A 72,089-nucleotide genomic window follows, 5' to 3' on the forward strand; every position below is an offset into this window, starting at 1 on the left:
CACAAGATTTAAGGAGCAAGATAGGACAGGCTCAATCCCACCACTTGCTCTTCCACAATTCCCTTTCCCCAACAGTCTCACACTCGACCTTTCACTGCATTTGGTTTTTGGGGAAAGAATTTTCTCCAAAATAATTTCTGGATTTGCTGTGTCACACAAAATTGATCCTCTAAGATACATTTTTCCTTCCTTGCATTATTACGTGTCTTTGAAGGATAATGCTTTGTGAGCATGTTCTCGTAACTGCTCCTTACAAATATGTACAAACATACTCTTCCCATAGGATATAGAGATGACTAGGTATACAACACTGAGACCTACTCCATCATATGTTAGTGAAAAAACCCAAATTCACAAATACAATTCTGAAAGATAATTTTTCACTGTCAAATTATTAAAGTCTGAATACAAAATACCAAAAGTATGTATTTTGGAAGTCCTCTGTTTTGTCTGTAAGGAAGTATTTTTTAATTAAGCAAGTATTTTTCATTTGGTATGTTACAGTTTGCACATTATTCACGGAATGCTTTAATTGATATGTAGTGAAACTGCTGACAGAACTGTATATTTAAAGTCCACATAAACTTAATGTATTTGTAAATACACATTTACTATATATTTTCACATAATACAACCAGAATCTATCTCCTTCCGTGAGTCAGCATTTTCCTTCTCAAGGAAGTGAACAAAGACATTTTGCTTTTAGAGCTTTGATATTGAAGAATCTTAAACCCAGTGTAATTTGTATTATAAATTTTCACAAGGCACTCCTGACCCTCACACTCAAGGAAGAACATGAGGGTAGGTTTGGCATGCATTCCACTCTCCTGCAGCCCTGCTCCCCCTTCCCATGAAGACCACACTTGCCCTGATATAGGAGGCAGCAGGGTGCACTCTTCAAAGCCATGTGTATGAGATCATAAGCATTTTCTCTTGTAAATAAATTTGTATCTTCAACTAAGAGAGTGGTTGTTATGTGGGAGCTCCAAACAGTCCCTACCACTCCCAAGTTTATCTCCTTTAAATGTCTGCTCTACTGTATGTTATTCACTCTCTCATGCCCCCACCTTTGCAGCTTGTGGCTGTCCAGGAAAAGAGCACTTGTGAATACCTTGAATGCAGCTGGCAACCACGGCTGTGTCAAGTGTAGCTTTGCAGGATGAGAAAGCCTTGCAGTGCAGGGGTAGCCACTTCACAGAGCTTGGTATGTTCCTAGGGACATCTTTGCCTTTGGACAGGGAAACTGTAAACACTGAAGTCTAGGACCAAAATTATTAAGGCTGACTACTGACACAGTACTGCTGGGTGTCCTTGCCAGGCCCCATCCTGCATTTCCCATCTCTCAAAGGACATAACAATGGGGTGTGTATGACAGGCAATGGAGTCTGAAGAGGAGCAGTAGAGTGTGCTCTGACATGGGAGAAGGAAATCTAATTACATCTACCATGAGAGCAGGTCTTAGCAGTCCTCTGCTATCAGATCAGCTAGAAAAGAGGGGGCTACACCTGAAGCAGGAAGAGTCTCAAACCTTCTCCCTTCACAGCCTCACAAAAACCTCTGACCATTTGCCATCACTGTTCCATGGTACTGGGGAATGTGACAGCACTGGGGTCCTTCTGTGCTACCACAGCTCAGTGACTTTCTCCCTTGTCCACAGGTGGTTTCAGCACCCCCAGGCTATGATATGCAGGATGAGCACACCCTGGCTCTTGTGGTTAAGATGGTATCTAGATCTCCAACCTTCAAAGGACGTTTAGACTGTGTGGGACACCACCAGCTCACAAGCAGAACGATAAGGGAAGGAGGACATGCATCCATTCAGCATTGTGGGATGAGACTTCAGCTCTGAGCGTCAGATTTGATGCACAGATGCTTGCCAGCAGTAATCACTACCAAGACTTTCTTATGGTCCAAAAAAACCCTTCCTTTTCTAAGAAAGAAGAGCATTAAATCACCTGTTGCTTCCACCAAAACCTCAACCTCTTTCCATTTATACAAAACTTAGTAATTTTCTTCTGTAATCAGTACCAAACCCTGCAATGATGATCATTAATTAAGATAGCCAGAGGGAACAAATGGCATTAATAATACAATTTTATTTTCCACAGACTAAACTCACAAATTATATAGGGTCTTGTCACTTGAGACCATTCAAATGCTCCACTTCAAGCAAGTGACTGCAAAAATGAATGCCTAAGCAGGCAAGAAAAACATCACATTACTGACATTTTTAAATCCTGTATCAAGGTCAGTAGGTTGTTGTATTTTTCCATGTAGCTGGAGCATTCCCATATGAATCACATTTAGCAATGAGGATAGCCTGACTAAAGCTTTACTATCAATTTTCCCCCACAGATTATATAGCCATATTTATGCCTTATGTGGATTTACACAGAGCTCAGCTATTCCCTTTTGCCTGGGTGCTGAGCACAAGCCAATGTCACAGGCAGCCTAGACAATCTAGCAGCTCAAATCCCATTCCCACCCTCCTAACTCTCCTGTTTCAAATGCAGGGTAAAAAGATTAGCTGTGCAGATCAGGCTGGTGCTATTTAAGCACCAAGAGGCATATGGTTTTCACTGTTAGCCAATTCCAAACACACAAATGTGGTTTATTTCAATTTTAACATGTGGGCTGCCATATACAGAATATAAATCCAGAACAATGAACTTTTAAAAGAGCTTTAAAGGAACTGAAAAGAAGCTGATAATATCAGGTGCTACAGGGAGCTTAGCCTCTTTCTCCTTACCACATTGAATATCCTGATAACACATCCCATTCTTAAACAGGCTGCATTGCCACTGTTAGAAAGCTTTCTGTTAATGTTTTCAAAATCTTCCTTTTCAGCCCAAAGTCTACAGTGCCATGTAAATTCCAAATCCTTACATGCAATTTATCAGCAGGCAATAGATCAAATAAGTTATTGGAACAGCTTCTGTGTCTTCTGTGCATTTTAAAGGTCACTTTGCTACTGATGAGAAGAAAACTGCAGGATTCACTCGCACAGAGAGAAGCTAATTGCTCAACATTGCATGTAAGTATACTCAGACTCTTCCAAGCTGTTCATTACCATTTTTACCCTGACTGCAATGGAATTATTTAACATTTCAAACCATCAGACCATCAGACACACTCAGTCACAAAGCTCTGCAGACATCACTGCATTTAAAACGCCACTTCTTTCAAGTGCATCACGAGTAGCAGTGTTCATTTTCCATTTTACATCAAGTCAGAAAACCACTGTTACTATCACGGCACTTTTTGCACTTCCTAAGCCCATTGCAAATACTTAGATTTATATAATATAATATAATATAATATAATATTGTAATATTGACTTCCCTTCCTTTTTCTGCCCGTCACTCATGGCCTCAGTGTCAGTTCTATCAATATATTGCCTGCTTCTCCCTCTCCCTTTGTTTGCTGCAAGCCAAGCCCTGGCATCTGTGAGCCGTATGTTTGACAATAGCGAGCTATTCAATTTTTCGTTTACACCACATGAGGGTGTTTGAGGCTGTGTAGGATGCCAATCTGGAAGTCATCCCGTTTGGAAAGGAACCAAGGGGCAAACAGATACATTATTTTGCCCTGATTAAAAGTTTTATCAGGGCAACCTGGTATAAGAGATTTTGAAAGAAAAAAGATGAAACATCATAGGCTAGAAAGCAGATGGAAGGGGAATTTTAAAGACATAATCGGATGTTCCCTGAAATCAAATAATCTTTACTGTGGACTTCCCTGAGCTTTGTCTTGTCCTTAAGAAATAATTTCAAAGATAATATGATTTGATATTATTTCCATTAAAATCTCCTTAGACAGGGTTAAGCAGTCGTTACCCCCCTACAGAGCTTTTTAGGAGCTTTCCATTGGTTTATTGCTCAAAAGTTAATTGCAGAGTCAGGAAGAATTGCTTACTAACATAAACAATAAATAAAACAAAATTTCTCATTTGTATCCTGCTTCTTCTGGAGTTAAAGCATACACAGGTCTTTCTAACGTTTTCCATTTCTAACACGTGATGGCTTTAAATCCAGCAAAGACCACGCGAAGTAACCAATACCCTGTGCTGGTTAACAGGTATAATTTCTGTGCACAACTTTGTAAAGCAAACACAAACACTGAAACGAAGCTGAAGCACTGCTCAAGGCTTTCAACACAGCTGCAATGAGGAGAACATCCCTGAAAAGAGAAACTCCATAGGTCGGTATTAAGATGGGCGAAACAGCCCATCCCAGGAAATCCCAAGTGGCAAAGCCTATTATCAGCAGCTGTTACCTAATGAGTCTGGCACTGGGATGGCCAGGCAGCCTGTGCTCTCCCACAGCCTGCTCCCAGGCACTGCCACACCTCTGCCTGCATTCCAATTACTGGAGCACACCATGCAAACTATAGGGGTGCTTCTTAAATAAACAAGCCAAACTTAATTGATTTACAGGACCAAAAGGTGCCTTGTAAGAGAAACCACTGCAATACTGTTTAAAAAGGTTGTGTGATTCAGAGTGAGGCAAAAGGTAATTCAGGGGGATTAGGGTTTGGGATGGCTGTCAGGTGTGCCAGGACCAGGGCATCCGCTAAGCTCAGGGCTGTCCTCTCTGTCAGAGAGGTGGAAACCAGGCTGAGGAGACTTGTCTGCTCCACACACACTACAGGCTTGGGGCTGGAAGCCTTTCCTGGCCCTCCATCAGCAGGGCCCAGCACCACCTGGATGCAACAGGCAGCAATACAAATGACAGAGTCCTGGGAAGAGTCACTTACTCCACTGAAATCCCCAGGCCTTGCTGCTGACTTCACAAGGCACATTAGCAACTGCAAACAAATACTGAGAACAAATTCCTTGCTTTTGTCATTTTTTCTTCTCACCCTGCAGCATTCACCATCTCCTCAGGAGCAGATGAAAACCACTTGTGCATAAAACCACCTAGCTGCTTAGCTTTCCAGTGTATTGCTTTTATGGCTGTGTAATGCACGTATTAAAGACCATATACAGCAGACCCAGCTAATTTCACAGTATGACATTACATGTTACTACGTGACCTCAGATCCTGACGTGGGTCTGCTTTGCATGTTTTATTGTGTCATGGATTTGCATTTAGCAATATAGTTTTGGCTGGGGTAGAGTTCATTTTCTTCATAGTATCTGGTATGAGGATTTATGAGCTGGTGTTTTGGATTTATGATAGAAACAGTGTTGATAATGCAGAGATATTTCCATTACTGCTGAGCAGGGCTTACACAATGTCAAAGCCTTTTGTGCCCTTTCTGCCTCTCACCCCACCACTGAGTGGGCTGGGGGTGCACAAGGAGTTGTGAGGGGACACAGCTGTGACAGCTGGCCCCAAGTCACCACAGTGATGTCCCACACCATATGGTGTCATGTTTGGCATATAAAGCTGGGGTAGAAGGAAAAGGGGAACATTCAGAGCGACGGTGTTTTGCCTTCCCAGTTCACCATCACAGATTATGGAGTCCGGCTTTCCTGGCATTGACTGAACACCTGCCTGCCCATAGGAAGCAGTGAACAAATTCCTTGTTTCTCTTTGGTAGTATGCAGCTTTTGCTTTCCCTACTAAACTGTCTTTATCTCAGCCCATGATTGTTCTCACTTTTACTCTTCCAGTTCTCTCTCCATCCTACGGTGGAAGTGAGCTGCCACCTGGGGTTAAACCACAACAAACATTTAAGAGTCTCTTAAAAAATCTTTACTATAGCCACACAGCAAGCTTTTAACATTTTCCGCTTACAGAAAAGCTTTTATCTAATACTCCCATAGCCACCTTCAAGCATCTGGTAACTTGATCTGGGCCAATTAATTCCAGAGCTGACAAAACCCAAGCTCAAGCCAAGGATTCCAGTTTATGTACCGGGGCAGCAGCTGCCAAAAACAATCACTGAATCATAGAATGCTCTGGGTTTAAAGAAAAATCTGAAGTTATCATCTAGTTCCAACCCCTCTGCCATGGGCAGGGACACATTCCACTCCACAAGGTTGCTCAAAGCCCCATCCAGCCTGGCTTTGAACACTTCCAGGGATGGGGCAGCTGAAGTTGCTGCAGCTGAGTGTTTTGTTTGGTTGGGTTTTATTCTCTTTAAAGCAGGGGTCAGTTTTGAACTAAATTACAATTATTGAGTAAACTGTATGTTCTATTCTTAGCGTGGTGAGGAACAGATAGAGGCAAACAGAATAGAAACGATCCTACACCAAATTTAGCTGCAGAAAACCAGGAAGATGGGGCTGGCACGCAGGGGATTTCCTCTCTCAGGTCGCAATCTGATGGCTGCCCCTTTTCCCTGTTCCCTCTCTGAAGCTGGCAGAGGAGGGCAGGCACCCTCCGTGTGCCCGTCCCTCCGCCCCGGGGCAGGCAGGGACACCGCCGCATTCCCGCGCTGCTGCCGGTGGGACGGGACGGGCAGGGCAGGGACGGGACGGGACGGGACGGGACGGGACGGGACGGGAAGGGAAGGGAAGGGAAGGGAAGGGAAGGGAAGGGAAGGGAAGGGAAGGGAAGGGAAGGGAAGGGAGGCGGGGAGCAGCCCCGCTCGGCGGCGGGCGCGGTGCTGCGGCGCCACCTGCTGGCGAGCGGCGGGAGCGCAGCTGCTGTGCCCGCCCGCGTGTCCCGGCGGAGGGATTTTTGAGGAAAACCCTCGGGAGAGGCTGGAAGCGCCCACAGCCAGGCGGGGGCTCCCGGGCATCGTTACCCCGTCGAGCACCGCTTACGGAGGCAGCAGCAGCAGCAGCAGCATCCTTCGGGGATGGGCCGTCGGGGAGCGGGGCTCACCGCAGGGAGCGCTGACACCCATGAGCGCTGCTCACGGTCAGAGGGAACATCTCTGGCCAGAAGCAACCGTGGGGATCAGAACACCCGAGATAATAAAATAACTCCCCTTCGGCACGTATTCTGCAGACAGTCATCCTCGTCTAATGGCAAGGAGGAACGTCTTGGCTCTCCACACCCCTTGGAACACTGTTATCCATCTGTTTGGGGGGGTTTTGTTGTTTGTTTGTTTGTGGTTTTTTTCTAATTTATTTTTTTAAGGGCAAAAATCGGCCTTCTTTTGCAGCGACGGACAGTATGACAAAAGTTTAACTACTGGGCTCCTACAACACCACACAGACAAGAAATGCTCAAATTAACATTGATCGGTATCGTTTTGTAGGAAACAAAGTGTTTTCTGTTCCACACAGATGATGGATTTAGAACTGCTTGTACTATAAGGTAAATAATACAACAAAATATGCTAAAAAGGTCTGTGAGACCATTTTTTCCAGTAAGCCATTAATTTAATCTAAAGTCCCGGGAAATACAGTGCTCTGAACCCTGACACTCATCGACCAGTGTTTAGCAGTAAATAAAGCAAATCCCATTCCTAAATCAGAATATCAATTTTAAGCCTGACATGATTGAATTTTAGCTGATTTGCATTAATTACAGAAATACCATTGTGGTAACAATGCATTTCCAAACTTAAGAGGGACAGTTTCTTGGCTGCCTGAAGGTATTGTAACTGCTGCCAAAAGCAGTGCTCCTCCTGCAGCTCTGGTGCCTTGCATTGGTGATGACACAGCTGCTGACCTGGCTGAGAACTGTGCAGAGGGCCAAGCCGAGCCCACCCTCTGCACCATCATTTATTCATTAGTGTCAATACAAGGAAATCTGTAGCTTGGGCAGGACAGGGGGAAGATTGGGTCATCTCTTTCACAGGCTTAAGCCACCTGGGAAACTACCCCTGAGGTCTCGGAAAATGTGAAAATAGCAAATGATGGAAGCTCATTAAGACCAAATTAAAATTATTAAATTCTCTTTTTTTTTTAATGTATACTGTAAATATAATTCCTGAAGCGCAGACTTAAAAGTAAGTACAATTTCAAAGGCCTTTCAAAAGGACTAGAATTTTCCATTATCTTTAGGCTTGCTTCAGTCCTTAAGTCTCTGGCCCACAGGTGACTTGTACATGAGCCCAAAATTGGCTTTCTTGTGACTTCACCGATGACAATGAGACTTCTTTGCATACACTTGCACCAGGCCTGCACCATGACCTTTCATCTCACCAGCCACTCTCCATGATCCGGTGCTGCAATCCTGTGCCAAGAGATGCAGAATGTTTTCTTTCTGTGTTTGGTGCTGATTCTTTCTTTTGGTTTCACAGTGATAGAAAATTATATGTTGGGTTATGTTAGTCCACAATAAAAATAAATAATTGCAAGAACAGCTCATGTAGGTCTCAAAATCTTGTGTTCAGCCACTGTTTCCCATGTAACTGTGGTGTCCATACGGCAGAGCTGTCATCTCTATACATTTAATAGATGGACAAGCTTCAACACTTCAGTCAGGCTGGCAGAGTGATGTGTGAATCTGCTGCTATGGACAAGACAGCAAATTCCCAGTCAATCACCCAGTTCAAATTAAGCACATGTAATCTCACAGTGACACTCACGATGGTGTTAATGTAGTGCGTACCTAGAGATACATGGGATGAAGGGAGTGTCCTAAGGAGTGCTCAGCTGCCAAAATTAATGTCATATAGGAGCTCTGAATTTCAATATGGGTCATTAACACCAAGCTCCTGTAATCACTGTTCTAAAGGCAGAACCTTTTAACTGTGTCAGTCTTCTGTGTGCTACACAAGGGGTGTGGGTGATGTTACAGGTTTTCCAGTTCATGGCAGGATGGGGGAGTCCCATCAGACTCCACCATGGAGGTGTACTTTATTGGAGGCGGCGGTGGCTTGAAAGATGGAGGTCTGTTCATACTGAAATAGAAGAGAGAAAATGCACTATCACACAAAAGTCACACAAAAGACATTTGTAAAACGTTCACAGGAGGAGGTGGATTGGCACTAAGTCATTATAAGAGCACCTGACATTCGCTCTTACATACTGTGACTTCCCTGAGTCTGTTTTATAACCCCAGCACACCTCCTGGTATTCATTTGGCTTTCTCAGCTCCCACCTCAATTTTACTTCATTCATGTTTTAAAAGAAGAGAACATGGTCCTGATGAACCATTCAAAACCCCTGCACAGGCCTTTTGCTCACACTGCTCTCTGAAGGTGTAGTTAAAGACTCGTAACTTTTTTTGGTCAATTTGTAAATAAAGGTCCCATCCCAAATCAGTTAAAAAAATCAATCCTGTTTTTACCTTTGATATGCAGGATTTGCCGCTGTGTTTCAAGAGGGTTTTTTAGAATCATAAGTGATTAATTATAACTATGATTTTTTGAGTGTTTTAGTAATGTTAGTAAGATTAAAAATAATTGTCTCGTAGATATCGCTTTCACCAGTAGATCTCAGAGTGCTTTAGCAGGGAATCAAACTTTGGTAATAATTACAAACTCAACACTTCTTTGACTGGGATTGAGTTTTGGGTAGCCTACTTTCATATATATTATTCAAAACTCAAATAGAGCTGCCCTAGAAGTACAGTTTCATTAAAACATGTCCTCAAGTAACCATAGAAAATGAGAGAGCAAAAGCAGCTGGCAGGGAGGCTAATAGAAATGGGGGGCTCTGGGGACAAAAATTGACTGTTATTCTTCCCTTACACCCTGAAGCTGCACTGCAGCTCTTTTCTTAAAGTTTATTTTAAAGATAACCCACAGAACAGATGAAAGGACTGAGAACACTCCACTTTTCATACTGTATGAAAAAAATGGCATTAGTTATTCACGTACTTAAAGGCCTTGTGTGCTATGTGTCATCTCAAATGAAAAGGCGTAAATCCAAACAGTTGGGTTAGAATTTGTGCTGCCCTCTGTGCCACCCCTCCCACCCCTGTGATTCCATTCAGTTGTACTTACATCTCTTTCTGGTACTGACACCATTTCCTGATGCCTAGAGCCACTAGAGAGCTGCAGAAGAGGAGCAGGACAGCTACTACTGTTGGCCAGGGGAAGCGACTGGCTTTGGTATTCCTCTTGTCACCTGAAAGGGACACACCAGTCAGAGCTCATCAGAGTGTCCTCAGAGAGGAGGGAAATCCAGGTTTGCTGCCTGTGGCTCGCTGTTCCCTGCCCTGCACAGCGCTGGTGTCAGTGCAGCCCCTCATCACCAGGCTGAGGATCCCAAATTCCAAGCATTGCAGCTCTGATTTATGGACTTAGGCCACCTTTGTTCTGACTGGGTGTGTGAGCTGATTTCAGCCACCCACTGGTTCTCTTGACAAGATTATTTAGGCACAGCCCAGAGAGCATTTATCCAAAAAACCATTGGCTTTCTCAAGTTCCCCTGTGAGCTGCTCTGCTAGAAGCTCACAGTGCAGAGAGGCACATCTGCCCACCCCAGCCCTCCTTCCCAGTGGTTCATTTTTCACATCACTGACGCCAGAGCCTGCCAAAACGTCTGGCCAAGGGCTCAGCTGCCTTTTGAGGTGAACTCTTGTCTGCAGCACAGCATCCCAGTCCCATTCCAGCTGCCTCTCCCTACTGGATGCTGAGATTCCTGTCCCCTTCCCCCTTCTGCAAAGTCAACCTTGTGTGTGCTGACAGAGGTGCCCTGAGGTCCTGGGCATGGAGAAGAAGGACAGAAGGACCACAGTCCTTCTCCAGCTGCCAGAGGGTGCAGCAGTGGCCTGGGTGCCAGAGAGATCCATGGGCGATACGCCTCAGTGTCACCTCCCGTTGTGCTGGCATCACCACCCTGTGCAAGGCTGGCCATACTGGTGTGGCACCCAGCCTGGGTCTTACCCACCATGGCAGCCAGCGCTGTGGCCAGTCCACCATGCTGCATGAGCTGTGAGATTTCCCTGGGGCACGAGTGTGACTGGCCAAATTTTGCTGCTGGAAGAAAACATGCACTGGAACTTTGCTTGCAGATGGAAGGAGAAGGCTGGAATGCCAAAAGCCTGTGACAACCTGTGGTATGAGGACACAGCAGCTGACTCCTCTTTTCATCTCTTTTCCCTTTTTTTGAAATCCCCTGGTCAAAACAAGGCTCCAGGTTTTGTACTTCTGCAGTGGCATGCTGAAACTAGAGGATTTGTAGGATAATGTCTCACCAGTACTGTTCAGCAGGCTGCTGGTAGTAAACAAATCTTTTCCTCCAGTAGCTGAAATTGTCTGGTCTGTGATGCTGTAGGACAGGTTACCTAAAAAGATATGGGCACAGAATATTTTTAGTAACTTACTTGGTTTTTTTTTTTAAATGAAGGTTGTCTTTTGAACCCACTGTTATTCACCCTGCTGAAAAGAGGAAATCAAGTTCCAGGATCAGGGTGTAAAAATTCACTGGCAAGATGCCTACATTTTTGGCCTACAACCTGGTGTTAGATAAAAAGTGTACTTTTATCAAATTAAAGGAGAATGGGAAAGGAAGGGAAGGGAAGGGAAGGGAAGAGAAGAGAAGAGAGCAAGCACCTGTTAAGATGTTTCATCAAGCCAGCATTGAGCCAGCTTTGAGCTGTGCAGCCATCTGGGAGAATAATAAGCTTTTTACCGCTTTGATGGTAATGAGAAACCTAAAGATATTAAGTGGCTTAGCAGCAACACAAAGAGCCTACCTTTGTCATGACTGAGCAAAACCTCAGTCTCCTCTGTCAAGTACTGTCTGAACCACAAAAATCATCCATCATCTGTTTATAGACAGTTTTTTCCCTTCCTAATACAGTTAAGCTACTGATGTTTAAGATCAGTGCTCCATAAGGATACATTTCTGTTTTTTCTAGCCATCTCCACATTCACAGCTTCTGAAATAATAGCTAAAATACTCAAATAGACAATGGCACAGCATTTCCAGAGCTGCCATGGCACTTCTGATGTGGGGATTCAGTGGTGGAATCATTCAAATTTGTACAGAAAAGAATCATGTCCTTCGATTATCTTACAAGCCTGTACATGACTACTTCATTAGGCTCTACTGTGGCTATTTTGTACTCTTTGACTTTCTCTGATGCAAACAACAAATGAAATAACGGAGGAACCTGAAAGTCTCTGGTATAACTGTTGATTTATAAATTCAATACAAAAAAAACCAGCTTTAAATTATGTAAATGGCTAACCAGACAGAACCAAGAAAATCTCTTTATGGTGAGATGCTTGCTAGCTTTGGCTGAAATTGAGAGTTCAAGTGTATGTGTGTGTGTGTATATATATGTATGTATGTGTGCATTAAAAAGCCTTCTAAAAATCAGTCCAATTTTAGGGCACTCTAAATATTTGCTGAGATTTTTGGATATTAATTCAGTTCTTTTCTGCTTGCTTACTAGGTGTTAGATTTTATGTGAATAAGCATGACAGATCTCACATTTGTAAAATGCATGGCATTTTACAAAGTTACATACGAAAAAAAGGATATACACTTATAGAGATCCGATAGCACTGTGCTCTCTACAGCACACTGATGAGCACTATTTATTCTTATTTACATAATGGCTTGTGTTAGAGCATCTCAGGACCAAAATGATAATGGTACTCACTGTCATAGGAGCCCAGTGGCCCTTGGAGAGCACAGGGATACGTGTGTGTGCCTCAGCAGGCTCACTGGTGCCTGAAACTGCCCTCAATTACAGCTGCTGGACTGAGGACCCTTCAAGGCCCTTATCTCTTAGCTGGTGTTCAGGCAGGCACAGGTGCAGGGAAGCAGTGGCAGGGATGTGCGGATGAGTGGTGCAACACACGGTATCCCCTGCAAATAGTAGAGCAATTCAGCATGCTTTTAGCAAAAATTGCAACCAGCAAGCTGTGCAAGAGCATAATTGTGAAGCATTAGAAGCTGTCACAAGGTTGTGGTATAAATGCATGGTTGTGGGTTGTACGAGGGTAGATCAGCACCAGAGTGCTACCAAAAATACATTCACAAAATGGAAAGCGGCTGCTACATTTGTGCCTCAGCCAAAAGATGACTCCCATGCAAATGCAAAAGCACATTGACAGGTCCTGCCTGTTCCAAACGCACAAAGGCAAACCAAGATGTTAAAAAGGAAAAGTCACTATGGGCTTTGTATTGCTGAGCAGAGATTTTCTAAAGGGAAAGACTAGTGAAAAAATGTTCACCCTAGGGGTTTTTTTTATTGATTTATTGATCTTTAATGAGGCTGTCTTTCAATGTTCTATTAGCCAGCCTTTATTGCTCCACATTATCTCATTATTTCACTGCTGCTCTGCGATTTTATTTAGCTTCTCCAGCAATTTATTTCATCAATAAACTACCTTCAGCACTCACTACATTTGCTTAGCAACTATCTCAATTGTAGTATTATTAAAATAAATATGTCTAATGAAACTGGGCTGCTCAAATGTTTTTTCATTCCTCTTTTGCCACGGCAAATCCTTGACAGCTTGGAAACCCAAGCCTTTATCTTCTAACTCAGTGGAACTCAACAGGGAAATTGCTTCTGTGAAATATTGAAAATCTGGTACACATTACTCCACCTGACTTCTGGCCTCTGCTCAGACACAACTTTTCCATGCTTAGTAATAATTTTTGCATGGTAATGTGGTGACTCTCAACTAGCGGCTGAAAATAAGCACCACAGAGCTAATGCTCTGAGAAAAGGCATCACAAATTGAGGACCTGAAGATCTGCTGCTGTGGTTTTTGCAAGATGCTCCAGATTACTCTAGATTTGCAACCCAACACGCACTGAGCTGGTGCCACATTTGCACTTTCATAACCCCTCTGTTTCAGTCCTGTGAAGCAAAGGAGATGCATTGTCTACTCACGTGCTGTTGTCAAAGTCTCGCTGATTGCTGTAGCACTGATGTAGCCTTTTGCCTCTGTGGTAGAAGTCAGTGTTCCTGCTGAAAAGCACACAGGCTTGTAAAAATTGCTGTAGGGAGCCATATCACTTGTTTTTCATTTTCCCCCTCTTTTTTCCCTGTTTTCTGACTGAGGTCAAACAGGTGTAGCCCACTACTCAAGATGCTGGCTTCCCTCAGACAAGCACTACACAATGCTCTGTCTGGTTTGAAAGCTTATCACGAGCTAGAAACTCAAGAGGAGTTTTACTGAGATAGGTAAATAAATTTAGACAAAACATTTGAAGCATTTTTCTATTTCAGCTTAGTTTCAGGTGAACCTCAGGAGCCTGAGTGCACTGGCTTGTTTCGACCTGAAACCAGTAGAGTGATGAACAAACATACATAAAAATCAGAATTTAGACAGGATGTCACCAGCTCCAGTGAAACAAAACTGTTTTCCCAACTAGCAAAGGGAAGTTTTGAAGAAGTTAGACTACAAGAGTCACACCTGCAATGTCTGATGCCAAATAACAACTTATTTAACGTTTTCCTTTAAGCATTTTTTTAGTGCTAAGATTTCTAGAGCTCAGATAGCTATTTATCTGATATTCAAACACAGACAGATGGCAGCTGGCATGTAGACCTTCATTTTCCCGAGAGAACAATTTCACATTTACTAAAAAGAATCCATCTTTCTTAACAACTGTCTCATTTTTGGAAAAATATCAAGCCATCTGAACAAACCTGAGAAGGTGAACTGCAGCTGTAACTGTATCACTCAAAGCCTAAGCAACTCTGGCTCAGTGATGGAGCTGTTGTGGAAGCTAAGCAAAACCAGGCTACAGTTTTAACAGCCTTGGTTTTGCTTCCCCTCTTCCTCCTCTTGCCTATATATGTGCACTCTTCCCTCATACCCATTCTCAGCAGTCTCTTATATTTTTATTAAAAACTTGCAAAATAGCAGGAACTGAACCAAATCAGTAGACTAAAACAGCAGGCTTGGCCTTGGTGTTGTGTCTAGACTGTAGCCCGGAAGATTTGGTCAAGAAGCTGATGGTGGCACCAGTGTGAGGACCAGCAGTGATCCAGAGAGGAGAAGCGCTAACCCAGGGTTGTCATACCATGACTGGCACATGTTGGGAGCACTGATAAAAGACAATTGCTTCCTGGGCTACTTGCAGAAGAAAAATGGCTCAGATTCGTCTCACATTATGAGTTTGTTCTCGTACCACCTCAACCAGAGGAAATGTATAATTCAGTGAGGAGAATCCTCCCTGTTCACATTGTATATTTATAGCCTTTGCTGTTAATATTTTTGTTGAGACGGAAGGGCTTTCATTCAACTTGGACAAGCAACTTATCTGTTCTGCTGTCAGACAGGCAGGTGTCTCCATTTTGGAGATGGGGAAGGCAGTGTGAGAAGCAGCAAACTTTCATTTCAGCACTGCTGCAATCTGTGTTCCAGCCTTGGCATATCTCAGTCAAGCCTCTGCAAGCCCCAGGGCTTTATGTTGAGTGATTTATCTCCCAAAGAGCACTCTTCTGGGGCAGGCCAAAGCCTTGTGTTTAGTATCTTCCTCCAGTATTCTATTTAGGTATGATATTTAACTAAAGACAATATGTATTCTTTGTAAGCACTATAATAACACTAATTAACTTCTTTGTAAACGCCAATAACACTCGATGTCTGTTCAGTTGCCAAAATTAATGAATATATCCTACACAGAGCATTAAAAAAGATAAACTCAAGACAGTATTTTCTCATATATTTATTCCTGAACTGTGGTTACACTGACAGTGGTCAGTGTACTTCCTAGTGTGTTATGTACTAGGAAAAGGACTTCAATGGACATTAAATTTCTTGCTTCAAAAAAAGTAAGATGGTTATTGTGTTTATGTGTCTTTTTTCTACATTGTTGAAGCAATAGAGAAAACAGATTCAATTCATTACCTTGTGTTGTGGAAGCAGGAGCCAAATTTGCTTGACTTGTGAAATCCAGAGAGGCCAGAGATGTCTGGTGCTCTAAAGACAGTTTACATGGTATCACATTTGGTCCATAAGTTCTTTAGAAAATAATGTAAATAAATCACAAAACAACCTAGATCAAAGAGCTTGCAGTAGCTGTTGGGTAAATGCAGACTGTGCAGCAGAAATCCTGCTGTGGGAGTTAAGGTTAAATGCTCAAAACTCATTTCACAACTCCAGTGGGCACTTGCAGATGGCTGATGTTATCAGTGCTGACCCTTTCCTGCTGGCTGGCTGGCTGCAGGCATTGATTATTTGTGCTGTTATACACAGGGTTCAGTTTGACTGCTCTGGGGTGGATCATCCACTTGAATGTGGTGCTCCCCAGCTAAGCCAGGGCCTTGACAGAAATGGTCCATGACAACAGGCCACAGCCATATAAGCCCAGGAGATCACCTGCTCTTGAGGGTTCTCCTCTCAATTGCTGAAGATAGTTTCATGTAATTATCCATATCCATGCTCTGGTAAAACAGAGTTAGTTATAAAATTAATGAATGGGAATGTGCCCTGCTGTCGGGTCAAGGAAAAGTGATGGCTTTAACTTTTCTATTACATGCACCTGTCTGTCATAATAGGACAAAATTATTTACAGTTTTATAGGCATATTATTCCACTTTATAAAAATGTGTAGGAATAATACCTAATATTCAGCATGCCATTTTACATGCTGCCCTGACTTGGCAGTTTTATCAAGATTTCTGTCAGATCTCTGCTTGGGTAACCTCACAGCTCACAAATTCCCAAGCAGCAGCCCATTGGTACTGTCAGTACCAGAGCACACTGACCTTTCCCAGTCACACCTTGGACTCTGAGTGCATGACATTTAGGCAGTGGTCAAGCACAGATCCTACATATATTGAGTAAGAAATAAAGTATTTTTCCCCCTTAGCTGAGGCTCTCATGACAGCAGATGTAAGTGCTGAATTACCAAAGTCTATAACAAATGAAAGCAAACATTCGGCATGAGAAAGGTGCTTATTCTGCTTTAGGAAAGTGGGTGATTCAAAGGTTCAGGAGCAAGAATTTCTAATTTCCAAATTTCCAAATAATCTTTTCATGCACAACTCAGCCAAGCAGTCCAGAAGGAAACGTGAAGCACATGAGGTAACTGTGCTGAGAAATCCCATGGGAAACAAAGGCTTTGGGGAAAAATTTTTGGAGCCCCTGGCACCTCAACTTAAAAACCAGAAATGAGTCACATGGGTTTATTCCATACAAAGAGAGTCACCTTATTAGCACAGATGCTGAAATAACATTTATGACCTGGTAGTGTCAGCTGCACAGCTCCATCCGTGAGGCACTTCAGAGGCTGCAACTCTGAGAGGAAATTTCAGAGACACTCTGCACTGAAAAGTGCTCACTGAGTCCCCAGAGAAGAGGAGGGGGAGTTATTCCTTCTAATTAAAGAACTGTTAATCACACAGGTGAGCTCAGCAGAGACACCATCCTGCCCAAGTTGCATATATGTCCTGAGATATCTGTTTTCTTTCTTTATTTTTCCCATCACAAGAGGCAAAGTACTCCCTGAGTAGGCTAGGAGGATGGATTATGTCTCCCCCAAAGAGGTCCATGAAGGAAGAGATCTATGAAAGCTCACACACTCCACTAGAAAAACATATCTGGGAAGGCAGCCAGAAGGTACCTCTGTCTGGTCAGGCACGTGTGGAGGGCGTTGGGTGGGAGTGACCCTTGCAGACTGGATCTTAGCATAAGCAGGTAACTATCCACTCTCCAGCTGCTTTTCTGTGCTAACACTTGTACCTCCTTTGACTGCTTCTCTTCAATTTGCATTTCAGCTTTGCCTTGCCCATGCTAACAGGGATTTCACAGTAGCTGGCTGATGTAAAGCACTCCTTACCAAAGATGCAACAGGTCTAAAAACCAGAGCAGCGAGGCTCTTTGAGATGTGCCTGGCTCCCAGACGGTTCTGCAGTGTGCAAGGTGAAGCAGGGTGGTGGCCTGATGGAAGTTGCTAGGGTTCCTTTGAGAGCTCACCTTGCAGAGGCCAGCAGAGGAAAAAGTCTCCCTCTCTCAGGGCTCCCCAATATCTGGGATGGTTTTCTGGTGCCCAGTGGGGTATTGGCTGAGCCCCCAGGGCCTGCCACAACTTGCACTTGCAGAAGCTTTTCCCACAAAACCCATACTTTTTCATGCCATCTGCTTTCAGCATTTCTCTGACACACTCATGTAACCCCCTGCTAAAGTGCAGCTGCCTCCCACGCGGAGCAGAGCAAACTGCTCCAGGAGAGATGTTCCCAAAGGGCTTTGGCTGAGGTGTGGAGAGAACATTCATCTGTCTGCAATAAGCTGATAATAAGACAAACTTGCAGGGGAAGAGCAGGGATTTACCAAATTTACACAAATTAAGAAACATCTATCAGTTCTTTAACACAGCAAAAGTGTTGAGGATCCTGGCTGTGTACTTAAGCAGAAGGTAGAACCTCCATTAGCAGGGCTGTTATTTTTAATTATTAGTTCACTACTGAAAGAACTATATTCAAATGCCAGCTGAAGCATCACAAATAACATTAAGTGCCCCTCAAGGCTGGAGCTTAATTATGCTTGGTCTTAATTATGATAGATTACATCACCAAAATATTGGTTTATAGTATTTTCTCTGAAGTCAAAGCTGCAGAAAGGGGTACCTTACTACCCATTTAGAGTAGTAAATGCTGCAACAGCTTTAGGACTTTATAAATGCACCTCGAACACAACCCAAGTTATTTTATTCTCAAATTTATCCTACCATCTGAAATTGTGGTAGTAAAAACTTCAGCTGAGGCTTCATTAGACTTATTGTCTGTGAAGGAAATAAAACAGAGAAAGATTAAAGCAATTCTTAAAAGTAGTTATAAAGGCTGAAAATTTAGTTTGGGCTTGTGTCATACTGTGCACCTTTGCAGAAAGTATGGCAGAGAATTAATGTAATTCTTTCCTTTCTGTCACATCTAAATACTTTAACATTTTTGTACAGAGTGGATCTATCTTAGCATTAGCATAGCCTGCAGGCAAGAACATAGACTGCTTTAATTGACATCTCTTCGATGTGAATACATTTCTAGAAAACTGCAAATTGGGGAAAATGAGTCATTTTTGAGAAAAATTATGATTTCTCTCCCTCCCCTCTGAAGCTATGTTTCCAGAGGAGTAAGCGGTGGCTTTTGCTGCAGTCTTACTTTGTGGAAAAACATGCCAATAGGAACATACGCAGCCACAAGAGAACCCAGCTGGGATGCAAGTGGTTTCCACGGTAGGTGATGTGCCCCTAGATGCTGCTAAGGGGTCAGCAGCTCAGTCATATTGTCTGTGCAGCAGGGAGCATACACAAAAAAAAAAAATTTAAAAGGTATGCATTTGCACCTGAGGAGGAGACATGCACAAGAGAGTGCTAAAGGAAATCTGTCTGCCCTTCTCACCCATCACACTGCATCCTCAGAGGTGCTGAAAACTGTACTGCCAAGTCTCCCGCTTTCACCAAAAAAGCAGGACAGTATTTCTCCCCACTTCCCTAATCATGTAGCCAATTCCTACAGTACAGGTTATAGGGCAGTTTCTCTACCACCCACAGCAGTGCAGCCTTTTGCATGTTTTACTGAAGACGTAAAACTTAGCCCTGAGTCTGAGGATTTGGTTTCCCAGGGAGCCACGAGTGCTCAGTGAAAAACACATGATTATAATAGCTCACTGGTGCCATGTGGCTATGCTAGAATATTTTTGGGTATGGGGAGGACAGCAAGATTCTGCCTAAACAAACAAGTGTCTTCTGTTTGTGCAGGAGTTTCTTAGCTCATTTAGAGGCTTGAGCAAAGATTTGAGCTAAAAAACCTGCCAGAGAGTTCAAGCTGTGTGATCAACTTGTACAATAAAGCTTCTATACTCTTGGCATTTCTTCAGTATTTTAAATAACAGAGAATATATGTGTTTGGTGTTAACATTTTAGATATGTCCTATCTGTGAAAAACCTACCGAAGGAAACAAATATTTCTTCTGACGAAATATTCCTTGTTTCATTCCATGGGAAGGGAAACAGACACACACACGAGAACATCTTATATGTCTCATGGGTCCCTTGCAGCATCAGCGTTGATCTCAACTCATAGAAACCTTCATTGTCTTGCCAGTCTTCTTGTACCGCAGAAATTTCTTGGGGAGAGGAAAAGAAAGAAAAGACCCTCTTGTTACACTCCAAACTAAAAGTCAGAGCTGTGCAAAACATCGGTACTGGAAAGCAGGCTCATATAGCCACAGGTTTCTTTGCTGAGACACTGTCAAAGATTTGGCAAGAATGGTGTGGTCATGCCAAACCATAGTTCCCATCCCTGGCAATTGCAGGGGGCTCTGGTCACAGCCATATGCCAGCTGTTTCCTTTGAGGAGGCCTGGCGCTCCCCCCTTCAGCCAGATAGACCCCTACAGGTTCCCTGTGGCAGGAGTGGGTAACAGCCATGACTTTCCCTGGGATCCACTCCTGCAGCTGTGCTGTTTTCTTGTGGACAGGTTGCTTTACCTCCAGGCTGCTCCATCAGGCCCACTCTATCCAGGTACCACAGGAGGCTCGGCTTGGGAAATGCCTTCCTCACAACACAGCTCACGTTAGGCTGCAGGACAGCAAAAGGCAGTTGTTAGGTTACATCTATACATCTGTACATATATATATATATATATATACATACAGACACACACACACACACACACACACACACATATGTATATATATGTATGTTAGGTGAGCCTCCGACACTTCTCTCCTGGCTGCCAGCTTCCAAACTCCTGTACAGACAGTGCTTGTTTACTCACAATCCTGATCTGAAAGAAAGCACTTTGTTCCTCTTTATTGTGTTTCTTGCCCACTCCCCTCATTTTTCTGATTGTGGACACTCTTGAATGAGAGCTCAGGGACACACCCGTTGCCCTGGGTGTCAGGACTCCAACCCCCTCCAGTCCTGTGCTGTGGCTGGAGAAATGTAGAGTGACCCCCACTCTCCTGCCCCCAGTGACAAACACCCACATGGAAAAACACTGGAATTGGTAATTGGCATAGTGTGTGTGAGGAAAATGAGAAACTTTCTGATTGCCGTGTAAATCCTTCCTTCGTTAGGCAGATAAAGAAAATAATCCCATGAAAAAGACTGCCTAGCCCAATGATATGTTGAATATACAAAATTAGATACCTTTGTAGCAGACACAATATGTAAGAGATTTCCAGAAATCACAAGGAATTGGATGCTTTAGATGCAGTCGTCCTGGTTCTGTGCCATTTGTTCCTGAGATCTGTGTTTGTGCTCTATTTAATTTCTCAGCAAACAATAGATGGGCGGGACTTTAATATCAAGGCTGGATAAGGGTTGGGCACTAGCAGGATGAGCGGTCTCATCCTCATGCTGCCTGGACATTCCCAATTATGTTTATTTAGCTTAACCTTAGTTTAGGTTATGACACTGCTAAGTACTAAACACTGTTATAAGAGAAATGGCCTTGTTCTTTTCAACAGAAGAAAAAAAGCATGTGCTACTCATGCAGCAGAAACCCCTCTTGCTCCCTCTTTCAAAGAAAGTGGTTCCCACATTTAGTTGAAAGCAAGCTTGATGTATTGAAGTCAGCAGAAGTCAATCATTCAGTACAAAGACTGAAACTACCCAGCGGAAACTCTTTCCCTGCCATGGTAAACAGCACATGAGCTTGTAGTGTAATTGCTCCCCACTATCTTCCTCTTCATTATTGCCTTATTTTTCAGGCATTTTTAGGTCATAATATTTTATAAATTCTTCCTATGAAGAAATACTAATCTGATATCCTCACTAGATTTAAGCCCTGCAAGAAAAGGCAGAAAAGAGAAGTAAAGGAGTCGGTATTTGGAGGTGAAGAACAGACAGAGGCTCTTGGGGGAGTTTCTATTGTCCAGTCCCATGATTGCAGCTTGTTCTGTTCAACAGGACAGTGCAGACAAAAGCCTGCAATGTCCAACACCACACCCAGAAATAGGTCACCAGGAAAATGATACCATTTTGCAGAACCAACTGACTCATGGATTGTGTGGGGTGGGTGGTTATGGATAGTACAAGATTCTGCCTGTCCACAAGCTCTGTTTCCAAGGAAAACCTTCTTAATTTGAGATACTTGCAGATCAAAAGCTTTAACTTGGAGAGATGGAACAGGAAGCAAAGTACCATAGCTAGTAGACAGAGAGGCTTGCTAGTCAGCCACATGAGCCATAAATATGTTTTATGCCCCATAAATATGTTTTATGCCAAGCATGGCCAGTGCAATTCAGGAGACTTTTAGGTTTTGCCATTACCAAAACTAAAAGAGAGGCCCACACAACAGAGAAGGCCTTAGCTAGCTCCAGTTTGTGCTCACTGCTGTGGGGATAGGAGTCGCTCAGAGGAAAGGGCATGAGCACCTCATTAACTCATTGCCTTGCCTGCTGCCCCATGAGCTCGGTCAGTTTGGAGGTCCCTCCTACTTGTGATTCAGCTCAAGTTCCCTGGCCCTGCTGGTGGCAGTCACAGGCATCACTCTTTGCTCCAAAATGGCTCACCTTCTGCGAGGTGCTGGCTGAGCCCTCCTGCAGGCTAATGAAGATCTCAGGGTAAGCTGGAAAGCAAACATAAATATGTTAGAGAAATGGATGCTGCAGATCACAGTAACAGCTTCTAATAACACTTAACAGCCTTGTTTCATAAGAAGAGTGGAAAGTAAATCCTACCTCCAGCCACACATCAAGCAAGATAAAAGCGTGCACAGCTGCAATTTGAGGTCGAGGAAGTGGTTTACAAGCCTGTACCAGCAGCTATTGCCGCAGGATTCATGATGTATTTCACCGCCTACCTCAACTAGGCTTGGGTGGCTTTGCTGGGGAAACAAACTGAAACCATCCTGCAGTTGCAGCAGAGCCACCCTTCCCAGGCCCTATGAAATCAAATACACCCCAGTTGCTGGTTCCTCTGTGTGCTTGCCAAAGGTATCTCCAAAGAATGTTCCAATGCTCCAGTGAATCATCCCCCAAAATGTTGATTGATTTAGGGTGCCAGCTACCCACATGCTGTTTCCTGGACAGATGCGTGACGGTGTCCCACCACAGATGCTTCCTGCCTTGCCAGGAAGCCCAGAGCCCACCTTCACAGCAGAGCAGCAGATGATGACCACATCCACATGAAACAAAAAACTTTTTTTTTGCAGCATTTTGGTTCTGGGCACAGCTGACTGTGTAAATTAAAGCTATCAGATGCTGTAAGCCTCTCTAAACCAGCATTTCAAAATTAGCCACTGGGATACCTGGTTTGGAGCAATATTGACTGACTTGCTAAGTAAGGACTGCTGAAACTATGTTAATATGTAGCAAATCTCAAAAGCCTTAGATAAATTGTGCATCTGGCCCTTTCTGAGCCCTGAAACTGGACTGGAAACAAGTGCCCTCCCTGAATTACTTAGGAGATCCACAGTTCTTTATCTTTCCAACCTAAACCTCAGTTTAATCTCTACCATTAAAATAATTTTCTCTTTTTCTTACCCTGTTAATTGATACAGGACCACCTCAGGTAATTACATTCCCCCCTGAGGTGAACTATTCAGGTTTCCCTGTTGTTTTATACAACTAATCCACCAAGGACTCTCCTGACTTTATTTCTAATTTCCATTTTTCTGCCTGATGTTACTGATGGATTGTGCCTGGGCATGACTTACATTTAATTATCATGGCCTTATGGTTTTCTGGACTTATGATACTTTTTTTAGTGGAATTTCCTTTTTTTTTCCCCCCCTCTTCTGGGTTTTGGGTTTTTCTGCTTTTTTGGGGGGTAAGCTGGGGCAGTGGTTATAGATTCTTCCTATCAGAAAATGAGCATCTTAAGATTTCATTCTTGTTTCTTCCTTGCCAAAACTATACAGATGGTAGTGGAGCTGGCAGAAGACAGCCATACTTTTTCAGATACAGGGAAAAGTCTGGAAAACTGGATCTTCTAATCGCTGCAGAGGTTGGCTGGGAGGCTAAATGATGTCTGGTCTAGTGCGTGCTCCTCCTTTTGTTTTTTTGATGAGAATGGGTATGCTTTTCCACACCCGTATTGAGCGCTGTCCTCTGTTTCTGAGAAGACGTGTTTGCTGGGTAACTGTTCTGGCAGGCAGGTCTCACACATAGCTCTGAATGGTCTAATAGATCTTTTCCAATTAACATCTCAGCCCCTGTTAACAGTTTGACATTCATTTGTCTTGCTAGGATATTTACCAAGGTTTTGGATCTAGCAGAAATTCAATATTTAGTTCAGTAGTTTCTGCTGCTGAGATTTTACTCTTTCAAAAAGGAGAAATCAATATTTGGCAAAGTTAGACATGAAAAGGCCATACCTTTTCACAGAAAATTTTATCTAAAAGAACTCTATTCTAGAAGAGAAATATTTTAAAGTATTTCAGTCCAAAAGTACCCTCTTAAAAAAAGCTATCTTGATTGAATGTCTGTTTTTACTCAACCTGCCAAAACTCTCAACTTCCTTGAGAGATTTTTTTATGGTTTCTCCATCCTCTCCGGTGCAATTCTCAGCCATACTCAGGCCACCTCAAACAACTGAAAGAGAACACTACTGGCACCCCTCAGACTTGGCCTGTCTCTGCTGTGTTTATCCCTGCCTGAAGTATTTGTCAGAGGGATTGTGCATGAGAAGTTTCCCACAGGTGCCCTCTCCTCCTCCTGCTCCTCCTGTCCTTTACAGCTCTGTGATGCAATATCTGCCTGCCCTCCCTGCCCTGCTTTCAAGCCACCCAGCCTGTGGGGTTCAATTGCATGAGTGTTTGGGTGACAGGGGAGATTCTGGCTTGCCAAGATGGGAAAACCTTCCCAGGTTTCAACTGGCATTTTTTCCCTGGCTGTGTCGTTGCTAATGACCAGGATGACAGATAAAACTGCCATAAGGTGTTGTTGACATTGTATATATACACTATCTTCAGGTACTGTCTCACCCATTTGAGGCTGGATCTAACTGCCAGAACAGAAATACTCATTTCTTTATTCTCTGGTCAGCACGAGGAACAAGAGAGGTGCTGTCATCTGAAAGCTCTTTGTCCCCACATGTCACCTAGAGAGTGCTGGATTATTCTCAGCAGCGTCTCTCCCAGCGCTGCATGGGTTTGTGGGCTGGCTTGGAGGAAGCTCTAAGCCCTCTGCTCTTGGTCTCTCCTCCTGCTGCAGCACAAGAGAGTAAATGGAGAAAGGCTGGAATGGTGCAATGATAAGTGGCATGACTTCAGCAAATGGTAACAGAAAAGAGTGAGACAGGATGCAAAATAGTTATTTTACCTGCAAAATTCAGAGGTGAAAGGGCTAGGAGCACAAAAGCACACTTCCTCTGAGAGGTGGACTCTACTTGCCTGTGGTCTGAGAGACTTTCCTCAGCACCCACCACAACCCTCAGGGCTCTCAGGGAGCCCCTGCACCCAGCTTTGCCCTCAGGACCCCTGCGAGAGAGGCTGGTGGCACAGCACCCTGGTCCAAAGTGAGCCAGCACTTACTGAGAAACAGACTGTTCACCACCATGGGCCACAGCTGTTTTCTCTAGTTTGCCTCTCTACCCTGCTGTACTGATATTCTGAAGTGGGTTCATGCACAGCTAAGCACACATCTCACCATAATTCAGAGAAAAAGCGAAATAAAGCAACCTCTTAGGCTGAGACACACAAATCTAGGCAAGCGTACCAGCAGTGATGGAGGAGAGTTCAAGTATATAAGTATCCTTGAATGATTACCCAGGTAACACTGTTGCTACTTGAGAAATGTTGATTTTAAAAAGTGTCTGAATCATGCAAACACAAGAGGAGATTTCAGATCATTAGCTTCTATTTTTATTTCTTTTACATCAGTGACCAAGAGCCTCCAGACATATTTTCCTTTTTTTTTGCTGTTCCCTATTGAACCTTTCTTTGAATTCAGAGCATTAGCCTTGAATATCTGTGCCATCCTCAAGCTGTGGGCTTCCTTGGACAATTAGCTACAGTCAAGGGACTGTTGACAGGCCCACTGTTTAAAATTTACTTTAGGAGCTTTGGAAATATGTTTTCCAGACCAACTGACCTATAAAGACAAAATAAAGCCTGGTTTTCAAGTGGGCAGCAATTTTCTGATTCAGTTGTACCTTAGTGATTGTAGAGCAGTTCCTAAGCCACTTGAAAGGGAACAAGGCAAGTAACTAAAGATGGGGAAGGCTTACAGAATGAAATGCCAGCCTACATGTTTGAAGTACACAGGCCCTGCCACTCCCGACCAGTTTGAGATCCCCACCAGGACCCTCATTTTCAGCGCCAGAGCCTCTGGCAGCGGTTGAATGTCACATGCCTTTTGAGGATGTGACTTTGCTACAACAGTAGTCTCAAACTGCTTACTAAATTTTGGCCATAATTTCCTAACCACAGACAGCATAGCCATTGGGACACGGAGATCTTGATGACCAGTGTGCTTCCCCATAACCCACAAAATCCCAACATAAGCCTCCACATCAGGGTAATATACTGGCCATGTGCATGGCAGTGAGGTTGATATATGTGCAATGAATCTACTATTTTTTCATGCCAGAAATTGAAGGAATGGACTCACATTCTTCTAAGAACTACAGAGTTATTTACTAACATTTTACCTTATTGCAGCTGAAAAAATGACAAGGTAAATATATTTATATTAAAAAGCCCCCCAGTATCTGTCAAAGGTTATTGGCTTCAGAACCAGACAGGAGTCTCAGCTTTCCAAGTGCAAGGCAGCAGGCAGTTGGCATAAGCCCCTTACCAAATACTCTCACAGTGGTGCTGCTCTTCTGGACTCTCTCCGGGTGGTACAGCACGTGGCAGGAAAAGACTCTGCCATCATCAGTGATTTTGGGGGAGGAAATCTTTAGGGCATTGTTGAAACCCAGGAGGACTCTTTGCCTGTACAGCACGCTGCTGTTCCTGTACACAGCAGGACAGGAGGGCTCCTTGGTCACAAGTTCCTCTTTCCTGCCATTTTCACCCTGTGTACAGAAAAATCCACAAAATTGTGAAGCCCAGACACACACACAGAGAAATTTTTGTAAACCAGCTCTATTCCCACTGTGAAAATCTTCCTTTGCACATTGTGTAGCAGTAAGTGGACATTTGCAACATCTGGGCTTTTTTCCCCAATATATTCTCTCTCAGAACTTCAGTACCAAGAGCAGTCATCATCTTGACAATAAAATATGGAATAATGAGCTATGTCTGGTGAATCCTGATCTCTGTAGCCCGCAGAGAGAGCAACAGAGGTGCTTTCTCACTGCACCAATCTCTAAGTTATGCTGAACATCCCATACATATTAAATATGATTGAAATTTCAAGGAAAACTTTGCTCTTTTAGAATTTTAAGTAGAAAAACCTGATAATAATAACTAAAATTTATCTCCCCTTATTGTCTGTGTGGCAGCCACCCTTAGCTGTAAGAGCAGCCAGCATGTCCTGGACATCTGTGCCTCAGTACATATTTGCAAGCTCTACTCTGTATGATGCATGGCAACCCACATATATCATTGCGCTGACCTTTGGGGTTTTTTCCCTTTCCTCTGCTACTGTGTAGACTGAACCAGCAAAATTGAAGTAGTAAGGATAAGGGTGCTCCCTACAAAAAGATTTAAAATTTTAATATTAAGAACGACCTGCATAAGGCAGATCTAAATAGATAATGAACAAGAACAAAAGGTTAAAAAACCTAAAATATTTGAAAGTCGCCTTTAAGGAAACCCTTAACAGCTACAGCTCCTCTGTGACAACATATATAAATGAACAAGCAAAGCTCAAGGACACTGCTCACTGATACTTATCTTTACACACCAAAATGAATGCTAAAAGGTTACATTAAAACATGCATATAAATATTTATCCAGAAAGCAAGATAAAGTACAAAAATATAGTGAGCTTCATATCTCACAGAAAATTGCTTAAAAATAGTTTTTCATTGGTTAGCTTGATAACTGGGTTTGCATGTCTTCGGTGGCATCTGTGACACAGAGGTTAACAAAGCCAAAAACATTAGTCAGTACCTTCCTTTTCTATCTCAAAGCAGCCTGATGTCTTACTATCCTACACAGTAACCATGTATTTTTCAGATACTAAAGCTTCACTACAGAAAAACTCACTGGAAATCCAACATAAGAAATATTTTAGATTTTTTACATTAGCCACTTTCCCTAGACCTGCTCTGTATGTGCTCCTAAAAAATTCAAAGCAATTAAGATGGAATTTTTCCTCTTTATTTCTTTAACAGGTATTATTTTGTAGTGTGTATGTTGCAACCCTATGTTTATACTTTTTCCCTTTATTATCACAGTACAACATGATTGATAAGTTTTTTAGCAGATTCTACAGGACACAGTAATGTAGAACATTTTCATTTCAATCTGCAAAAATACCCTGTAGTTCTTTCTGAACTTTATAACTGAGATGAGAAATACTTACCACTAGCCATTTCAAAGGATAAGTGGACAAATTTTCTGAGGTCACATCCTCAAGGCATGGAATTTCTAAAGTCTCGTTTAACCACACTTTCTTCAGGTAGTGCCTCTCCTCTTTTATCATTGGAACAACAACAACAACAACAAAAAAACCCAAGCAGGAAAATCAGAAACATGATTTGAAAACCATTGCTGACTAGTCTTCTGTTCAAGGAACAGGCACTTTTCTGTTTAGAAGGGAACTGTAATTTTCAACCATTACCCATAGACGCATTTTTTGAGTGAAAGCCCTGCATCTGATTCTAGTTGCAGTTTCATGACTCAATTCACAGCATTACCTGAATTTTTTGGCAATTCTTTAAAAAGCTTTTCTTCACTGCAGGATCACGATGTCTCCTTTCGGAGCTGAGAATAATTTGAAGCTTCAATTTTTATCTTACAGTTGTTTTTTTTTCTGAGGCAATAAACCTTCATATCAGTTTTGTGCACCTCTATTTCCTTTTCTCTGGAGATATCTGCAGACCTTCTTTTCACTAAGCAAGCTATTCAGCATGTCAGTCAGGTTAAGATTAACCCTCCTTTTCAGTGTAAGTGTTCCTTTTGTTATTCTTCAACCTGCCCACTACCACAAAACTTTTCACTCTTTCCTTTCTCATCCATTTCAAAATCCATTTCACCATCTCCTACCCTACCCATTCTCAATCCAGGGTTCCATCCAGCTGTGGAGGCTGGGCAGAGTGATGCAGTGAGCAGGGCGTTGCTGTGGTCCGGATGTTGGGTCTGTGAGTGTGCATGTCTGCATTTAAGCAGGAAGAGCAGTGGTGATGGGTGGGAGGTGCTGTGAGTGCCATGATCAGCACTGACCTCTCTGACCCTTGGCCACGGAGCAGGTGGGGGTGTGGTGCATCCTGCCATCCTCCCTGCCCTAAAACCTGCCTTCTCTCTTCCCTGGAGGCAAGGCACCAGTACACACTGCAGTGAAACTCCTCAGCTCTGTCCCCTGGTAGATCTGGCTTGCATGTGGAGATAGAACAGATATGTATTTCATTCATTTCTTATCTTGAGGGGAGTGAGAATATCCAGCTGTCCCAGACTGTCATGGTATTTGTCAGTGGGGACTTTCTGATGACTAACTTCCTTTGCATCTGGCACCCAAGCACGGAGCAATGGTGCCAGCACGCAGCCTATGCCATGGAGATGTGAAGAAAGGCAGTGCCCAGAGCTGTGCCCGGGAGAGCCAGCAGCAGGAGCAGCTTCCCCCCGCATCCATCAGAGTAAAGAACCTGAGGAGCCAGTTCTCACAGCAGGACACAGAGTGAAGAAGCCCAGGGCTGGACAGTGCAGAGAGGATAATGAAAGAACAAAGCAAGCAAATCTCCAGTTTCTCCAGGAACAAAACTGTACAGAAGATTTTGCTGGAACAAACCACCATGCAAAAGTGCTGTACAGAATACAACAAGTATGGAAATGAGTAGTCACCCCAGGAGTTCAGTCTGGAAACAGCTTCTGTCTACTCTCACAGTCACATGTCCCAGATTCTTGCTTCCCCCTCCCATCTCTGGCTCGCATCTTCATTAACAGCCTGTTGGCTAAAGTCCTCTGTGTCTGTCTGTCTGTCCTATGAAGGCCTGCTGCTCTGTGGGCTTTTGACAAGTTGAGTGCATCTGGATTCACTTCACTTGGAGGTAATGAAAACTGTACTTCATCATAGACTATCACCTTTATCCATCCCACTCATAGGCTGGATTAAGTTTTTTTGCTTTCTTTTGAGTGGGAGTGGTTCATTGCAAATCTGGTTACCTTAAAATACAAACCTGCAAAAGGTAGCAAACTCAATTTTTTAGTTCTCTCTAGCAAGCAGTCATCAGTAGCACAGCTTGCTACATCATGTAGTTACTGAAAAAAGCCGCAATGATGCTGATATGAACAAGAGCTGCCCACACTGTAGACAGCAATAACAGCATTGAACCTGTCCATACCAAGGGCAAGAGAAAAGCAGTGCCTGATTGGCAGAGTAACTGTACTAAGGAACAGAGAGAGAAACTTTGCATGAAGAACAGAAGCGTGGGAGGGTTTCACAGGGTTACCAGCACGGTTTGAACCTCACTGCACTCCCCTTGATCCCTCTGCCCTGTGAAGCACAGGAAAATTCCAAAAGTGTAGCCTACTACAACACACCCCATACAGCAGGTAGAGTGGCAGCTTCATCTTTGGCACAATTATCCAGTGTGCACTGTGTCCTCTGTGGGTTGGGCAGAGGTGCCAGCTCTCACTTTGCCTCTGCAAGTTCATCGGGGCAGGAGGGTGCCACAGGGTTGCCCAAGATGTGCCTCCAGGATAACAGCACCAAAATGCTTGGAGCTACTGCCACGCAGGGGCCATCAGTGTTAAACATCCCGGAGTATGAGTCTTGCACAGGACCTCCTCGTGCTACAGGAGCAACATGGTCCAGCGTGGGGACTACCAGTCTGGCCTCATGATGCAGGTAAAAGGGCAGTGGGAGCAGACTAAAATACCCCGAAATTAACCTGCACCCACCCTGCTCCTAACTCTTGAATGTCTGTTGCGTCTACAGCCCTGGGCACAAGCAGAGTGAGGACGTTGGCCTTGCAGCTCCTCTGAACTGAAACGGTGCCAGGTTTGTTGTATTTACTTCAATCCTTCTTGGGTTGTTAACAGAAACCTGGGTCAGAAAGAGGTTTCTAGGGCCATTAAATCCAGTTCCCCATGTGCACAACAACAAGCTCAACACCCCTGCCAAGTTCCATCTTCACAGCAGTTTGGGCTTTTGCCCTCACTGCTGACACTAAACAGCTGTTCCCAAAGTTGCTGCACTGACAATTGCCACTGTTGTTTAATTTGCAGTCAAATCCATTCTCATCTGATTTAAATAATTTGTTCCTTTACCAGGATAATTTAAATATCCTCCCTAGTGTTCACACTCTCCCCTGAGGCTTACTTACCAAGAGCAGTCATGCTGCTTTCCAGCTTCCTTTTGGCTGACAGAAGCAGCCAAATCTCCATTCCTGTGAGTCTCCTAAGCAATTCCCCACTTTGCTCCAGTGTGTTTTTGGTGGTGGGGACACACATCCATCCGTGGAGCTAACACCTAGCATGCCCTGCAGATGCCAGCCCTCAGCCTCAATCAGACAAGGATGCTTTCTCTTTCTGGTGCCCAGTGCTGCACGCCCACAGCAGTAGCACAACATGGTTTGAAGATCCAACATCCTTAGTCCCACCATATCCTGAACTGCTCATCCAGTCTCCTCCACAATGTTTCTCCAAAATGAAAATGCAGAAACTGCCTGCCTCACCACCTTTTTTTCACTTTACTTTACTATCTAACTTTGTATTCCACCAAACAAATAAGGTTTCCTAATCAGAAGCTAGACAAAACAGCTAAAGAGTGCCTGGTAAATAGGAAACTGTACAAGCAACATTCAGTGGCACAAATGTAAATCCCAAACAAGTCACCATCACCAACCAAGAAATGTTCATCTATCCTGATATTTTCCCCCACCTGGTTAGGAAACAGCAAAATTTCATTTGCAATCACTTACCTGCTGCCTTGACAATAAGTTGAATTTTTGCAGCCTTTGTCCCATATGGGTAAGTAGCAAAAGTGCATTCGTACTGCCCACTAAGGGACATGGTAACATTTTTCAGATGCAGATCCCACCAACTGCAGTCAGAGGTGGCATTTGGATTGGTGGAACACAAGGACTCTGTGTCATCCCCACGGCAGCACCTCCTCGTGCTGAAGGACACTGAAAAGTTGTAAGGAGCCGCAGAAAACTTGAAGTAATGGGTGCCATAATCGGGGTGATATACAGCTATTTTGGTAGACAGGCTGCCATTAGTCTTGGACCACTGCGTCTGTATTACCTCGGTGGTGTGTGGTTTTGGGAGCATGCACACCAGGGTCACATCAGCACCTGGCAGAGCATGGACCACTTCTGTCTGGGTAATGACATCTGCAGTCTGGCCTTAAAAACAAACAGGATCATTTTCAGTGCAAGTGTTTAAACAAAGCTTTACCTAAGACATCTTTGTCATGACCTGGTGCCCTAGCCACAGACAACTATGAAGACCTTACAACTGTAACCACAGGCTTCCCAGCAAGGAGCTTTACAGCAAATCTCTACCAGTACAGACTTCAGAGAGACAACTGGGAGAGCAAATGCATGTGTGTCTGGAAGAGGCCAGGAAGGTCCTGTCACGCTTGTGGGAGAGAAATGAGAGCTCTGAGGGCCTCTGCGCAAATGAAAATCTTTCAGGTAAAATAAATAAAACAGAAGCTGGGCCCAGTTATTCCCCAGTTCTTCTTGCAAGAACAAATGAGATATCCCCGCTGGCCAATTCCCTGCACTGTCCCCCTGCCCATTGCCTTTGTGGCTTTGGCAGAGAAAGCCATTCTCCATGTTATTAAACATCTCCTGCATGTCCTAAAGGAGTGTCTGTCACAGTGTCAGAGTGAGCTGCTCTGGTGTGTGTGGTTTCTTCCTCAATTAATTTCATAAAGCAGGTGGCAGTCCTTAGTGTGCCATATAAAGGAGTAATGGATCGATGAAATGAAGGGGCTTTCAGCAGGAGCCTGTACTACTTGGTTTAGCTGCTGTTGTAGTAAAATTGATTTATATCCCTTTCTCCCTCCTATGAGTAAGAGTCTTGCAGTCCCTAAACCCCTGAATGCAGGGCACTGACAAACTCAAGGAGATGAAGAATTTATGGAGGGGGGTGTTGCAGTGAGACAAGTAATCAATCACTCCCATCGAGCCATACACAAAAAGTCCCTTTTCCAAAAGGACATGTGAGTCCACAGAATAAAATGAGTTGTGAAGTTGTCCTTAGGTACAGACTTGTTGCCCCCCATTTACATTGCATTTTATCCTCCCTGTGCATCATAACATCACTGTATATTTTCTTTGGGAATTTGCCCTGCAGTCCTGCCAGCTGCAAGTGCCCACCGCTCACCTTCTTTACTTGAAAAAGCCAGGTACCAATCCTTTGCTTTGCTGTGTGGTACAGGGCTCTGGGGCACCTGAGCCAGGGTCAGACAACCTCAGTTGTGCTGCAGTGTGCCCCACACTCTGCCAGCTCAGCCAGGAAGGAGCCAGGCAGGGACTCTGTTCACCCTCAGCTCTGGCTTGACAGGGAAAAGGCACAAGGGCAGAGTGATACATCCCCACAGAGCTGGCTCCGATTTGGTACCTGTCCACTGAAGGGTGACACGGACACTTGGAGACTAGATGTGTGGAGAACAAAGCTACTGAATGGCCATGGCCAACATTAATCTCTGCTGTTTCATTGCTGCATGTGTTCTGCTCGTCTTTTATTCTAAGAGATGTGGTGATGTAAGAGGGTAAATAAAAATAAGCCTGAATGACAAGTCTCACAGCCTTGTGCTGAGGGAAAAATTACTAAAACTATTTTTGTTAGTCCAAGGAGCTTATTATAGGAAATGCTCTCTGATTTCACCACAAGTTTTGCATCAGTAAAAGTTAAGGAAAAAACAATTAGTAATCTTGCAATCAGACTATCAGGCAAAAGGCACACAACATTTTTTTGCTCATATTCATGCTGATGTTGCCTTAGGTCTAAGATTCATATGAAGAATGCCTATGAAGAATCACTTGAGTAATTTCTATTAAGTTGCCAAAGTTATATTTGTAGAAGCAACATCCTAATTTGAATTTGTTTCTTAGTAGCCTAGCACATTAGATTATTTTAACTGAAAACTTTTTGTGCAAAAGTGTTCTTAACTTTTTGCTAACATCCCAATATAAGTAATCTCATTTTATGTCAACTTTATTTTTCAAAATCAGTGTCCATTAGTGCATACTTGTGCTCCAATTGAAATTTCTTAGAGTAACTTCCAGACCTTTAGGTGTCTGATCTCCACAAAGGGCATAAAGGCCTCCACTTTCACCTTTGAGTGACTTCAGTGAGGATTTCATCCTCGGAGGAAAAAAAACCCAATTCCTATTTTTCTCTAATTACTATTGCTTTCTTATGTGTGCATGTTTTGAGGCTTCTATTCCTTTCTTTGCATTTGACATTTTCTATTTTCTATGAATACACGTATAAATTATTTTTCCTTTATTTTTAGGACCAGTTTGCCTCAGTTATATGGAAAAAAAGAGCAGCCTATGCCAGATTTTGAGATGCATCTTACCATGCTAGTCAAATACATGCGGTTTTTCCCTTCTTAGTGGAAAATTTTGTATCCTACAAAATTGTTCTTCCTAGCTGGTAATAAATATTCCTGCATTTATCATGGTCAGAATTTTGAAGGGGTGGGGGTTTGTGAACATCATACTTTTTCTTGGTTTTCCTCAGATTGCTTTTGGTTTAAACTCTCTCCGACAAAGATGCAGCCCTCCTTAGCCAACTTTTCTGAGTGTTTTACTTGAATGACAAACTTGTCTCTCAAGCCTTTAACACAGCACATGGGGCTAGGTGGAGAAGAGGAAGGGAAGAATCTGTTTAAGGGGTTGCAGCTGTACAATTTACCCTTGACTTGAAGTGTTTCAATTCTTCCTCTCTCTGCATACACAGGTATGTAACACAGAGACAGAAAGGTATTTTTAATTTTTCCATTGAAAGCAGTTTTCCTTTTGGCCCATTTGAGAGGAGCACACCGTGCCCTAACTTCAAATGAGCTCATCCCTGTGATTATTCTGACAGGTTAGGCACATTGAATTAAGCAATCTGCTAGTCAGCATAAGCCATTTACTCCTTACTAGCTGCACATTATATAACTAGAGTTATTTGAAAGTTGTCAGGAAATAGAAAATCATTGCCAGTAGCTACAACTCTCCCTTGTGAGACTCACTAATGCCAAACTGCCCCTCACCACCCTCCATCATAAACTGAGTCAAGGTGTCCTCCTGGAGCTCTTACCTGTGACACTGGGCACTGAGAGCAAACAAAACAGAGAGAAGAGCCACCTTGCTTTCATCTTCACTTAATGAAGTTCTGGTGAATAAGTATCTCTCTTGGTGCTCCCTCAGAAAAGGAAGTTGAAGTGGCCTGCCCCGTGCAGGCAGGCAGATGTGCAGCAGAGTCACTTAGCATGACTTCAAAGAAATGCTTCATTAAACTGAAAGCCTCAGTTTCCTGCTGGAGTGATAAAATAAGTACAGCTTGTGAAACCTTTAAGACGAAAACATTACTTACATTTTAAGTCCACGTTGAAAACCAATTTTTTTTCCTTTGCCTTTTCAGGTTAACTTAGAGGAAGCAGTTTACTGGTTTACACACGACCAAAAACATGCCAGGTACCTAAGTTTGACTATGTAATTTTTGGGGATATGGTTTGGGAGTGATTATGGTGGTGCCACATTAGCTGTGGGACTTGCTCTCAAAGGTCTCTTTCAACCTTGATTATTCTGTATTTTCTGGGTACTATATGGTAGGCTGCACACACAAAAAAAAGCTGACTTTCTTTCTTCCTTCATTTCCTTCATGTATTAGTTCAAAGTATCTCACATATACTATTTCTAGACCCTCTACACTCAGAATCTTTAAAAAACACAGCAAAATATCAAAAAACAATCTCCAGAAATTAAAACAGATGAGATGAGAGTTTCTACATTCACTTCTTTTTCCTCCTTTTCTTCCTAAGAAGGAGAACATGAATTATTTTCTGCAGTTTGATGAATTACAGCATCACATGTGACAATGTCCCTTGGTGTAGTTAATCCCTGTACTGTCCTTCAGCTGTCAGTTTTGGTTATGGCAGCACCCTCAGGTGGAGGAGCATGGTTCCTGGCAGTCCTGTCACCTGTCTCTATTGCAGGTCACCTGTATATCCTTCTGAGCTGTCCTGGAAGCACACTGCATTTCCGTGAGCTAGGCACACACCTGCCAGCAAAGCATCTCATTGCAGGCAAGTCATGCAAATTGGCAGCTTTTCAGAAAGAAACAGGTTTGAGTTCTTGCTTATCACGCTTCTTTCCCCCAAGCCAAAAAGAGCAGGGCAGGACACCTCACATGCACAGCGTGGATATGTTATTTGCTGGCTCTTCATGACGTGGATGTTTGGCAGTATGGGTGGGCAAGAGGCTTGTTGCCCCTGATAGCTCCATCCTCGGGGGCCCAAGGACAACCCACCATGTGGACTTTGGGACAGAGCCTATTACAGCCCATTCCTCAGGGAAGAGAAGGCAAGTGTCACAGTCCCTTAAACAGGCACCTCTCTCTGCCAGCAGTGCCCTCCCTCAGGAGGGAGTCCTTGACTGATCCGAGTCCTGACATGTCTTTTCCTGACTTCCAAATTTTGCTAACCATGGAGCTCCCCACACCTCTAGCATGCAAGGTACAAAGTAAAAGGTGAAAAAGAAAGACTCTCTGGTCATTTTCCTATTTTGCAGCCTGCCAGGTGTAAACAACATCTATACCACTTCCCTAATCTATGCATATGCAACCTTTTGGTGTCACACTTAAACAGGCTCCAGCGGGAGCTAATAGTGCTGGCCAGGCTATGTCAGGGCTCCACGTCTTGGAGAATAAACGCTGTTGCACAGTTCTTTCTTTGTTTCCATTGCTCTTCTACCTGAGGAAATGCACTAAGAGCACTTGTAGGAAATGCACTGGATGCCAAGGTTACTGCTAAAGGAATTGTCCCTGGGGATGAAATCTCTGTTTGTCATTCAGAAACCTGACAGAGATCTGTCTCAGAGGATCAAGAAGTCCTGAAGCTGAGGATAAACAGAATATTGAAGCCATTGTAACTGACAAGCCCAGAAGGGAGCAAAAATACTAAAGAGATATGTTCTGGTTTCCAGTTCAGACCAAAGACCACAAAGAACCCAGAGATTACCTGCAGATACTAGAGTCCAAGAAAATCTGACTTCAGTCTAAAATTTGGATTTTCATTTATGATTGCAGTTACCTTAGCTTCTCCTGCTGATCAGGTCATGTAAGGTTTGTACCATGAGAGAATGTATTTTGTCTTAAATGATCTTTTTTATTGATCTGAAACACACATCACAAATTGACAAGACAGCCCAAGTGCTGTGTGGCACATTCAAGAGACACAGAAATCCCTGAGCAGCTTGTTTGAGTTACTAGATCACTGTATCTTGCCATTAGAATTTGTTTCCCCCCCCAAAATAACATCCTAAAAACATACTGCTGCTATGTTTCATTGTGTTGGCTGAATGCAGCCACCCAGCTCTGTTGCTGTGCTTGGTGATTAAAGACAGACAAGAAAGAAACCTCCCAGCACGATGGAGTTTTGTTCAGTTCAGAGCTGTGTTTTGCCCCAATTCCTGCCTTAAGCCCAGGTCTTGAAATAGGCACTCACCCTGCTGCCAACATTCATGTGCGTGAGTAGCACAGTCCTGCCTCTGCAAATGACATCAAAACCCATTCTGAGACACACCACTTATCTCAGCCTACTGGCAGGGAGACACCTCTTCCCTGGAGCCAGACTTGAGGTCCTGCTCACAGCAATACAAATTATTACGAGAGTTTCTTCTCCCACTATCCCCTTCCTGGAAAATTACTTACAGGCAGCTTTGCAAATGCCGTGGTTGGATGTAACACATCAGGTTATGGATGGTGAGGACGAGGGGAGGTACTGAAACATGTCCAGGGACAGTGGACCTCACTGGTAGCTGGAGAGAGGATACATCTGTATTTGGCTTTTCCTTGCTGGAGAAGCTACAGGGACGATTGCCTCAGAGCTGGGATGTGCAGGCTTTTCCTGCTATTCCAGAGACACCCAGAAATCGCTGCAAGGCTGGGAGGTTTCAGAGGAAAAGAAGCTGTGCCCAAGCAAGTGACACACCTTGTCAGTGGATGTGTGAATCACAGTGTTTTCTTTTAGGCTGGACAAGCATTTGACCTGGTTGATAGTCCCCAGTGTCCCAGGGGGTGTCAGGAACAGATGGGCTCTGAATATCCTCCAGGATGGGTTCCTGACGGTGCACTGCAGCGAGGGGCTATGCCCACTGCACAGGCACATCTCATGCAGCATTAATTTTTTTTCCACTCCGGTGGGGATGGCAGAGGGGGATCCTTTAATTATTTTCTGCAGATCTGTTCACCACTGGAGGAGGTATTTTAAACACTACAAATGACTCTTTCCATGGCAATCACCCTATTATGTGTCATGCTCACAAAACCCTCCACTGCAATACATTTCTTCTGCCTCAATTACAGTAAGCTGTACCTAAGGAGGAAGCACAGCTACAGTCAGTCCCACAGAAAAAGAAATCTTCAACTCCAGAGACAAATTCAATTATTCACAAAGAGATCCTTTTTAGAAATGCTAGTGCACGAGCCGTTCCTGCCAGAGGCGAGGATGATTACCCTTGCAGACTGGTGTCCTCTAAACATTGCTTAAAGAAAGCACTGGTCCCTGGTGGAAAAGAAAGGGAGACTTTGAAGTAGGAATTTCATTAAAGAGTAAACTAACCTTTCAGGTTTGCTTGGCACTTGGTACAGAAACTCCCACTTCAACACTGTGTTTTGGTTTTGAACTTCTTTGAAACCTGCACTAATGGCTTCAGAGCCGTGGGCACCTTTGACCACAGCACCTCATGGCGGGTTGGATGTGTGGGTGGCACAGGATGAGGGGCAGCTTTGCAGGGGACAGGGCACTGAATTGGCAGTGGGACACCCACTGGGGTTTTTCAGTGATCCCCTGCTTCCTCTGTCTCTCCTTCCCACACGTAGTTCTGGTGCCTCTCTCCTGCTCACAGCATTGCCTCTTCTGCATAGAAGGTAAGAGGGGGATAAGAGGGAAGAGGGTTTCTTCCTCTGCTTCCTCCTCGTACTCCTCCTCCCTCATGGCTGCATGTGCACACCTATACCCTATGTATGACACAGTCCAGCCCCATTTTGAGCCAGGGTCTGGAGGCAGCATGGCAAGGCACACACACTTCCCTCTCACCAGCAATTTCTCCATCTGAAAGGTGTTTAATGCTCTGAGCCAATTTTTGTTCCCTATTCACTGACAGCTCAGAGTATGGGAGAAAACCAAGGACATGGGTGCCTCCCTGCTTCAACTTTTTAATTACTTTTTCTAATTAGAAGGCCTAACTTACACGTCATGTTTCAGAGAAAGAGAGCATATGGTGATAAATGGAGGATAATGAGCTCCCTCACCTTCTCTGCCATTCCAGCCACAGGTCCCTGTGGTCCTCTGCTCCCATTTAATGCCGTTTCTGACCAATGATGTTTCATTGGGGTAAGCTGTTGAGCATTTCCTTGTGCAAAGTGCAAGTTACTGAAAAAGCAGAGTACAAAAAGTGCAACCAATGAGCAAAACGAAACAAATAGCAGGCACATTGACGCAACAGTGAAATACTAATGAAACACCACCGTGTGACAGCCAGCCAAATATTTCCATCAAAATTAAAGACTCTACACAGACATAGGCACACATGAGACCAGCCCTGCTTTCTTTGGTCACTTTCTCTTTTCTAGATACAGCACAAGCTGTGCTTCCCCACCATTTTCAACATCGGCTAAAGGCTTTTCACTTGTACATCTCATCTCTCAGGTTTTGTAAGAAGATGTTTCAAAGTAGATTAAGAACTGTGAAACAAAATGTAATGGCACCCATAGCTTTGAATAAAGCATTTGTTTGGAAAGGATAACCCACTGCGAGTGCTGGGAAACACCTGCTCATGTGAGACTACAAGGCTGAGATTCCACTGAAGCCTTCCAGAAGGGCCATATCCTCCCCCGGTCACTTTGGCAGCAGCTTCAGAGACCTGGAGCAGCTTTTGTGAATCACTCCAGCAAAAGAAGTCTGCTTGTGAAAGAACTTTTCTCAGACACAGCTTGTGGGACTTTGTCTTGAGTGGTGCATGACAGAGGGAGTTAACAAGACAAGAACAGACTGCTTGGTCAGAACCAAAAAGCTTAAGCTCACTTCTGAAATGATATAAACCTAGATGGGTTGTACAGCTCATTTTTCCATGCAGACTATCTCCAATGGATTGTGTTCCCCAACTAATTTAAATTCATCCATACTATTGTATGCAAATACCTTCTTGAAGGCACACAGACACCTGGCCAGGGCACAACATGGCAAACTGGTTAGAATTCACCACTGAAGAAACACATCAAATAGAAAAGAATAAAGGTGTGAAAGTTAACTTCAGATACAGTAGCAGTGACGATTTGAGCGTAGCACAGTTGTCTTTATTAAAAAACCAAAGAATAAAATAATTTACAACAACAAAAGGCCAAGTTTACAGTGACACTGAGAACCATAACTTGGCTTTTTCTTTTTGACAAAATATTTTGAAAGCATCGTATGTTAATGAATTCATTTGCATACAATACCTTTGTAGCCTATAAATACCTTCCACACTATCAGCATGTCAGAAGCAACCATAGGAAAATGAGATACTACTTCCATCACATCCATCATCAATTAAATTGTCCACTAAACTGTAATTCCCTGTCTCTTTAGAAAAGGTGGTGAAGTACAAATGAGAAAAGGAAAACAGAGGTTGTTGCTCATGTTGAGCCTGACTTTGCAGAGAAGAAAGTGTATCTCAGTGGAGCTGTGTTTGGACCGTTGAGGTGCTTTAGCCTGGAGCCTTGCAGAGCAGGATGCCTCACCCAGGTCCTGGAAAGAGGGGGGTCATCTCCAGAAGGCAGCACAGAGCTGAGTGCTCCTTACATGAGCACAGCATGGGATGAATGCATTCCTAAATCTGGGTATCTCAATAGAGTTAACAGCCTGCAGTCAGGTGGGATAAACACAGCACAGCAGCAGCTAGAAGGTAAAATGGAGAGTAGAAAACTTCTTGGATATTTCTGCATAATGTTATTTTCCACACCATAAGCAGAATAACATGTAGCTACAGCAGATGTGAATCCTTTTGGTTCACTCTGTGCTCAAAGTCATAACATGAACCTGCCCGAAGGAGCCCGCAAGAGTTTTTAGTATGGCAAAGGGCACTGAACACAGAGTCCTTCCAGAGCGCTCCTGACCAAGTAGCTGAAGAAAGGGATGGAGAATGAAGGTGGGTTTCAACAGAAAACCCCTCTTTCAATATTCAATATGACTTCCTGAAGTTTCAACCACCACTAAAATTAAGAAAGACTTCCACTTTTAGGTTGATTTGTAAGGGTCACTCTCCATATAAAATACATCTTCAGTTTCTAGCTGAATCTGTCACCTCCCAAAACAGTACTAGCCAGGGCCTGCACTGCTGCTGCTTCTTTCAGTGAAGCTTCATATCTCAACTAATGGGGATTTAAAACAGTCACTGTTCACACATCTTTTTGCATAAAATGGAGAAAGGACAACCAAGTAATGAAAATCATCCGTGAGTGCCACCTGGAGTTTTGATTGTGAACAAAGAGTAGGTTAGTAGTCATCTCCTCTAGCCCTCCTCCCAGTCTGACCCCTTGTCTTTAAAACTATTTCCATCCCAGTCACTCAGGTGTACTCTAACCATTCCCGGGAGCCTGCTTGTGATCCACTGACACACAAGCACCACTCGATTGAACACCGCTCTTCCTCTGCCTGAAATGAGGTTATGCTTTAATTTCTCCACAGCTGATTAAGCTTAGCAATGCTGCTAATGGCAATGAAATAATTTGAGACCTCTAGCAGAGCAGTTAACTTCTATTTTGCATGATTGCCTCCATTTTCAATGAATATGTAGTGGCTTGGTGGGTTTAACTGCCCGAGTTGATGGGTGGCTCCTGGGTGCTTCCAGACTGTGTCCCAAAAAAGCACCACTCTGTAGACAAGGGAAGCCACTCATGTTACCCAAGTCTTCTTCCCCAAAAGGTTGAAGTCACCTTCTGCCCCCTGGAAAATCAATGATTTCAGTAAATGAATTTCAGTCTGTTACTGTAATTGGATTAAAGAAAAAAAAAAGCATCTTGGAAGACTTATGAAAGCCAATAAGCTGGAGAATTGCACTGTGACTGAGCACAAATCAAATAGTGTATTTGACATTTTAATTGCAAATAAGAAAAAAAAAATCTCTCATTACAGAACTGAACAAAGTTGACTTGTGTGAATCAGACTCTCCAGAGAACCCTTTCCTCCCTTGTCCCCTGCTCAGCTGCCTGGCAGCTGCAGCATCAAACATCATGCAAACTATGGCAGCTGTGGCCATTGCTGGTCATCCTTTCTCCCCATAAAATTGCACTGACTCACATTTCTCTAACAGATGATAATGTGCAGCAAAGAGCTTGTGAAGGAGGAATAAAAAAAGCCCACCACAGAAGTGCTTGAAAAACACAAGTTTAGAAGCCATGGATCTGTTTGCAGAAGGGTGGATCAAAATCACTTCAGGCTCATTTCAGTGATTTACCTGAATACACCAGAGACACATTTAGCTTGCAGTGCTTCTGCCATGTCTTGGCTGTGGTCTTTCAAGATGCAAGAGCAAGTACTGAGCCTGGAGATCAGTACAGCTGACCAGCTGCTCTGAGTACAGGTACAATTTTAGAAGTCTGATTTAATATCTGGCTCAACCAGAAATGCTCGTGGCTAAATTTGAAATAAAACTAATCTATCCTTATTAGATTGGGGCTGTAATCTCATAACACCCTCAGATATTGGACTTCCCTGACAGGCTTCCTGCTTTGCAATGGCTCTCATTCCCAAGAAGCTGAAGAGAATGAAGTGAATAATGAGAGAAATGTAAGTTCAAAGAAAATTCATATATGGTTCAGTGGCTTGTACAATAGAAGCTTTTAACAACACATATATGAAACAAAAAGGGAAAGAAGCAGTCTACTAATGTGGTCCATTCGCCCAGAAGGTAAGTTTTATTATACCAGTGTGGATGCTGCCCAGATCTGAAAACTCTGGATGCAACAAGTGTATTCTGTGGGATCCTAGGGAGGATTGCTTACTTTTCCTGAACAGAAAAAGTACATGCTCTGCTTTATGGGACTGGTACACTGGTTGCCCACAGGAAAGAACTAAGATCTTTTTTTTTCAGGGAAGTTGTATCAGCTGTTCCAAAAAGGACAAAATATTGAACAGAGCAAGTATATTAGCTATCTTATTATTAGAATTATTACCTCTAAAAAATATTGACCAAAAATAGCTTAGGTGCAGTTAGTCTGACTTTGGCACAACACAAAGAATTAGATCTCTTGACAAGCTCCCCAGCGTGTTTTCCAGCAATTTCTTCTTTTCCTTTCCATTTTCAGTTGCAGTTTTCAGGAGTATTTCTCTATGGCTGACCTTTTCTTCCCTCACCAGAATCATGTTTGCCAGCCCCTGACCTGCTCTGTGCAGAATAGCTCCAGCAGCCAGGCAGTTTCTGGACAGGAGGTTCCCAGACCTGGGAGTTACCTCTGCAAGACCTCACCCACCACCCCCCAACAGGCAGGCATGACCTTCTGTTTTGTTTTATTTAACCCTCCACACCAATTCTCAAAAAAAAAATCCACTATCCATCGTCTGTACAAAACAACACAAGTTCCTTGCCAACAGCAACAGCTTTTCCATAGGACCTGAAGTGCACCTAAAAGCTTGACATTTACTGCTTCGTATTTTCTAGGAAGCAGGATTTAGCAACCCACATTTAAACACCACAGAGAAGCCTGTATTTTTTTTCCTGGTTCCCCATGCTGTGTACTTTCTCTTTGGGAAACTGCCAAAGTCTGTCTCAAGAGGTTGTTATTTTGCTCCAAGAGACCAAAATCAATCAATCAATCTGTGACTTGGCAGAGTCAGAAGAGAAGATTAGGACTCTCAAGGCAGATTATAAACACAATCCCCTCAATTAACTTCTCTGGGATGGGCTAGAGGCAGTTAGATCCTCATTAAGTTAATTATTAACATGGATGGTCAGTGTGCATATTTTTTATGACAAATCGTATTAATTTCAAGCCCAAAGCAGTAAACCCAGAGAGAGGCTAAGAAGCAGGGCCACTGCCCTGCCTGCCAGGCCACTGGGAACTAGCTTCATGGAGCACCTTTGGCCCCTGCTATGTGCAAACAGCCACCTGCTCTGGCCAGCAATGCCAGGGCTTTTCCAGCCTCCTTGGTGTCTGTTCGAGTCCCTTCCCCCTGCCATGTAGCCCTGGGAGAGGGGCCCTGAGGGGACACGGTGTTTCCCTGCCCCTGGTCAGCCTCGTTCCCATTGGTTGGTTTGTGTTCCCTGCGCGGGCAGAAGGACCCTCGGGTCCCGTGATTGAGCAGTTCCTCGGCAGACCTCCGGCCATGCGGCTGAGAAATAAACATCTCTGAAACATCTAGCAAGAATCGGTCCATAGATATTTCTTTTCCATGGGCCTTGTTGTCTGATACACGTGTTGCAGTTTCCCCACTGTAACAGGTGTCCAGGCATTTGGGACTCCGTGCCCTGCCTGTCTTTCCTGAGTACATTAAATGGAGAGACTTCTGAATTATGCAGCTGATGTTGCGGGGGGCTTTTTAAAGCTGCTACTTTGCATGCCAAGGCTGGTGCTCCTGCTCTGTTGTGGGGAGAAGGGCTGGGTAGGGCACCTCTGGCATCTCCTTTCGCAGCCTCCCGCGACTCTCCAGTGAGAAAACTCAACCGGCATCCACGATCCCCACCCTTTGCACAGAGAATCAGTCAAAGGAAACATTTTGTGCCTGTATAGTTTAATCCATAACTACATAGCTCTCAAGGAATTTTAAGCGCCCAGTTTTCTGGACCTGAATAAGCTTGCCAGAACACAGGATTTTTTTTCTACTGGAAAGCAGGAACAAAACTTGCCCTGAAATTGCTCTGACAACGTAGTCCTGATGCACTTTTGCTGCCATTATGATCATCATTCATTATGATCATCCTTCTCAAAATGCCCTTCCATAATAGCCTGTTGCATTTTTAACGGTAGAACTTCACCTGCCTTATTCCAGACTTTTTCAGGATTTAGCCTTAAAATTATGTCAGCTACAGTTAATCTTACTACAGAAACTTGTCAAGAGGATGGAAGATACATATGGAAGTCACACTTGTTGGGTCTCAGACTCTGCACGTAAAGGCCAGTTTCCCCTGCTGACTCGTGCCATGCCTAAGAGGTGGCTTCCTCATTTGAGTTATGTGATCAGGCTCTCTATGTGAAAAATTAAGGCATTCATGCCTCTGTGAAAACGGCTCAGAAAACTGACCTTAACATTGGGTGTAGATTGGATTCCCCTTCAAGAGTTCAAAGGAAAGAAGCCGAACTGTGACCCAGAAAGACTGGAATTAGTTTAAAAATATCCTGTTCTATGACACAGCACTATATCCATGCTCCTTGCTCAGCAATAATTCATTAAAATTCCTTACTGCCTGAACAACATTTAAGGGCAGCTAAATGAGCAGCAGCACTGACAGGCAGTACCCTGCACTGTCCTGTTGGGCAATTAAAACTGTGCCAGGCAAGTGTCTGATTTAACCTTTTTGTCAGGCTCCTGTAGCCTGTTGAAACCATACGAGATCCTGGCAGTACTGCTGACCTCCAGAAAAAGAGCCCCAATTGTTCCCCTGTGAAAGGCTGGCAGATGGACCTTCTCCAGTGGCTGAGGTACTTGGCACAGCCTGAAGAGTGACTGGAAGCAACCCAGTGAGGGGAAGGAAGGGCTGGCAAGCAGCTGAAGACACCTGGATGCTCTCAGCAGGGAAGATGACATGTCAGCACGACCCACCAGTGACATATGTGACTGGCTAGGAGCAGTGACAGCTTGAGGCCAAACCTGATTCTTGCATTCATCCATCTGGATAAATATTTGCTGCTGTTAAATGTGCTCACCAGTGGGAATACATGATTAAAACATTTCTAATTTGCAGCGCCTTCAAATGCATTCAACTCAGGCCCCCTTCTCCAGGGGATAAATGGCATTTATAAATCCTCAATATTTTTCTAACTTCTGGTATTATTGCAGGTGAAAAATCAGAATATTTGCACTTTAGCAGCCTGTTAGGTGAATGTTGCCATTTGATGAAGATTCAGATGCATATCTGCAACCCCAGGCCAAGCTCATCTTCTAGTGAATATGTACAAATTGGTATGGGTTGACAATGGAAAAAGGCAATAAGCAGTTTTTATAGAATCACAGACTGGTTTGGGTTGAAAGAGACCTTCAAAGATAGTCTAGTCCAACCCCTTGCCATGGGCAGGGACATTTTTTACTAGACCAGGTTTTACAAAGTCCCACCCAACCAGACCAACTACTTCCCAGGAATGGGGCATTCTGCTACTCTTCAACCTGTCCTGCTAGGAAAAAAAAACTGAAAAAAAAGTCCTTTATTCTAATTTACCTACTTTTTTTTTAATGGTAATCTATGTTAATGATCATTTTGGTTGCTGGCCTTTCGTTAGCACCTTTTTGTTCTGCTCAACACCCCGGCATGATAGGATTCAGCGCAGGACGTGTATGACCGGGGTTCTTACCTTATACTGCTGACTGCTCCCTGTGGTAATGTTTTCTTTCTTACACCTTCTTCTGCTCTTTATACAGGGTAAGGCAGCACCAGCCAGACCAGAAAAGCAGGAAGTGTAATTGCTGGAGCTGTGCAACTGAAATGATGGAGTTTCCTAAGTCTACAACTGAGATAAGAAGCTGCCTAATAAACAAACAAACAGGATGTCTGTAGTCCGTCAGAGAAGTAATCAAAGCCTGGATAAGACACTTGGCGTACCTTAAGACAAGGCTGTGTAGACTTGGAGAAGTCCAACTACAGCATCTCAACTTACATGGAATAAATTGAAGACAGAGCTGATGGTGAACAGACCTGGAATGAAATCTGAGCACTTGGCAGAAGTCAGTGATTGACAAGGAAACACAGAGTTCTCTGTAAGAAAAGATTCCCTGTAAATAACTTACTCAATTTCTATAAAAGGAAGGCCCAGCTCCAGCCTTTAGACAGGCATTTCTACAGTGTTGGACCCCACCACGTGCAGTGTTGTGTTTGTTGCTTTTCAGCCATTGAATCTGGGGATGACAAATACAATACTGAATCAGACCTGAGCTAAAAGACAGCTGACTAATTTAGGAATCCTGGCTGGGGAACTGGAAGGGGCAGAAGGGGCAAGGACAGCCTGCTGAGCACTCGTTATGACCAGCCTGTGATTTCACGCAGGCAGCTTGGCAGAGCTCACCAAATCACCACCGTGCTGGTGGTGACTGGGGGAAGGCAGCTCCTGGGGAGAAAGCAGCAGCCGTGGCTGCATAGCAGTGCTTGCACAGTCCAGCACAACTCCCTGACGAGCAAGGTTTGAAGCATGTATAATTAGAGACACTGCACAGTCATAATGCTTTTATCCACTTTAATTTCTGTTGGTGATTTAAAAAAAAAAAAATGTAGACAGGCTACCCAATTTTTTTTCTTAGTATAGAAAATAATCTGGGAAAATGAAATCAAAAATAAAAAATAATTTCCAGGTATATACCTTTTATCACAAGAGCTCTGGTGGTACAGGAAAAGGGTACAGATCTTGAGTTTCTCTGGCTGAAGCCAAGGTACCTCCTCCCCACTCCCCATGGGCTGTCACGTACGTGTCTGAGGCACCAGATGCATCCAACTCCTTTATGCCCCAGGTGAAGATGGGGGGAAACAATGTGACACAGTCACTGTGCCCTGTAAAGGGATGTGACCAGACACCACCCCAGACCTCAATATCCCCACAGGTGCTCCCCAGCTTTATCAGGCTTATGACTTCTCCCCCCTCCACTGAAGGTACGGGTATCTGCTGCCTGTAACATTATGTTACCATGCTCAGCCCTTGAGCTACTCAGAGAAATAGACTCTTTGCAGGTCCCCTGCGGCCAGACTCAGCTGAATGCCACGGCTCTGCCTGCTCCCCAGCCAAGGCAGCCATCCTACAGGTATCTCTCCCAGCCCTCATATTTGTAATCAGTGCCTCAATGAGATGCTAAAGAGTAAGACAAGCAATTCTGAAGGTTAAACACTTTTGCAGCTGGCGATGCCATTCCTCCACAATTAAAGGCAAATGCCTCAGAGGTACTTATATCCTTGTTTGCTGCTGAGACAACTACACTTTTTGGAATGACAGGCTTAAATCTTTCAAGAGAATTCACATTGTTGTGCCTCTGTTATTTGTGGGCTTTTCAGAGATACAGGAATTTTTATGCTTCAGGCAAAACAGTGTAAAACAAAAACAACAACAAAAACCTAACGTACTCATAAATCAGAAATATTTTACTTCAAGAAAGGTAGAGTCATTAATAGCAGCAACACTGCAATATGTGCTAATTACATGTTTGGTGAATGTTTTCAAGGAAAGAGACACAAGGCAGTGCCACAGCCCAAGCCACTACCATTCAAGGCTTTACCTTTAAAACAGAGGCTTGGTTTACAGCTATTTTGCCTGGTGGTAACTTCTCCCACCACCTCAGCAGGGCCATCAGCTGGACACTCTTGGAGTTTTGTTCCCACTTAGTGGTGTCCTCTGAGCTCAGCTCTCCATGGGGCTAGGCTGAGACAGGCTGCTGCTACTTACTCTCATTTCTCCAATTATGTTCTTCAGGCTCTCCTTAGGCCCGTACTGCTTTGAAACCTCAAGTTTCTCACTGCTGGTTACCTCACAGCAACCTTCTACCATTTTCAAAACTCCCCATCTTCCATTCTTAGTGTTTGGTATTGAGATCTGGGGAGTAACCCCCAGAAATTAGACTTTTAATTATTATTTTACAAAGATGGATTTGCTCTGTTCATCCAGTCTAGGACTTTTTAGTATGGGAAACTTGTCTGCAGGTTCAGTCTTTGCAGCGGACTTAGACAAAAAACCAGTTTAGCTGAACTTTGGCTCAGCAGTGTCTGTGCCCATTCAGGGAGAGCAGGTGCTCCTGAACGACATGTACTGACCCAGGATATTTTATTCCTATTTGTTCTGTTTCCAAGCACTATTGTCAACCCAAAATCTACAGAAGATAAATCTAGCAAAGCCTGCATCTTCTCAGTGCTTTGCAGAGAATTATCTTTAGACTCTCAACTCGTCGAGGATTAGCCACTCAGTCAGGTAACCCCATCCATACCCACTGCTCTATCCAGAGTGCATCCAAACACATTGTGTTTGTTCTCTACACATTAAAAAAAAAAAAAAAAAAAAAAAAAAAAAAAAAAAAAAAAAAAATCCCAGACTTCCTTTGGTGCTGGGGCATTTCCCTGGTCCAGCCAGCAGTACTGTGCCGAGTTGGTTATATGGGAGCAGCAGTGTGGACAGGGCAGAAGCAGAGACACCTGGAAACCCCGTGGTCGTCAGGGGAGACATAGCTCCTGAAAACAGTCTCCTGGCACCACGAGGTGGGGACATGGAGTAAAAAAGCCCCAAACGCACGCATAAATAACCTCTGAAAACGTGCCAGCAATTTCTTTGCACATAAAAATCAAAATAACCCTTACGGGAAAGCCTTCCCTATCCCTCCCTCAAGGCTAGTCTGACTGCTGAGTGCAGTCTGTCTCAAAGCTAAAGTTTGCTGGTGCCTGTGGTTTTCCAGCCACAGGGTTACCTCATTCAGTCTTTGTCTGGGGCTTTGTCCAGAGAAGGTATCTCTAACCTGCAGCAGAAGATGGTTTTCCCCTTTCCAGTTTATCTGGTTATTGAGAGGCCCCATCTCTGAGCCCATCAGTGAATTGTTTTCTTCCTCCCTGTCATTTAGCAGTCCCTTCTGCTGGTTCAATAGTGACAGTGCATTTTCAAACAGGCTTAAAATTCAAATTGACTCAAATTATCTCAGGGTAATTTACCCATAAACTGCCAAGGTAAGAGCATCAGACTGTCCAGGTATCACTGAAGCTAAAGGAACAAAGCTACTTGGAGTGCACAGGAACAAGCTGCTCATTGCTTGTGCCTTGAATCACTTTTAGTCCAACAATTCACCTTAAAGCAGGCACAGAGCAGAATATCACCCTCATTGCCTCCTAATGCATTTTGCAATGAATTAGATTTTAATATCAGAATATTACAGTTTCCAGTACCAAGAGATAATGGGTGAAACACAGGGTTTCCATGAGACATTGGTGTATTTTTTCTTTTACGTTTGCTCTGAGCTTTGCTTTGGTGACAAAATATGCTTATATGCCATTACCATAAATTCAATTGTTCGCACATTCTCTCTCAATTTCCCAACCTCTGGCAATAAAGCTACATTTAGAAAGGGCTGTCTTTAGCAATTGCTTGCCATCCTTTTATTGATGGATTCTCAGAGCATCTCATTGCACTGTTTTTCTATTATCCATTTAATGGTTTTTCATTTACTCCAACATAGACAGACCAAGGAATGCTTTACCACAATAGCTGCCACTTCTGCTTTCCACTCTGGCATAAGCTGGGGGGTGGAGGGAGAACAGTGGGGATTTTGTCCATGAATTAATTTTTAAAATTAACTCTACTTTTATATACTACATCCTTACTGCCCTGAAGAATTTTCTTCTTATTTCTTGTCTCTAAAATATTGGAATCATGCATTTTAAACTGATGTTTAGCATTCTGCTAAAATCAGTGTTGCCTGTTTAAACACCTGCTTTGTATCACAAATACTCAAACTGAAAAATTTATTTTGACAATGATTTCGACAAGATTTAACTTACTAAACTTACCCTAAGACATTGCTGCCACTGGTAAAATTAGGTGAATTACCACTGCTTACTCTTTGTTTCAATGTGTCTCATTGCATCTGGTTGCCCACATAGGATGTATCTGAATTAGGAAGGCACTACTGTTTCTTAGAAATACAGTGGTCCATAGCTATAAGTGAGACTTTCAAGGAAAAGGAATATCTTTCACAAAACCAGTTGATAAAACAATAAAAATCCCACAAGAACCAGGCACATGGCTGAGCACATGAGACTTCTGGTATGGGGTATTAGAAGTTATGAACAGTTCTAATTATGATACACAAAACATGTAAAAATGAAATTACAGTAGACAAACCACTGTTTCATTGTTCTTAGCTTATATATTTTATTAAGCCAAATTGCTCTGTTGTTTAATAAACACAGTCTAGTATAACAAAGCACTATCTATTCCCTCTATGGCTTCAGCAAAATCCTGCAATCTGAAGGAATAATTTTTCTTTTGTTAAGCCATTTAATATCCATCTCCCTGCATATCAACAGGCTCAGCCCTTTCATGGCTCAGAAGCCTTCTTACCACTGCTCTGATGGTCTTGCACAGAGATGACATTGCAACATCTTGAGAAAATGCCTCTCTTTTTCATTATGTTTATAGTGGGGTGTGTATTTCTTCTGGGGGCTCCACTCCCCTGTAGCACTCACTACATGAACTCCTGTACAATCAACAGTAACAGAGGATTTGTTCAGTGCTCTTTCAGGCTAGACCTGTCCTACTAAGTGCAGTTTCAAGAGGCTATTTTCCATCCTCATGAGGTGGTGTGAGCAGAAATTAGCTCCCAGGCTCCCTCAGCTGAGATACCCATTCAGGACTGCAGGAAGCTAGGCACATGGGAGCTGTGCCATCAGCCTCTGAGGGACTTACTCAGTGCAGACTGATGTTGGGATGTTTCCACCACACAGGGGAGAGAGAGAACTCAGTTCTGGCCACAGAAGGGCAAATTGGCCAAAATGTTTAACAAAGCAGATAAAGTTATTTTCTACTCAATGATTGAGTGAAAACAGGTACAAATTAAATCTGGTCTACTGAAGAGGTGAAGTGAAATACCTAACATGAAAAATAAGAAAATACATTTTAAAAAAAGCAATTAAATCTCAATTTAAAGTTAAACAATCACCAGTTCAATAATGTTTGAATATTGGATTAAATAATACCTATATGGCTGAAACCAGGAGTAGCCATCAAAATAAATCTTCTCTTGCAGATATTTGCCTGTTGTGTTTGAAGGTGCTTTTGTCATTGAAACATGAATCTAAGACGTGCTAGATATCTACTTCAAAAGTTTTTATAAAAAAATAGCTGAAGGCTGAATAATTCTCCACAGCATTGTGTCTGGGAAAAAAAAAACCAAAAACATTTAAAAAAGCCCTGACTAACCTCAAGAAACACTTAGATGGCAAGGAGAAGTAAAACAGTATAATAAGGAAAAAAAACCCACAAGCCCCCTCAAAATACCACCCTCCTCCTACAGATTTTTCTAACTTGCAACAGCGTGGTCTTCCATTTCAGGATTATGTGGGGTTGTGTGCAGGGGCATCCTCAGGCCCCCAGCGGTTGCTGGATATGTTTAGCAGAGGGACAAACCTGGCACCCCTCTACCAATGTCCCTGATGCCACTTGCTCACATTGGTTACAGGTGAACTCTTTAGAAGATGAGTTCATTTACAGAAAAATCCTGCAGGACACAGGTCACCTTATCCCACCTTAGCTTCAAAATGCACAAGCTGACTGGCTGAAACTCTGGATTCCCGCATAATAATTCCTGAACTAACTGAATAATCCTTCAAAGGGTGAGACTGGAGTCCAGCAGGTTCAGAGGTTTCTGTTTGACCACAGAGAAATAATTTTATTTTCTTGTCACTGTTTCGCAACTGAGAAAATCATCATCTTGTCATCATCAGATCATTTCATTCATGCAACAAAAGAAAAAACGCCCAGGAAGCATGATCTCTTTGTTTGAACTCCATCATTTATTCTGCTCAATATCATTCCAGGCTGAAATTAAATATTTTCCTCTTCTCCACCTAAATAAAATGTGATCCAACATATTATGCAGTTCTAATCTATTTTGGCCAGCTACATTTTTATGCTGATAATGGAAAATTAATTTAACCATATATGCCCAGGAATATCATCACATTTTGTATGGAAGATAAAATCTCACAAAGCATTTGACTCATGAATGTAGCTTCCAGGAAGATGTTCATTTCCAATTGCATTTTCCCCCCAATAGATTCTTAATTTGCCTTGTTCTATATGGTTTCCAGTTATCATTTTGTATGGCAATAAAAACCAGTGAAGCAGCAAAAGCTTATAGGCCCCTGCCTAGGTTTGATTTATATAATGAGTGGCACAATATCGCTGGTCTGCGTAATTGAAATTCATTCATCTCCCACTGTTTATAATGCAGTCATAAAGTGCATTATGTATTTATTGATAAACAATCATTTCATTTGTAGTAGTGCTGGAGAAAAGAAACATGCTGTTTTCATTTTCCTGTTCCATGTATGGTTTACATTTATGAAATTTGTAGATCTATGTAAAACCTGTTTGTTCCCACCACCTTCTGCCTGAAAGACCAAAAGGTCCTAATAAAGCACCTTTAATTAAAAAAAAAAAAAAAAAGGCTGTGGCAAAAAGCCAGGATTTTAAGACTTGAATTAATACTCATCTATAAGTGAAAATCTGAGTAATAAGTAAATTCAACAGCTGACCTGAACATGTTTCAGACAGCCTGCTTTCTCCCACATCAGGAAAGCTACAGCTCCAACCATTTTCCTGAAATTGTATTTTCCCCCTATCAGGGAAAAAACATTGAAATATCATTTTCCTGAGATATTTCCTGTAAGAATTTTTTTAAAAAATAACATTTGTTTAAAGAAAAATTTGAAACCTCGCTCGAGAAACCACAACTATCTCTTGCACAAATGTAATCAGGTGTTTTAATCCTACTGTCAGGAAAATTTGCATGTGCTTCCCACACCCTCCTTTTTTTTTAGAAATGCTATGTGCTATATTTATATCTCTGAAGGCATCCTTTTACCATTCTGTTTTCCTCTATTGTCCCATTTTCCTCATGGTGCAATTAAACAAAATCGTACTTTCCATAAAAGATGTATTAATTCTGGCGAGGGTCATTAGACTGACAGCTTTGAAGTGAAGAAATATTCATTTACCCAGGAAAAAAAAGAAACCAGAAGAAAAGCAATAACGTGTCTTTATCCTATCCCTGAATGAACGGCTTCTGAAGACTGTTCAGAGTACATACAGTCTCAAGGGCCTGCTCCAGTTCATGACACCTCTCTGGGAGTGCTTGAAAGGATCAATAGAATTTCCTGTACAATGAGAATTCAATAACATGTCCCTTTCTATAAGGGATGTGCTTGTCTCCAAAAAAACTTATTTCATAACAGCCAAATCTAAGTCACTGAAAGGTCATCACTTTAATTTAGGTCTGGATTGTACTGAGTACTTTTGAAGTCCTGTTTTTGAAAATGTGGCATTTTACTTCACCAGAACCTTGATCACATGAAGGTTTCAGTAGGTTTTACTCTGTGGTAGAAAAGTCAATTTATTGCATTTTACTCCTTGCCTTCAACTGGAACTCTTTCGGAGATGTCTCAGGCCAGCATTTAGACTTGGCAATCTCCTGCATTGTGTCCTAACATTGGAATCTGCACTTTTCAATGTATTCAGCTGCTTGATATATGACACAAATGGGAACTGATGCCTTTGGGGCCTAAAGCCAGTGCTGAAATGTGCTGCAAGGGCAGGGTAAAGAAAGTCTTGTTGTTTACTGCATATCTTCATTGCCTGGGGGAAAGGGACGTGGTGGTGAAGGGAGAGAAGACTCCCCTTTTCATAGCAACCGAACTTACTATTCAAAAGCATTGTCTGAAGCATGGAACACCAACGTTGGCCTCCACAGCAGGCCACAGCACCAGAGGCAGCATCTCTCTTTTACTGCTTCTTGGGGACAAAACAGACAAAAGCATCCCCCTCCAAACAAACAAACAAACAAACACCAAAAACCAAACCACAACCCCCACTTTGTGAAGATTTCCTCTTCACAAAAAACCCCAAATCCTAGATAATGACTCTGTTATGCTGATATTTATCTCCGGCGATGTTCCACCTGTGAATGTGAGGCAGGTGCCTGTATGAGTTATTGCAGCCTGGTATCTCTTGACATCATCTGACCAAACCTCCTCTCCTTCTGGCAATCTAGAGGATTGATTTATGGTGTTCAAATTCCATTCCTGACATACATAGAGCCACTGGTATTGGCATACAGTGCTATTTCAAATGGACCTTGCTAGTTTTGCTCTTTAAAATGTTGGTGGCAGTTGGATTTATGGTCCCCTGTGAGGCAACTTCAGCTGCTACACTCACAAGTGTATATAGATGGCTATTTGCTTATTTACCTTTCATTTCTTGCCATTGAACAAAAGATTTAGGATGTACATGGGGGACTGATTGATACAGCAGGGTACCACACCACTGTTTTTGGGTACCAGGTCTCTCTCATGGGGTTTCCTATTGGGTTTTTGGTAGTGTTTGACTTCAGAAAGCTGGTCCCAGGGCCTCCTTCCATGCCAGCAATGATGCTCTGAGGACAGGGAAAGTTCCCAGGCATTTGAGAGCTGGATTCCAAGAACAAAAACTCCACAGACAAGATAGCATCGAGAATAAGCTGCTCTTAAAAGCATCCCTAGCACAGAGCCACCCCACACCCCTTAGTCATGGTGTTCATGACAGAGGGAACTTGCAGGGATAGCAAGATGAAGAAATCAAAGATATGCTAGAGAGCAGTTTTTCAGGGGCAGAGCTGTGCCTTGGTGGTTCCTCTTACAGTGACAAGATGACACCAGCAGCAGTGAGTAGCTATAGGTTTGCTCCACCATGACTGGAGTTACGCTTCAGTTGGATTTGCTCCATGAGGCATCAGAACTGAGGCTGGGATAGACCATTTTTTTTTGCTAGCTAGTGAAGTCTGGAAAACAATGGTTCCCCTGTTCATCCATCTCACTCAAAAATGGGGGGAAAAAAAGGAAATAATTTTGCTTACTGTAAAGAAAACTCTATATTTAGGATGGTTTAAATATTAAAAGAAGCTGAAGCTTGAACTAGTATATGGGAATTTTCTTTTTCATATATTGAAAAGTAACTTTCTTTTGTATAAATATTTCCCTTCCTCAGCTTAAACGGAAAGCTGTATTTCTCAATTACTTTGGTCATCTTTAAATTACTTGGTCTATTCAAACATTTATTTGAAACTTCTCATGAATCTTTTGCTAATATTTAATGACCATCAAAAAAAAAAGTTCTTCTGTGTCCCAAGTGCTGTAAGTCTCTTTTCCTTTCCTATGCTTTATTTGATATTCTGTAGTGAGTTGACCCTCGCTGGATGCCAGGTGCCCGCTAATTCACTCTATCACTCCCTTTCCCTTTGGGACAGGGGAGAAAGAAAGATGGAGAACAGTCAGCAGGGTGAGATAAAGCAGTTTTATTACAGTAAAAGAAAAAGAATAAGCAGAGATTAGCATGCGCAAAAGCTGAAGTGGAAAAAAAAGGTCAGTCTCTGCTTCCCGTTAGCAGCGATGTTCGGGCATTTCCCACGAAGCAGGGCTTCAGCATTGTTACGATCCGGTTTAAATCCAGAAAAGCAAAGAAAGCTAAGTCTTGATGCATAAACCGGAAACAACTTAGAAGGTTCAAAATATTCCCAGAAACGAGATTAAAACCAAACGAGGTTAGATGTTGATGCCAAAAAATTGATGTATTTTATTTAATAGTAAAAGAAGGAAAGAGAAGGGAAGAGAAAAGAAAGAAAGTAAGCAAGAAATAGAGAAACAAGTGTGCGTGGGGAGTGGGGGGACAGGGAGAGGTGACAGGGGTTAGGTGGAAGCATCTCACCCATCCGAGGGTCCCAATGACATCTTGTTGCTCCCCTCCATCCGGTCTGCTGGTGCTGAGGGTCCCCTGTCGCTGCCGTGGCCACACATGCCACATGTCACACCAAAGAGTGCAGAGTCCTGTGGATTAATATACGCTGTGGGCCAGGTAGGAATGCCCACATCTCTCTTGCAGGGGCTGGCTTGACACTGTCCCTTGCAACACTGAGGGTCTGCTGCATCATCTCTGGTGCAGGGTCTGGAGGCCCCTTTGAGCAGCCCCTGTCACCCCTTCTGCTGTGGATAAGCTTCCCCCCCGGTGAGGACCCCTCAGCTGGGCTGCTCTGCACAGCGGAGGATGGGCAGTCACTGCGCCTCTGACCACAGGCTTTTCCCAGGTACCCAAAGCCTCTCCTCCCTCCACCCTTTGGTGCAGGGGGTCTGTGGGAGCCTGGCAGCTGATAGCCCTGGGGCTGTGGTCTCCACCTTGGAGGTATTAGGCTTGTGCTTTGTGAATATCCCCAGCCCTGAGCTGTTACTTTATTTTATCTTCATCATCGAGCAGTGTAAGGCCTCAGTCAGGGCCTCATTCAGGGTGCAGTAGTCTTCTCTGTTGCTTTTGTACTACAGTTTTAAAAAGTCCTTTAAGAAAATGCTTAAGCCATAGACTATAATATTTCAGTCTCTGACAAGCATGCGTAACAGTTGCTCCAGAAGGCAAACGTTGGAAGCTCATGAATGCCCCCCACTTCCTCCTCTCTTTCAGTTTATATATCTGAGCTGATGTCATATGGTGTGGAATTTCCCTTTGGTTGATTTGGGTCAGCTGGCCTGGCTGTGTCCCCTCCCAGGATCTTGCCCACTCTCATCCCCTTTGGTGGGGGGAAGGAATGTCAGAGGGGAAGCGCTGCTCAGTAGTAGCCAAAACACTGCTCTGTTACCAGCACCCTTCCAGCTACTAATGCAAAGCACAGCACGGGGATGCGAACTTAGCAGAAGTGTGCTGGGCCTATAACCCAGAGGTGGATGGATTGAAACCATCCTCTGCTACTAAAAGGATTGTCATGGTTCGACACTGGCCCAACGTCAGGCACCCACGAGAGCCACTTGCTCACCCTCCCCTGCCATAGCTGGGCTGAGGAGGGAAAAGGAAAAAAGTGAGATAAGGACCGGGAGAAACACTTAAAGGGCAAAACAGGCTCAACTTAAGTTGCAAAGTGAGTTTACTACTAACAGAGTCAGAGGAGGATAATGAGAAGTAAAATAAGCCCTTAGAACACCTTCCCTCCCCAACCCCTCCCTCCTTCCCAGCGACAGCGCAGGGAGACAGGACATGGGGGCTTGGGCAGTTCATCACCGAGATTTCCTTCCGCTGCTCCGGGAGAGGAGTCTTCCCGTGTGAGGCCGTGGGGTCCCTCCCAGGGGAGACTGTTCTCCATGAACTTCCCCGGCGTGGGCCCGCTCTCAGGAGCAGCAGCCACACCGCACCTGCTGCAGCGTGAGTCCCTCCCACGGGCACACAGCCCTCCCAAAACTGCTGCGCTGTGGCTCTCTTTCCACGGGGTGCAGTCCTCCACGGACAGCCTGCTCCAGCCTGGAAGCAGGGGCCCCCTCTCTCCAGGGGGTGTTCCACTGGATCACAGCCTCCTCCAGGCATCCACCCGCTCCGGCACGGGCACCTCCCCCACGGGCTGTGGGTGGATCTCTGCATCCCCCGTGGATCCCCATGGGCTGCAGGGGCACAGCTGCTTCACCATGGTCATTACCACGGCCTGCAGAGGAATCTCGGCTCTGGCGCCTGGAGCACCTCCTGCCCCTCCTTCTCCACTGACCTTGGTGTCGCCATGTTTCCCTCACATATTCTCACCTCCTCTTCTCTGACTAGAATCCAAAATCTTGTAACTTTGTTTCGATTTTCTTCTTAAATGTGTCATGACAGAGGTTACTAACCTCTCTAACTGGCCCAGCCTTGGCCAGCAGCATGTCCATCTTCAGAGCCATCAGCCACTGGCTCTGCTGGACATGGTGGGAAGCTTCCAGCAGCTTCCTCACAGGAGCCGTCTTTGTGGCCCCCCTGCTGCCTAAAACCAGGCCGTGCCAAACCAATGCATTTTCTCATTTGAATCCTTACATCTTGTACATGCCAGCTTCACTGACAAATGTGTACATGAGCAGCTATCTGTGATTTTTGGCTCAAGGAAAATAATAGCAGACAACACAGGGCACTGAAAAACTGAGAACAGAAAATTTTAGGACAACCAGTGGAAAAACACACACAATGAAGGAAGGAACGCATTTGAATGTTTGAAGCTTAAAAAGATATACCTTAGACTGTGACATTTTTTTCTAGGATTTGCTCTCCTTCACCCCTAGAGAATATAAATAATTTTTTATGTTTGCCATTCAAAATTACAGCAGGTAGATTTGTTAGTGTTGACCTTCCCTTTCCCTCCCTAACTATTAAACTTTATTGCTTATGATACAACACAAGCCTCTAATGGCTTACCAAATTGTAAAAAAAGAACCGGGAAAAATGGAGAGCTCTCCCTCCCCACATGCAAAAAATTGAAAACAATCATTGACACTGTGTGAAAATATCAAAAAAACCCTTCTGAAAATTCAGGTACTTTGCAGACTACTGTAATTTAGCATGCAGTTCTCAAGACACTCTAGCGTGTACTAAATAAAAATCCTGCGTTCAATAGTGTGCCAAAATAAAAAAAACATTTTCAATTTAAAAAAGACATGTTGCAGAGAGGGATCGGTGAAGTTTAATGATAGAAGATTTCATGCCCTTTTTTAGAAATGTTTTTCTAGGAAAAGATAAGTAGCTACAGAAAAGAATTATTAAAACACAGTGGGTAAGCTTGTCTCTCTCAAGTCAGTGGTTTGCTTGTGATTTACAAGACTCTACTCAAAACAAGAATCTGGCCTTTGTAGGCCATTTATTTATAAATTATAACAGAAGAGATGGACATACTTAAGCTCTTTGCTGACATCATAACCAAAAATATGAACCTTCCTTCACTTCCCTGTACCAATGCTGACTGATTGAATGTGCTGTTCAGATATGAGATGGTCCCAATGTAGTTATCCTTCACCAAAGATGATGACAGCCACAAGGATGATTCATTGCTTTGGACACTGACTGTGCAGTAGTTGACAGAGATAGCTTGCCTGATGACCAGCAGAACACCACCAATACTTTTTAAAGGAGTTTCTACAACTTTTCCCTTGACACAAGGAACTTGTGCTCCAAAGCAGAGATCTGGGGCTGCTGGTTGACATCCAGCTGAACATGAGCCTGCATCTTCCCAGGCTTCCAAGAAGACCAAGGGCACCTGGCCTGTATCAGGAATAGTGTGGCCAGCAGGACCATGGCAGGGATTGTCCCCCTGTACTGGGCACTGGTGAGGCCACACATCGAGTGCTGTGTCCATTTCTGGGCCCTTCACTACAAGAAAGACATTGAGGTGCTGGAGCAAGTCCAGAGAAGGGCAATGGAGCTGGGGAAGGGTCTGGGGCACAACTCCTGTGAGGAATATCTGAGAGAGCTGGGGTTGTTCAGCTTGGAGAAAAGGAGGTTCAGGGAAGACCTTATCACTCTCTACAACTACCTGGAAGGAGGGAGTTGGTCTCTTCTCCTAGAAGAAGCAACAGAACAGGAGAAAAAGGCCTCAAGTTGTGGTAGGGAAGGTTTAGATTGGATAGTAGGAAAAATTTCTTCACTGAAAATATGGTGAGACATTGGAATAGGCTATCCAGGGATATGGTGGAATCTCCATCCCTGCAAGCATTCAGAAAAATGTCTGGATGTGGCACACGGGGATATGCTTTAGTAGTGAACAGAGCAGCACTGGGTTACTGGTTGGACTGGAGGAATGTAGAGGCCTTTTCCATCCTTAGTGATGCTATGGTTCTAAAGCTGGTGACCTGAGCAAAACTGTCTGTGGGCTGAGAAAACAAAACTCCTCAATGATTAGTTAGAACAGGCATAGTAGTGACTGGTTGTGAGACACCAGGTTTCAAACACACTTGAAAGAACTATTTGTCTGTCTTTCAGGTTATCAAAGAAAGCCTTGAATTGGTCAGGAGCATATCTGGGAAAGCACGATGATGATAAAGCTTCCCACCTTGAGTTTAGGCCTTGTGTTTTCATGTCACTAAATGTGCACTTGAAGATCCATGAATGTGTGTCCAGATATAGCACACATCCAGGGAGCAATAAATCCATGTAGGAAGCTGTGCAGCACATAGGATGAAAAGAAAGATGTATGGCACCTAATTGTGCAATAAACTACTGGCTAAACACAAATAGGGAGAAGACAGGATTTTGAAAAGCTCCAGTTGTGATTCTACAAGAGGACATTTTGATTCTCTCATCCCAGTGTTATGCATCTGAGCACTGGAGATGACCCAGCAAGCATCATATCACATCCTCTTCTAACTGAACCATAGCATCCCTGACTTCTGAATGCAAGAAGAAGCCATATCCACAATAAGAACTGTTAACTGTTTCCAATGAATAATTCAGCAAGCTCCATGAAACCCACAGCAAGCACTGCAAGGAAGATGAAGCATTTTTGCTGCTCATCATTATGTGTGTTCATGCCACAGGGATTTTTCAATTATTGAACAGTGTAGAGTTGCCTTTGTTTGTAGAAAGTGTCAATTTGAATTGTGTGGCTTCTACACATCCGTTTGTGTTTGCCAAAGGCTACTTAACATTAGCTTGGCTTTCTACTCCTTTGCCACATGAAGGTGCAGATCAAAAGTACTGAACTATAACTAATATTTTATGAAGCATCTTAAGTTGGAAGTTTTAACTGTCAAGACATTTCCAGTAACTTTTGATATTTTCTTATCAGAAAAAGCCCTATTAACTTTATTTTTATTCACCAACCTGTTATAAACAGCTACTAATGTTACAAAAGTTCAAGTGTCACAAGTGACAAGACTTGAAAGGTGAAATAGCTACTGTTAAGTTTATAAGCTTAACTGGAAAATCTTGCTGCTATAATTTAATTCATATTGAAATCCAACCCACAGCTTAAGAACGAGCTGTCTTTTCAATTTACAAAGGTTACGACAACAGTGCTTTGTGTAACAATATTTTGCATGCAGATATCCTGAGCTTCAGTTTGGTGATGCAAATGATTTATTTTAGCTAGTGATATAGAAATTAAGGAGTTACTGATGTGTGAGCTTGGAGGCAAGCATCTACCATTTCCTGGGGCACCAGCAAGAATAGAAACACACCTTTGAAATTACTGTTATGTGTAGTGTGTGGCAAAAGCCATTGCATTTAATTTATTTGTGAGTCATGAGAAAGAAATTCAAGTTTGCCCTGTAATTATAATTGTGGTGTAATCAAATCTGTGCCTGCTTGTATATCTGGTGTCTTTATGTCCTTAATTCCTTTTAACAGATTTTAACAGATTCAGGTTAAGAGAACAGGTTAGTTTCTGCACAGAAAAATCAGTGGACTGGTAAGACAAAAATGGATCTGAGGTGTGGTGTTGATCCAACTCCCAGTCTGTATCACAGCAACACAACTAACTCTCTCAGGAGATATTCAGGAAGGAATTTCGGAAAATGTTGCATTTCTCCAGGTAGATCACTGCTATGGGTAGAGTGATGTCTGTGCTTCAGTGTGCTGATGAGCACCCTAGGTGGGGTCTGGCTGTCCCAGGGACTCCCCAGACATTTCCTGCTGCATAACAGAACAATTCATTCATAGGTGAGACTCTTGGAAATACTAGAAAGTTTTCTGCTCATGCAGAAATGGTCCCTATTGCTTGAACAGTTTGGTGCTCTGAATGTAGTTTAGATACTTAATAGCAATGGATACAGTGCTGATAAAAAGGACCTTGCAGTGGAGAGTCCTGTTGCAATCCAGACGAAAAACAACCATCCTGTTCAAGAGATTCCAGACCCACATAGCCATTACACTTACTCAAAGGATAATCTCACCTAAAAACATGATAAGTTTTCAAAATTGGTTTTGTTTAGATCTGTTTTTTTTTTTTTAAGCATTCACTAATGCTAACACTAAACTTAACCCTAACCCTAACACTAACCTTAACCCAAAACCCTAACCCTAACCCAACAGTAACTGTAAGTGTAACCCTAACCCTAACCCTAACAAAAAAATAATAAAAGCGTCGGCATCACCTGAGTGCAATAGGATTGAACATACTGCTTTCCTCTGGGTGGTTTCTCCACTGCATCAGAAAGTGTGTGCATATGCTACAAGTCTTATGTTGAACAGAGTTTTCTATTAGTTGGAAAAGTCCAACAGATTGTGAAAACCACAGGTTTTTAAGAGAACAAAGCTGAGAAAGTGAAGTGACAGGTTTGTTGAATCAGGATATCCCAGAAGGGTTCTCTGTTTCATCAACATCTACATATGATAAATCGTACTCCAGAGCAAGCTACTGTCAACAAGGCAATGACAAAAACCACAAATAGAAACTTTCCTGGAAAGACAATTTTTCCTATTAATTTAAACTTAAAAATAATCTCCCTAGCCTAAAATTGATCACTCTTGACATTGATCAGCTGCTAAACATTAGGTGCCAGATCTTCATGATCAGCTTCTGTGGGGGAATTCCTTGTGGAACAGGGGCATAGGATACCCCAGGAGAGCTTGGGCATCCCAGGGCTGTTGCAGAAGTACCTCTGATGGGGCCTCAGGCTGAAGATAGGCTTGCAAGGCACCTGCTAGCCGGCAGCCTTGAACAGCCTTGGGAAAAGGTATACACTGGTCAGCTCCCCCGCTGCTTAGAGGCTTTCTCGTGGGAAAGGGGCGTGAACTTTGCAAAGTATAACTTGGTGTAAGTAAACAATAAAGGGGAGCACGATGCTCAAATCGTATCGGTGTTCGTGTCGTGTCTCCAGCTGATTCCCCTGCACCCAGGACTCCCCCCCCCACTAAAAGCTTCTTGAGTAGAAGCCCTTGAGTAGAATAGTTCCTGTCAAAGACAATCCACACCTTCCTAATTGTTTAATAACTGATGTGGAACAAAATGATCCCTGTAGGGCCAAACACTGTTACCTTTCTTAACTCTAAAATGAACCTTGAGATTCCTGAAGTGATTTAGTTCTCATTGAGACAAAGTTAACAATTAACAATGTTATGCCCCTCAGCGAGACCTGAGACCCAACTTTTGATTGTGATGAATTTTAACTGAGCAAAATAAACTCTAAAACACAAATACAACAAAGTTATTCAGAAATTATGGTTAAATAGTTTAACAATTTTGTCTGAAAAATGCATTCTCAAATACAGAACTATTTTTATATGTAACCATCCACACGCTCTTTTAATTTTTTTTTATTTACTTGATGGCCTCGGAGTACTTTCTGCTGTAAAATAATTGGGAAAAGCAAATGAAGGAAAGTCCAAAAGAAATGAACAGATACTGTTACATCTAAGGATTTCCAGAAGCTTACAATGATTCTACTAATTAACATATTGCAGCAAAAAATGACAATGCAATTACCCATTAAACATCATATGCCATTTCTATTTCTAAAAGTGTGTAATCATTGTAACTTTTCCCCCCAGTCCTGCAGTCTGTGCTATAAACATTAGAAATGCATTCTCACCCCTAAACATTTGCCTGATAACCATCCATCACTGGATGTCTGTGACAGGCATTATGAGCATCCAAATCTATTGCACTTACACATCAGATGTATTCCCAGGACAGGAATGTGTGTAAGCACACATCCTGATGTGCTCTGCTGACCCAGCTTCCTTTTTGTGATATGCAGCCAGAATCTCTGCCCTTTGCCTTCCCCATCTGAACTCCTTCCCTACAGGGACACCTTAAGGGAGAGTTACTCCTTTAATAACTGGTTCCTTACAACCATCACCTCAAGCTGAACACAATGAAGGGAACACAACCATCACCACAGGCTTTCCTGAGAGAGGCAGAGCATAATCTCAGACCAGCATCTCAGGAAGACTAACCCAAAAATCCATTAAAGCAAGCCACAACCTTAAGGTATTGCTGAGGCTGCTCACAGAGCCCCTCATCCTTATACCCCACCCTGGGGTAAGATCTCAGGTTTGCTGTGGTGATTCTCATGCACACACTGCTGCTCTCCCTGTGAGTGCCTCCTGGCAATCAATCCACAGCTTGCCAAAAACCAGTTAGTTGTTTATGTGATACAACAATCACTCATTGGCCTCATTTCTCCTTGGAGAAATGCATTTGAGTATACTCTGTAGCTGACACCATAACACCAATACAAAGGAAAGAATTACCACTGGAGTTATCCACCTCTGGTAGAGTTAATTTAACTCATGGTGTGATCCCCTCCAGACACCATTTCCTGCTATCTGCTTATCGGTGTATTTTTCAAAGATACAAAAGGAATAGTGCAAAGGCACTAGTGAAGGGACTTATGATGAATATGAGGTCATGAGCAATGACTGTGTCCCGCTCCTGACCTTTCTGATAATACACCACTTCATAACTCAGAGATATTTATGACATCCCCATTACCTAAGCCCATTTCCCACTTCTAATTTGCATAAATCAGATTGACTGTTATGCACCTGTCCTTCCATAGACATTACGACAGTACTTCTAAAATATGTTAAATAAGGTAACTAACAAATAACAAGCTTGGTCTTTAGCAAGTTCAGCTGCAAATCATGATTGTATCTTCCAGCTTCTGCATGGTTGGCCCTGCCACAAGCAAGCCAGGGCAGCTTGTATTCCTGAAATAAATCTGGTTTTCTGTGTAGCTGTAAGAAGAAACACAGAGATACTTTTCAGACTCCAAATACCCCAACTCTGTTCTCAACTCCTGCAGGCTTGGTAAGCCTGGCAAATCAGCTTCACCTCTCCATCCTTCAGCTTTCCACATACAAATCTGAGTTGCTATTTCCCCTCTATTTTCCTTCAGGACAGGATCCCTCCATCTTACCTACCAAGCCTGACAGAGCTGGTTATTCCAGCCATTTTTATCCCACACAAACTTCATGTTTAAGCTACACCAAGTAAAAGTGCCAATTTCAAAGCCAGCCTGGCTTCAAGCCAGCATTTTTCCTGTGGGGTCTGACATAGAACCACAGGAAAATTCAGGCTGGAGGGGAACTCAGGGGTTTCCACTCCAGCCTCCTGCCTGAAGTGGGGTCTGTCACGGAGGGTTCAAATCCTGAGCAAAAGTGATGGAGAGGCTGCAGCACTGCTGTGTGCTAGGAAAAAAAAATACATGGTCCTACTGCACAGGCAACAACTTTTAACAGAAATGGATGTTTTGGTCAACCCTACTCTTCACCCAACCCCTTTTGCAGCTTTGAAACAGACTTTGCGTGTAGGTGCAGCTCTGAAGGAAAAGGTACATTGCTCACAGGAAATACTGTGGACTTCAGGCTGCTGACTTGGGGAGACTTTCAGAAAGGGGCCTGACATGGCTTTGGGTAGTTTCACCACAGTTACTCATTTGGAAATTTGTGCAACAACAGCAACTGTGCTTTTGTTAGAGGTTGTCTTCTGTCTCTCTTTTATCATAAAAAATGTTGGCTCTACCATCTGACCTCACTTACTTTTCTCTGGCTGCTACTTGAACCTTCTCTGGTACAGAGCCTTAAGGACATAATGGCTTGCCTAAGACAGCTTCTTTCCTACAGAGGCCCATTAAAAAGCTCATGCATTTTACTGGGTACTTATCATGTCCTCATGATAGATTTCTCATTATTGTAACTTGAAATTTCATTTCCATGTCAATGGCTTTCAGATCTGTCTTAGTGATGGAAAACCCATAAACTGCTCTATGTTTCCAAGTTGCCTTTAGGAAAAATAAAGATTGAATCAGTCCAGGCTTTCATTCTCAAATGTGTCCTGCTGAGGCTTCAAATGGGTGCGGTGTGTTCTGAGACTTGGTCCCTGAACACTGCCTATATGTATTGATGCTTCAAAAGCACCACTTGAAATCTGAGAAAAGATCATGTCTGCAGGGAGAAAGCTCATACTGAGCTGGTATTCAATTAGCTTTTTAATTAGGCAGACCATGTGAAAGATGGGACTGTATTTCAGATCACTGTGTTTTTTCAACCAAGTCTGTTGGCAGCTTCCATAAAATCAAGCCTTTGGACATGATAAGAGCAAGACTCATGTGGAACACCAGATCCATGTAAAATGAACTCTCTTGTTTCATCAGCATCTTTGCAGCATAGCTGCCACAGAGCATTGGCATGAAAGATGGTTCAGCAAATATAGCAATTTTACTAGCAATAGAGAATGCTAAAGGAAGAAAGATTAATTTCAAGGTTATGGTGCTAATGTGCAAAACCTTTTTAAGGGATAAACTCTGATTGTATTTGCAGTTTCATATCTGGGTGCAATTTACTTCTGTTATTAATGGTCTAGGTAGTCACTCCTCCTGAGCCTTGACATCCATGTGTCTTAGCAACTACGACTTGCTAGATTTGTGTTCTGTACATAAAAAGCTCCCATGGGACTCTATGCCTCTGAATAAATTCTTTTATTTTTGACTTCTGAATTTTCTCTTTCTGTTTATCTTATTTCCCCTTTTGGAATAGTTGAACTTAGGATATACAAGTGCAAATCAGGCTTGTAACAAGCAGGTATCGTGCACTGAAGTAAGCAGTTTGGCAAGACTGAACGATGAGGTTCATCAAATAAATTAATAGCATCGAAGGGAAGGAAAATCTGAAACAAAAACCTCCACTCAAAGCCACATAGCCATTACATCTATGTCTCTGATTTTGGACTTATTTCTTGCCTTTGCTTTGTTATAGATAACTAATTGCACACCTTGGTCAGATATGGTTGTGGAGACAAAGAACTGAAGTTTGCATAGCAATAAGGACAGGGTAAGCACAGGCTTCTGAGTAGAGTTGAAGGCACATGACAAACTCTGGGACAGTGCCACTTGCTACTAGGAAATTTAGGTCCAGCATGCAGTGCAATGACTCCATTGGAAAAACAGATTTAGTCCTAACAAAAAACCCCAAAAACCAACCAACCAACCAAATTTGATTAAATGTTATTGAGGTCAGGTTTCCACCTATCTCTAAGGCCAGAATTGAAGTGCTTTGTAATTTACAGGATTTACATTAGAGAGAACTTGGTGCCAGTGTTGGCCAATAGGACCAAGAAAGCTTGCAGCCATGTAAAAAAAGGCTTTTTTCAGGCCTCTGTGTTTTTAGTTGAACTTATTATTAGGTGCTGCAAAGAAGGGGTTTTCCTTCTTTATCAAACACATTAAGTGAGAATCCTTCCCATTGTTCCTGTTTTGCTTTACACATACATTTTAAGTCAGATCAGGAGTGTAAACAGCCCACATTGTTTCTAATGAAGCCATGAGCATTTTACAGGGAGACATAAAAAGTTTGATTTATTAATCAGGATAAAATCCTGACTTACTAAAATTACCAATTCTGGCTTTAATCTACAGAATAAAAACTGAAGTAATGTATTTTTACGAAGACAAGGATAATTACAACATAAAACTAAGCAAGCAGGTCAGCAGCTTCTCACTTGAACAAGTGAAAGCTGTTTTATGCCTAAGCAGGTTAGATTTTAGAGGATATTTCATTCCAATATTGTACTAAGACTAGTGATTTATTTCATCCAGGTCAACAATCCTTGCTGCCTTTGCTTGAAGAGCAGGGATCACATGGAAGGCTGATTTCTTGCAGGCAGACACTGTACAGATGGATTTTTAAAATGCGTCAGAGATTGGTTCTTAAAACCTACATCCTTGCTTTCTCTGCAATCAAAACTCATCACACACCTCTGAGCTGATATTCTATTTAAAATCTTGAAATTGCAAAGTCTTCATATGATTTTGTCCTGTTTTCCATTCTATTACTTTTTAGCAAATTGCCACACTTGAGCAAGTTGTTTTGACATGCTTTTAGGAAGGCCTGCATCTACCACAAGGACAGGTTTATAACAAGTGTGATAATAATTTTCCTCAGCCTCAGCATGCCAGAAGCAGGAAAGGCTCAAAAGAAGTTACGAGTTATCAGCCTCACCACTCTTCACATGGACTCTTGTAAAGAGAATGGTGAAACAGTTTCAGAGCTATATTGCCCTGCCCACATGATGCACCTCAGCACTGGGGTGGGGGAACAAGGGGGGAGCAACACAATCTCAGGAGACAGTGATGCTCAGCCATTTCAGAAAGGAGGATGCAGGTTTCAGCTCTCAAAAAGATTGGTGCATGAAAGCCTGGTTACAGGGAAAAGTGCAGACCTTTGGTGACAGTTGAGGGACCTATAGCACCTCCAACAAAAACATGGATAAAATGCATCCAGATACTAGAAAATAATCCTGCTCTGTTAGTACATTTTAAGCACATCTAGTCCCTATACCTCAGTGTCAAGCTGTGCCAGACACTTTGTGCCCTGGCCCCTGCAGAGAAGGAATAAAAAGGTCTAATATCTCTCTTCCTTTCAGGATCAGGAAAAATCATCAGCCCCTGAAAACACCTTAACAGACAAACTCATACATAGGTGTCTGTTTTGCATTCAGAACAGTAGCTGAAGGATGGAACACAGAGGGGGAACAAAAAAAGAAAGAAAAGAAACTAATAACATTGTCAAGATCTAACACCAAGTTCATTGAGTCAGGCCAGAATTCATAACTTGTATGCAGAATCCTTAAATACCAGCAGTGTCATGAATCTACTACAGTAATTTTGCCACTATTTTTTCAGGCTAAGAAGAGTCAGCAATGTCACCTGTTATCATCCAGAGCTGTGATACACCCCAAGAACATCACTCCAGGCCCAGATGGGTAATTTTGTCTTTCTCTATGTCTTCACTTATAAAAAACCCCAAAGCCTTAATTTTTAGAAAAATTATTTTCTTCTTTATCATGCATAATGTTTACATTGCTTGGCAGCAGCTGCTGCAGGCAGGTAAAACAAAGTGTTTAGCCTTACAGTGTCACATCTGTCTGAGCTAAATTATTGCATATCTATGATCTTCACAAGACAAGGAGGTACAATACCAGAAAGGTACAGTTGCTTATGGGACTCTAATGATGTCCAGTTCATCAAAAGCCAGAGAGTACACTGTATTGCTAATTCTTTGACAACATTTCCCAAGCTGCTTGCTAGCTTTGAACAACATACCTTCTGTGTCTGACTAGGAGCAGAAGGAAAAGCCTTACATATTTCTGTGCTAGAGGTAAGCAATACTAGATTCAAAGGTTGTGTTTGTTTTCTAAAAGGTTATACCCCTTCTTCAACTTAGCATTCCCTGTAGAAGCAATGATGCTTACCTGTACCACAAACAGATCTCTACAACTGTTTAAACAGTTTTATAGAAAAAAAACCCTCAAACAAACAACTAAATATCCCCCAAATATTTTTATTATTATTATTAATAATAATAATAAAACCAAGAACCAAAAAACCCAAAAGACAAGCACCATCTAATCTATTTAGAAGCCTTTTTTTGCAGCATTTGTTGCAACTTGAGGTGAATTTAAATATGAGCAGAAAGAGCCAGAAAGGTAATGGGTCCCAAGGGGAGTGAATATATGTGGCATATGTTTATCCTCTGACTTTCTTAAGGACTCAAATCCACCAGGGAGCACAAATTTCACTATTGGCTCTGCTGTGAATTCAGGGCTTGAACAGAGAGCCTTGCTGTGTGCATCAAGATGGGCATGGAGACAAACCAGCATCCCTGCCTTCATCCTTGCAGCAGAAGACACACAGAGAAAGTTGAGACTGCCCAAGACACTGGGATAAGTGCAGTTTCTGCTCCAAACAGCTTCATTATGCCAAACAGTGCCTCATGGAAGTATCTACACAGTCAAAGAAAACCTTACCTGGACCATCTGTCATGAGATTATTGATTATTTGGTTTAGTTGGTTTGAGGCTTGTTAGGGTTTGTTTTTTTTTCATTTGTTTATTTTGCAATTCAAAATCTCTTGCGTGTCTTGCATGATAAAGGTGGCTATAGAAACATGAATTTACTGAAAAGAAGACTGTGGCAATTAAACCAAGTCTCTTGCCAGGAACAGCAGCAAAATGCAGAATGAAGATGATGATAAATTTCAGTCCATGAGGCCTTCAATACACAAGTTTACAGCTCATCAGTAAACCACTGTTGGCAGCTCATGAGTGGGGTTGCCTGTGCTGAGATTTGGTGCTGGAATTTAAGAACAGTAGCTTTAAAACAATTACTTTTATCTGGGGAGAGCTGCTGTCAAAAGCTGTTTCTGACAGCTATTTCTGTCAAAACAGAGGCTACACAGTTACATAGGCATTTGGACTAGGTTTTATTATTATTTCTCTTTGATGAAGCTTTATTTCATGTTCCCGTTCTTGGAACTGGAATCTTTCCAGTTTTCTTAGAAAAGAAATAAAATTTAATTGTACTTAAACAAATTAGGGATTTAAATTTGAAAAGCAAGGTACAGTATCAGGAAGTCTCCAGTGAGCTACCCCACCTTATGTTTTCCGGAGGCTCTCAGGACCGTGCCAGATAGATGTGCCATGACTACACAAAGTGGGTCTTATCCACTGCGTGTGGAAAGTAATTCCATGCTGTTCTGTCACTGTATTCATAGCATGAAAAGCAAGACATTGAATAAAGGTATCAGCTGTGCCACTTACACAGCATGGACCTCGCAGTGTGTCACCATTTCTATCTCTAGAACAGAAAAAAAACCAGACTACAGAAACATTAATTTCAACCTGTTCATATTTCTGAAGCTTTTTTTTTTCAGTTACCAGAAGAAAGCCTGTACCTGAGAACAAATTTCTCTTTCATTAGATGCATTACTGGCAGCAAGAGCAGTTAGTTCTCCTGGGCACCAATCTTTCACCAGCTTCAATCCATCCAGGAGGATAAACTTGCAGCCACTCACCTGCCCCCTCCCTGGCTCCTGATGGAATGACAGGGCTGGCATCCAGACTCACATCACCAGCTCCTCTCCCTCTCCCCGTGCCCCACACGCATGCCCACCACTTGCCACCAACCCATGGTCAAGTGTCAGAACAAGGATCCGCCCGTGAAAAGGATCAGTTGCTGACAGAGAACAAAAAACAGGGAACAGATTCAGATCTCAAAGAAATTATGTCAGAAGGGAAAAAGGACTTTATTCAACAACAGCTCGTATGACAAGGGTCTGAAGGACTGAAGAAAATCACTCCCCCCGGATGCTGATGTCTACCTAGGGGCAACACAGGACCATGGATTTCACCTAAACCAAGTCATTTGCAATCACAGTGAGGCAGATTGAGAGGGCCATAAGATGCAGCAAAACGTGAACAAAGACGCATTCAGATTTTCCCAATTCCCTCACAGGTTTAACCTGAGACAGGAGTCAGCCCCTGCTGAATACAGGCTGCCTGGTGGGGCACAACTGCTTCAGGTGAAGCAAACAAGGGAGGTAATGCAAGAGCTGCCACAGCAGCACAGACTGAAGTTCCATGCAAAACATGACTCAGGAATACAGTGTATTTCCCAATCACAGGTCATTGTTTCCCACCGTGTAT

The 72,089-nt window shown here is 43.1% G+C and overlaps 1 protein-coding gene across 6 annotated transcripts; it reads right to left on the reverse strand.

Moving 5' to 3' along the window:
• Window positions 1-7,247: 7,247 nt before the first annotated feature.
• On the reverse strand, window positions 7,248-39,373 carry CD96 (CD96 molecule). 6 transcript variants are annotated; one of them, XM_032098309.1, is made up of 14 exons: window positions 39,255-39,373; window positions 35,040-35,258; window positions 31,697-32,122; window positions 28,141-28,250; window positions 26,461-26,683; window positions 22,234-22,289; window positions 20,203-20,293; window positions 19,663-19,839; window positions 18,443-18,496; window positions 15,622-15,693; window positions 13,653-13,730; window positions 10,992-11,081; window positions 9,796-9,919; window positions 7,248-8,748 (listed from the first exon to the last, which is right to left on the reverse strand). In XM_032098309.1, exons 2-14 carry the CDS (start codon window positions 35,095-35,097, stop codon window positions 8,640-8,642), a joined length of 1,668 nt encoding a protein of 555 aa, XP_031954200.1. In that variant the 5' UTR covers window positions 35,098-35,258; window positions 39,255-39,373; the 3' UTR covers window positions 7,248-8,639. The 6 variants fall into 6 exon arrangements, with proteins under 6 accessions (XP_031954200.1, XP_031954201.1, XP_031954198.1 ...); XM_032098310.1 differs by lacking the exon at window positions 39,255-39,373 and adding an exon at window positions 37,653-37,825 and having other exon boundaries at window positions 13,653-13,727; XM_032098307.1 differs by lacking the exon at window positions 39,255-39,373 and adding an exon at window positions 37,653-37,823 and having other exon boundaries at window positions 35,040-35,255.
• Window positions 39,374-72,089: the final 32,716 nt, after the last annotated feature.

Source organism: Corvus moneduloides, chromosome 2, assembly GCF_009650955.1.
Source record: "Corvus moneduloides isolate bCorMon1 chromosome 2, bCorMon1.pri, whole genome shotgun sequence".
In the NCBI taxonomy this organism is placed as follows: domain Eukaryota; kingdom Metazoa; phylum Chordata; class Aves; order Passeriformes; family Corvidae; genus Corvus; species Corvus moneduloides.

Excerpts from the sequence above, each read along its gene's own strand:
- CD96 (XM_032098309.1), bottom strand. The coding sequence starts at position 35,097 with ATGAAAGCAAGGTGGCTCTTCTCTCTGTTTTGTTTGCTCTCAGTGCCC. Across the intron at positions 20,294-22,233 it reads CAGCCAGCACCTCGCAGAAG|CCTAACGTGAGCTGTGTTGT; the intron begins GTGAGCCATTTT and ends GCTGTCCTGCAG. Across the intron at positions 8,749-9,795 it reads TGTCAGTACCAGAAAGAGAT|TATGAACAGACCTCCATCTT; the intron begins GTAAGTACAACT and ends CTTCTATTTCAG.